Source organism: Triturus cristatus, chromosome 4_1, assembly GCF_964204655.1.
Source record: "Triturus cristatus chromosome 4_1, aTriCri1.1, whole genome shotgun sequence".
In the NCBI taxonomy this organism is placed as follows: Eukaryota; Metazoa; Chordata; class Amphibia; order Caudata; family Salamandridae; genus Triturus; species Triturus cristatus.
The window spans coordinates 191031851-191103939 of record NC_140585.1 but is presented as its reverse complement, the minus strand read 5'-3'; the positions used below and the strand labels follow the sequence as shown (position 1 = coordinate 191103939).

Here is a 72089-nt window from a genome sequence, read left to right as displayed (position 1 = left end):
TAGATTGCCAAGGAGCATAAGCTCCGTTTTCGTCCCATTCAGTTTTAGCCGGGAGTCCGACATCCATGCCATAATGTTGGTAAGGCAGGCCGCAAACTTCGCCCCCTGGTGTTCTGAAGGGGACAGAGAGACAATCAGTTGAGTGTCGTCTGCATAGGTTGCCATTGACACCCCGAAGGGGGCCACCACCTCTTCCAATGGAGCCATATAGACGTTAAAGAGCGTAGGGCTCAATGAGGAGCCCTGCGGGACTCCACATAGGAGGGGGGTAGGCAGAGATCTAAAATCGCCATCGCAGACCTGATAAGAACGATCACTCAAATAAGACTGAAGCCATTGGAGGGCCGATCCTCCTATTCCCAACTTTCCCAGACGGTGGATCAAGATGTTGTGGTCCACCGTATCGAAAGCAGCGCTTAGGTCCAGGAGGACCATTGCAGCAGATCCTCCTGAATCCAGGATACATCTGCCTTCTTCAACCATTGCTATCAGAGCCGAGTCGGTTCCCTGGCCAGGTCGAAAGCCAGTCTGCGTCCGACCTAGTAAGTTGTTAGCTTCTAGGAAACAGGAAAGCTGGCGGTTGACAAACTTCTCAGCGATCTTATTCAGGCCAGGCAGAAGCGAGATGGGACGGTAGTTTGCCAAATCAGCAGGGTCAAGGTCGGGCTTTTTCAAAAGAGCCTTGACAGTGGCCTGCTTCCAGCTAGGTGGAACTATGCCATAGGTGAAGGAGGCATTCAGGAGATCAGTTGCCGGACCAGCAATGAGATCAGCAATTTGCTTGAGGATCCGGATGGGCATGGGGTCCGAAGGGGAGCCACTCTTCAGTGCTGAAAGCTCCTTTCAGAAGTCTTCCCTAGTAATGGGAGAGATGGTGTCTAGTCCACTCCCAACTGGCACCTCTTCAGGGACTGTTATGGCCATAATTCCTGGACAGGGGGTGGGAAGGCTGTCTAAGATGGTCCGTATTTTGGTGTCAAAAAACTGAGCCAGTTGATTACATTTATTGGAATTCGACACCTGAGAGGTCGAAGGGGTGGGAACCGTGATAAGTTCTTTGAGAATCCTATAAGTTTCCTTTGATGAGTTGGCTGCCTCAGTTATTCTATCTTCAAAATGAGTGGCCTTGGTTGATTTACGTGCAGCCTTATAAGATCTCATGGCTTCACGGTACTTGTCTTTACTATTAACGGACCAGTCCTTCCGCCATTCCCGTTCAAGCCTTTTACATTTCTTTCTCATCATCCCCAGCTCTGGGGTATACCAAGATGACCTGTGACTGTTACTTTTAATGGTAAATTTTTTGGCAGGCAGAACTGCATCTAAGGCATGACAGAGCCAGTCATGGAAAGCAGTGTCCGCTTCCAGAGGACCAAGACCAAGGGGGGGAGTGGACTCAGCGAGAGAACGAGAGAGGCTATCAATAGAGAGTTGAGCCCAAATTCTCTTGTAAATAGGGGGTGCCTTCTGGTGGTGAGAGAGAAAAGGGTCCAAGCTGACGTTGAGCTCCCCAGCCACAAGGAAATGGTCCGACCAAGGCAGAGGAGAGGGGGGACCTATCTGAAGATGTGCAATGTTAGAGAAAACACAGTCCAGCAGGTGGCCCTTCACGTGCGTAGGTTCCAGGTTGTGTAAGTTAAGGTTAGATATTCTAAGTTCAGATCTGAGGTCATTTGCAATCTTATCCTCCTGCAGGTCGAAGTGAAGATTAAAATCCCCCAATAGTACAAAGTTAGGAGAGGATGCCGCTAGGACAGGAACATGGTCCAAAATAGAGCTGGAGAATTGTTTCAACATCCCAGGGGGGCGATAAACTAGCAATCCAGTTAGAGAAAAATTCGGGGAGAGCTGTATATGAAAGAGGCCACTTTCAGCATCCAAAATAGGGCCCCTAACTACTCTACACGAGAACTTGTTTCTGTAAATAATGGCTAGACCACCTCCTTTTCCTTGGGGTCTATGGAGGCAGTGGATCAAATAGCCGGGGGGGAGAGTGTTGACAAGATCAAAGTTAGAGGAAGCTGACGTCCAAGTTTCAGTCAGATAAAGAAGGTCTAAACCGTTATCTTGAACCAGCTCGTTAATTTCTGTAGAATGCTTAGGTAGGGATCTGCAGTTAAGTAACCCTGATTTGAGAGGGTCCCTGGCAGGGATTTTTTTGCCATTAACCAGGTTCCTGAGGGGACAGTATTCACAGGGTTTGAAGAGAACATCAGTTCTAATGCCATGTGAACAGTAACGTGAGTCAGACGATTTAAGCAGTAGCAAGTCTGTTTTTGAATAAGTAATGGGGTTACCTCCAGGAACTGACAAGGTCCCTGGCCCTAGGTCCGTCCTGGACAATTACCTGCCTACACAAATTGCAATTCGCATATCAAACCTATACAAACCAAAAGTTGGCCAACACAAATTTCACAGTTCCAAAGCTACATTTCAAACTTGCTAAGATCAGGCATCTTATAGCTCACTAATCTAGCTTCTAACTTCAAGGGTTTATCTCTACCAATATACTCGCAAATATGCGAGACCCTTGGGTATGGTAATTGCAATGACCAAATCAACAAACCAAGAAACCAACCCCTCGGCTTTGGTTATTGCGATAACCAAATCAAAGACAAAGAACCAAAGCACTTATACTTAATTCTTATTTTTACTAATCAAAAGGTTATCCAAATTCTAACTGTCAAGTTCTACATAACCAAACGTCTTTTATAATACTCACGCCAAAAAGGGTTCTAATCGGGAGTGACAACTTTTGGAGAGTCAAAGTCAGAAAGATCAGAGATATACTACTGGGCTGCAGAGACAAAGAATCCCCCAGAACCTCGGTGCTGAAAGTACCTGCTTAGTGGATTTCTGTACTGTTCTTCCCAGTAGATTTCTGTCCTCTGACAAGATCGCTCCTCCAGATAGTCACTTGTATTGATGCCGCGCTGTCGGGCACCAACTGAAGTACCGGGGATTTTAGGACCCCAGCGGTGCCAGGGGTAGCACCCTATGACTTCGTTTTCCATGTTGGCGTAGTATTATAAAATTCCACTCTCATGGTAATATAACAAAGAACTTGGCAAAGAAGCTGAAATATGAAAAGACATCTTTATTAAACTCAAATGAGTGAGACTACGTCGCACAGAAGCCTTAGCAACTGAATGAGGCAGTCTCCAGAACAAAAACCAGTCTTCCCTTTTTATACAGAATATTACGCTTTGGGCAACACCGCCCCTGTTTCACAAGTGGTCATTCACATATTTTGGCTTCAAAGAAAAGGCAGAGTCATGATGACCATCCCACATTCCAGTTAAGCCAGCCCGCAATTATTTACCCAGCAAGGCTCAGATCCCACATCAGATATCGATAGGCCCCAATAAACATGAGCATCTCCTGTTTAGAAAACAAGCCATAAAGCAGGAATAGTCAGGTGTGAAAGAGATTAGCTGGAGGCTCGTGTATGATGAAAAGGCTTTATGGTGTGTCAAGCCCTGATGCTAATCACAGGTGGCCGAAGGACGGGGAGCTCGTGGGACCGGACTGACCTGGGGCAGCGGAGCCAAACTGCCCAGGTCACAGAGAAGTCAAAGGAAAGCACATGTGCTCTAAAAGGCCCGTATTTGCTTCATGATATGTAGCCTATGTGAGGGCAACCATAAGATGGCCACCGCTCTAAGATGGAACCCACGTAGTGATGTATAATAACGTATACACAGTGCATTCATAGCTAAAACGTTACACAAAGCACTTGTACATACCGCATTGACCATTCGCGGTTCGCTAATACCGGGATAGACAGGGGTAGGGCCCTGCCTCCTACGCGGTCCCAAATTGCAAAGTACGACAGGTTTACCACCAAACTTCGAGAGTCCAGACGCACTTGCCGCCGCCTTGAAAAGGCCTGGAGGAACACCAAATCCACAGAAGCCCACACCAACTTCAGAGCCGCCACCAATGCCCACCACCAACTCATCAGAAAAATGAGGAAAAAAGCGATTGAAGGCAGAGTTTCCACTCATGCACACAGCAAAGAACTCTTCAACATCATCAAGGAGTTCGCCCAACCGACCAGCAAGTCCACCCACTTCCATCCCTCAAAAGACCTCTGCAACAAACTCAGCACCTTTTTCCAACACAAAATCAAGAGCATCTACAACAACTTCGATAAAGACAACCAACACACTGAACCCTCACCAAGCACCCGACACCCTGAAGCCAGTGATCTACAACTGGGCAGCCTTCAACACCGAATACAAACTGAAGACGATCAAGTCAGTCCACTCCCGGGCCCCCACGGACCGCTGCCCCCACCACACCATCAACCGCTCCCTGGAAACTGCCTTGTTCCCCGGCAACTGGAAACACGCTGAGATCAACCCCCTCCTGAAGAAACCCTCGGCGGACCCCACCGACCTCAAAAACTACAGACCCATCTCCCTTCTCCCATTCCCCGCGTAAGTCATCGAGAAAGCCATCAACTGCCAACTCTTCACATTCATCGAAGAGCACAACATCCTCGACTCCTCCTAATCCGGCTTCAGAAACAACCACAGTACAAAAACTGCCCTCCTCTCCGCAACAGATGACATCCACATCCTACTGGACAAAGGAGAAACAGCAGCCCTCATCCTCCTCGACCTCTCATCGGCATTCGACACAAGTCTCTCACCGTATCCTAATACACAGACTCCACGACGCAAGGATCCAAGACAAGGCCCTCAACTGGATCCGCTCCTTCCTCTCCGGCAGAACGCAGCGGGTCAGACTCCCCCCTTTCCTCCCAGACCCCACACCAACCACCTGCGGAGTTTCCCAGGGATCCTCCCTCAGTCCTATAATCTTCAACGTCTGCATGGCTCCACTCGCCCCCATCATCAGAACCTACGGACTCGACATTGTGTCATACGCAGACAACACCCAACTCATCCTCTCCCTATTCAACGAACCCAACACCGCCAGACACAACTTTCGAGAAGGCATGGTAGCCGTTGCCAAATGGATGGAAAACAGCTGCCTACAACTAAACACCAACAAAACGGAAGTACTCATCATGGGCCAAAACCGGGAACGACACCTGGTGGCACCCCACCCTTGGAAGCCCACCCACACCCACGGACCACGCACGCAACCTGGGAATCATCCTGGACTCAGAGCTCAAAATGGACCGTCAGATCAACTCCATCTTGTCTTCCTGCTTCCACATCCTCTGCCTCCTACGTAAGACCTTCAAATGGATCCCCCTCGAACACAGAAAGACTGTCACTCACGCCCTGGGCACCAGCAGACTCGACTAGGGCAACGCACTCTTGCCGTAATAAACTAAATCCTCACCCTCAAGCTACAGAACATCCAGAACGCCGCCGCAAGACTGGTCCTCAACCTGCCAAGACACTGCCACATCTCCCAGCACCTGCGCACACTCCACTGGCTCCTTATGGAAGCTAGAGTTACCTTTAAGATGCTCACCCATGCTCACAATGCCCTCCACGACACCGGACCAGCATACCTGAACAGCCGACAGAAATTCCACGTACCCCAAAGGACTCTACGATCAGCCCAGCTCTCCTACACCGCAGTCCCCCGCACCAGAAAGACCCGATCGGGAGGTTGCTCCTTCTCCTTCCTCGAGGCCAGAGCCTGGAATGACCTTCTGCTCCACCTCAGACAGACAACATCACTCCTCATCTTCGTAAGAAACCTCAAAACCTGACTCTTCGACAGACCCCCCTCACCTTGAGACCCTTACGGGTGAGTAGTCGCGCTTAACAAACACTTTGATTGATTGGAACAGTTGTATAAAAGGAATCAGGGGACTGTAGAAAAGGGGGAAGGGACACAACCTGGGCTGCTCAAAATGGGAGCCCCAGGGCACCCTTGATCTGCTGGGGGTGGTTGTTCATGTCTGACACATCCCTTTCAACTTGTGCCAGTTGCACATTCATGTCCAGCAAGCACCGCCGGTCCCTGTTTGTGAAACCTATACCATGTGTCTGTGCCGCAGATGGCAGTGAGGCAGTCCCTTGTCTGCGTGGACATTAGGGGCACCTGTTTGTGTGCCTGAACCTGTTGCAGCAGGTTGCCTGGTTGGTGTCTGACCTCGAGTGGCAGATCGGTGAGGATGTCTGGACCAACCGCCTGACATTAGAAGGGCTTGAAATTGCCTATGTGTCCCTTCTCAAGCTTTGCTGTGTACATTCAGGCAGAGATTTCCATCTTCGTAGCTGCCCAGTCCTCTCTATACCTCTTCACCCTCGCACAATAGCCCTTTGCCACCCGGCGTATGTGCATACATCCTTCCTTACATATTTGGAACACCAGTGCCTCCTCTGGTGACATGTTGTCTGAAAAATAAGACAAATGACAATATGTAAGTCCTGATATTAATGTTAATGCTCTCCATTTAACTTTGAGACACAAGTGCATGAAAATATGGGCTCTACACTCTCACCAAAGATTTTGAACTTCAAAAGTGACTGGAACAATTCAATGTGAAATTAAGGATCAATTACAACCTGATGGTGTTACTGACCTGACAATGTATGAAGAGGAAAAAGTCAAGAGCAGAGTAGAGTCACAACATTTCAGATTGGCAGAGTTAAATGATGGTGCTGTCAAACACTCAGACTGAGTCCACCAGGGGAATGAGCAAAAGGATATAGCTTGACCGGACCATTGCAGAACCAGGCCATGCCAGGGGCATCTTTGCAAGGTAGTGCCGGAGCTTGCTATTGGTTTCCTTGGCTTAACGCTATGCACTGTAACTTCTGGAACACAGGCTTGAACAATACCTAGTATGGTGCAGACCTGTATCTTCTCCGCGCTGCATGAAAACATTGGCCTCCTTGCGCCTATGCAGGCCCAAATGCACATTGGTGCAAGGGTGTCTGCGTTGATGTGGAGGTTGATCATGTGCCAGAGGCTGCCTTTTTCTGCACATGATCATACTTGAAATGATGTACTGTCACTTCTATGTGTGCTGCTTAATGAAGCACATATTGAAGTCACAAGATGGAATTTTCATCACAGATTGGTCATGGGCTGTAAAGCGCACCTTCCTGCACAAGAACAATCAATGGTGTCTTGCTGTTTCCATGTGTGTTGGACATCGCAGCACACATTGAAACAGCAAGGATGGAAACTAATTAAACCATTCTCACCATAATGCATATTTATATACAATTTGGCCAGGCTATCACACATTATGCACTCAAACATATTCAAGCTGGGCTTGGAGATAGGGGCCAGACATCCAAAATGTTGGTTGTGCATGTATACATTTTCCACTATTAGCACACAAGATATGATGTGAAAAGGTGGAATAAAGCACTATAGGGCATTATTCTGAGGCAGCCGGCTTAACGCTGCATTGTGACTCAGGCTAAGGCACTATTGCTACCACAATGTTGTACCATGTAAAGTTGCAGATTAAATGGTATCCCTGTAATATGCACCAACATGTCAAAGAGACAACACATCAAAGGAAAGGTACTGTCTATTGGCAGGAATCCAAGGTTGGCACATTACTATCCATTACAGTGATTCGACACATCTAAAGGAGGTGTGACTCTGGATCCTGCAGCACTAACTCTTTAATCACATACACCAGCTATCATATTCTGTATGTGACTGACTATTTGTACTGAAACCTGTAATTGAGAACTAGTGCTCCAAAGAATTGATTATCATTGACAGCTATCTAGGTCAAGGCTGTAAATGCATTACATCTCTGGTCTTAGCCATCACCAACATCACTCACATCGGAAGAGGTGTGGTGCCGCGGCCAGGGCGACTGACTCCGGAATCTGGGGATCACAGTTCGATCGCCAGCACTGGTGCAGATTAGCCCAGCACCATGTGACTCTGAGCAATAGCTTGCTCAATCTTCCTGACGGCCCCCAGCGCCTAGAGAACCTTAGGGGTGATTGTTCGCGCTTTACAAATGTGGATTATTATTATTATTATGTCTCCTCTCCTGTTTGCACGCTGTGTAATCCACATGCATCGGCTGGTGAGACATAACCCTTTGGTATTTCTGGATACGTGGAGGTGTCAGTGTAACTTAACAGGTTTAATCGACTGAATCAGTCTGTACAGGCTGACCAAATCACATGTCATTTAGCTGTCGACATGCAACTTAAACCTAAGCTGCCACGTACACATAATGCAATGCCTAGAAGGTATGTACACTTTGTGATTTGGACATGTATTCACACCTGAGATCAGGGTATAATGCATTTCTTCTATCACATTGTGTGACAGTTGCAAACTGCATTTATCTAGGCATGAACATTCACAGCCACAGCATGCAAAGAATGGTGGTAATTTGGGCACAATTAATTCCATTGCACCACACATCTGATGTGACAAATCTCAGATGGTCAACCTTGGAAATATATGTTGTGTTGTATTGACATTAAAACATCTCAGAAATATGAGTCTGACATGTTGATAATGCATGTTGGCAAACAAGGTGCCATGGTAAAATGGCAAAAATTATACGCATTCGCAACAGTGTCCATTTGTAAAGGCTGCCACCAGAACAGGCCCCCGTGCACATTTGCGGCAGAGTGCCTTCATATTTGGCAGGCCATGATAATTGCTCCAAGAAAGTTCAAGAGCCAGTGATAAGCAGGATATTTGCTGATAAAGTGTGGTGATGACTTTCATTAACTGGGGATGTGCACAGTTATGTTAGGAAGACAATTGTTGTGCTAAATCACAACTTCATAAATTTGTGCGTACATCACACTTTTATGATCCATCATCACACTGGAGGCGAGGTACATGTGATACACACCCAGACTGTGTTCGACTACATGCAAGATTTTTACTAAACATTCATCCCATCTCACAATGCAAATATATCATGAAAGGCACTCACCAGTGGCGTGTGGGTCCATGACGGTATCAATGTCCCCCTGAGTAATCAGTGGTCTTCCAGCTGTGAGACATTAAAAGAAACGTGTGTTAGTATCAGATGTGAATTTCCACGTGTCATGTTCACCATCAGTTTCATCTACATCCACATCAATGCCCTGTAACACTCCTGTCTCTGTTCATGTTGCATACATGATTGAACTGCTTTGCCTGTCGTACCCACTAAACATGACCAATGCAGCCGTGTGCAACACAAAACAATCCTGCTACCAAATGTGGTCATTTTGCACACACTACTTGCGTGACACAGTCCCAAGGCCACGTTTCCAGCCACAACATCATTTTCTCACAAGGATGTGTTGAGACAATTGATGTGGTCTGATCCCACATTGTGTATGTGGCAGACTAATGCTCCAAAAAAGGCATATGAGTCTCAATGCAAACATTTTATTCTCATTGTATCTTACAGCAAATCAGCCATGTCATAGACCAAATGTGATTTAAAAACAGTGTGGCAGACATGTGGTCCTTCTCATACATTGTGAAGTGTTACCATGTGATTAGACTCTTTCACAGTGGTGCTAGACAAGTTTGCCCATGAGGCAGTGTGTTTTGTCATGTACCCTGCATTGTGCAGGACACATGTACACTTCATTCACATTGTGGGTCCACACACAATTCTCCTCATACACTATCTTAATAGGATGCACTACGCAGTAACCATTGAGACATGACACAGCACTTCATTTATTGTGTGCAGGAGTGAACACATTCCTTCACATGGTCATGCCTCATCATAAACACTGTCACACTTGCACAATGGTGCATGTGTGATTGTGTTTGAGCTGGCAGCTTGACTTTAAAAATAAATGACATCATCCTCTAGCATTTCTTACACTGTGTTCCAGGCTACATTTTTAAAGTTTGAAATAAAAAGTTGATTTATGAATTTTGAAGTTGTACTTACCACCCTTCTGCCAACGAAGATTCCCAGGTGGTCCAACATGTCATCCTTATGGCTCACACAGTCCTGCCATCGGTGCTTGAACTGGTGGACAGTCCTGTCCACCCTGAAGATCCTCATCATTTGGCCATGGACATGCTCGCACCTCACCTTACGTACACAGACAGCATACCCCTGCAGGATCCTTCCCCCACTCTCAACCATCAATGGCAGTTAGAATTTCACAAGCCAGAGGAAGCCCTCCAATTCCCCCTCTGACATCCTGCCCTCCCTATCCACACCCAACATCTCCCAAAACACCCCTAAACCCACTATCTAAAAAATAAAGCCCAAAGATATCACCCTGCAACAGTATTATGATAAAAGTACCCCTTGGACAGACACCCAACAAGATTTACTCTAGACACAAAATATATATAAAGACAAGTACACAGAACTTTACAGAGACACTAGAGACGGTTCACAGGACACAACACCACTCTCTACTCCAAACAAACCAGCACACAACGTAATAGACCTCCAGCACTATCCACAGACACTGACGGTGTGCTTAAAAGAGAAAGTGAAAATGATAAGTACTCCTCCATCACACAGGATGCATGCTGACATCACTTCCTGTGTGTTTGTGGCCGGTTTTTAGACTCTGCAATAATATTTTGCACGCTATTGGGTTTTGCAGTAATTTTCAGTGTTGTAACATGTATATTGCGATTATTTTCAATGGTTATGAAAAAATTATCGCTTTTGTGGCAAATTTTTTAATACTAAGTGCAAGTTGTTTATCAGACGTACTAGATTTCATGAAATAGCATGACTGCTGACACCATTTGTCTAGCTGATATGATCTGTGTTGTGGACGTGACTTCAGTCATTCTGATATGTCAAGTTTACAGTTATATATAGCTGTCAACATGCCCTTGGACCACACTTTGCAACCTATCCACATTGATTCATGTGTAATAAGACATGCATGCATCAGTGGAAGTCATTATGTTTGGCATAGTTTGTATGTGTGACAACATATGTGACAGTCAAATTACACATTGCTGTGATGTCTGCAACTGTTTGACAGGCTTGCAACACACATGTAAATGAACATCAGGCATCCAGTAATTGTAAAACATATTTCAGATGCTGCAAACAATGTGAAAGCTTGACCACAGATTCGTATTTGGTTATTTTTCACCTAGAATTGCAGATGTGCACAATTTCTATGTGCAACTACAAAGTCAGTCATGTGCATGAGTCAAGGTAGTAGTGGGACACAATGGGGATTTACATGATCCGATGATGTTAGCAAACTGTGTAGATCTGGCATTTGTTTGTCATTTCTGCAACATAGGTGCAATACATTCTTACATGTCACACTGAACAGTTTGTGTCTGGCACAATTTCACATCAGTGTAGTGTGACAGCGCTACACAGCTTGAAGCTAGATGGATACCAATATGATGGCTGGGCATGTGAGACATCAACTATATTATGTGAGTATGTCATGTTGAAGCTTTTATAGGGAACATGAACTTGTGGTAGCACTGCTGATGTTGTTTGCAGAAATCTCTGCACCAGAATGCAAAATGTGCCTGCCTGGTGCTAAATATGCAGAGGTCAGCAAAGCACACGTAGCAATGTGGAAACATGTTGCAGAGCCAGAGTCCAAGGTGGACAAGACATTGTTGGCTGGCCACAACAAAGCAGCACTTTACATAGTGCACTACTTAGAACAGTATGACGTACAATGGCAGTAAGCACATACAGTCCCCATTGAATTGACTCAACACAGTGGGGCAGATTTACAAGAAAGTGACGCATCTGTAGAGATGCGTCACTTTCCCTGCACCAACATGCCAAATCCTTGCGTCACTATGGATGCGCCGTATTTACAATATGGCGCACCATGGCGCAAGGATTGACAGATGCGTCAGAAATTCTGACGCATCTGTTGACGGAAAAGTCACGCATTGCTGGAGTCGTGTCGCAAGCACGACGCAACTCCAGTAATGCTCAGGGGCGCCCTATGCCTAACATGCTGCGTCACTCCTTACGCCTGCTTCAAGCAGGCGCAGGGTTTTGACGCAGCATGGACATAAAAGTGACTCAGTGAAATCTTGTAGATTTCACTGCGTCACTTTTACGGGGCTTCCTGCGATGGAACGCCCACCCTGCATACATTAAACCTGACGCAGGTTTAATGTGGCGCAGGGCTTCACAACGTGACGCATCTCCCTAGAGGCGTTACGTTGTAAATGGGCCGCAACTTTTACGTTGCCGCTGCGTCACAAAAGTGACGCAACAACGGTGCAAAAGTGACGCAAGGAGCTTGTAAATCTGCCCCAGTTTTTTTTATTTGACCTAGAGTGTCAGACACAGGTACTGCAGTGTTTCTGCAAAATGTCTCTGAAGGCTAGGCCTGCATCATGCACAAGCCTGTGGGAACTAGCAGTGGACATTGATGCAGCATCAATGACACTTATCTGTTGACAAACTCTGGCATGCCAGATGTAGACCCATTGCGGACAGGAAAAGCACAAATTGTGCACCATGCAGGGGTGAACAATCAAGGTGCACCTGATCATGTACAAAGGGTACTCTGTAATGCATGGCACACACCAGCACAACAGTGAATTGAGAGGGGAGACATCCTATTTTGTTCTGTCCCTTTTCACATCATCATGCATGATGTTTTTGTGCAGAGCATTAGCTTGTGACGGTGAGGCAACTGACCTTGAGTAATCTTGTATGGCATGGTACATGTGACTGAGTAACATAGAGAGGTCATTTGCATATGCAGCACCTGTGGTTTCCCTGGCATACTAAGAGTGCCCTGCTGTACCCATGCTTGCATACTCACGGCTGAGGATTGAGCTGGATGAGTCACTGATTATGAAAGTGCGTTGTGCTCAGAGGTCTTGTGTCGTTGTCCATGGTTGTGAGATTGTTATATTAGAAGCGAATGAGGCACAGTAATGTTATCTTCACCAAATACATGGCCACACTGCTTGTACAACCCTGACTTACATGGGAAATGTCTCACTTGTAATTTGCTTTCTTAAGTTGTAGTCCAGGAGACAGCCATGTGGGCATGCTTTTCATCATCACATGTTATGATTATCTTGTGTGCATTGTGGATTTCCCTTGGTTCTGTCCGGGGATAGGTTTTGGGGTAGCATACACATGACTGGAGTCGAGGTACTGGTTGGCCACACAGGTCTGCAATACATGCCATACATGTTTTCTGGCCATCTTGCACAACAATGTATTCTACAGAGTATGTTGTACAATCTTTTAGAGATACAACAAAATGTGACATTGCGACATTTTTTAAGTAGCATTTTTGTCTATGTGCTCAACTGTGACTGCAGGTGTGTGTATGTATATTTGTGTAGTTATGATAAATTATTATATTACACACATCGTGCAATTGACATTAGTAAACTTGTAGTGACAATCCCCAAAAATGTTTTTTAATTGTCATGGTGCTACTATTTCTAGCCATGTCCATCTCACCCAATACATTGTACAATCATGATGTAATTGTTAGTATGTTGCTTGCAAATTTTGGCTGTTCTTATTTGTTTTCCTCTTGCACTTCACTCATGTGTGTCTGTCCTCCGTCTTGGGGGTGTCAGCACTTTGTAAGTGTTGTTTGATGAGGATGTTGTACATTCTCAACCTTCATTGCCATGCCACACCAATGTTGTTGTGCATGTCACTTTTATACATTCTTGCCAATACATTGTCATATACATAGTCCTGCATACACGTTGAGGAGTGTTGCTGCCTTGCCAGTTGACCCATGGCAGACCTATGTGTCATTGGTTGTGCTTATGGAAATATAGCTTTGTAAGATCAGTGCAGTGTTGCTGGAAGATTCATGCACAGTGTCACTGATGTGTGACATGTGCTTATTGGTCATTGCAGTGATGCATGTGTCATCTAGGGTAATAGTGTTAATTTCAAGTGTTGGGTGAATGTGTCTGCTTGGTGTGTGAAGCATTCACTGCAATGTATTGGAACATCCGTAATTTGACCTGTAATATCTTTTGTGACTTCCTACTTCACACTCACAAGTGGATCCAGTCTACATTAGTCATGTATGTTTGTGACTGTTGTCAGTTAACTTTTTCACTGTGGCATGTAATTTACAGATATGCTGTATTTTAACTATTATGATGGGTTATAGTTATATGTCCCCAGGTACAATGATGCATCAGACACACATTTTATGTTGTACTACGCTTCTTTGGGTAAACAGACCTGATGGTGCTCATGTGAAGTCACAACACACAGTGACTGAATCTCAATGAGGGACCATGCCCAGTGATACATTCAGATGCTCAATACATTGTCCCATTCACACTCTTCCTTTAATTGTTGTCATATCCCCTGCTAGGTGAGAAATTGGTGTGGCACTGTTGTTTTTGTAACATGACTTTACATGAATGCTCACATTCTGAATTTAAAAAACTAAGCAAATATGAGACATGGTTGTAGTAGTATTTTATTTATGATTTTGACAATCTGTGCATTTTTTTTTATAAGGGTTGTGATAGGACATTTTTGGATGGTGATAATGAAAAAGCAATATGGATGATGGCATCCCTCCTTGCTGTTCCAGCTGCAGAAGCTATGGTGTGTCTCGCATCATCCTCTTCATCCTGGCCATCCTCTGGATTGTCCTGCTCCTCCTGCTCTTCGTCCAATGGTGTGTTTGTGCATACACACATATTGTGCAGAATACAACATGAATTATGATCTTGCAAACAAGTAAGTTCAGGACTGTACAGAAGTCTCCCCCGATATATCTAGGCACCGGAACCTGTATTTAAGGACTCCAAAGGTCCGTTGTGCATCCCAGTGCAACGTTGTAGACTCTGTGGGCCTGTGTGTTGGTCACTTTGATGTGTTTCATCAGCCATGGTGAGAGTGCATATCCTTGATCACCGGAGCAGATAATGGAGAAATGTGTCCATTAGTATTTGTGCCTGCTGTGTTTGCAGAGTGGCTTTTTTGGTGTGTGTACATTGTGCAACTTTGTACTTTCTGCTTTGTCATGTGGAGCTTCCTCAAATGTACCTGTATTACTGAAATTAGCTTGCCTATATGTGGGAGCCTACACATAAACATGTTGTCTTTGGCCAGGTCCTGTGTGTTACCTCGATGTTATGACTGTCAGGATGTATGGCTTACTCATAAAGAAATTTGAGCTTCTTTACAGGTTGGTTGCACCAACTGAACTATATCTGTGCACATATTTTCTATGTTGCACCATTGGAAATGTGCCTGGTGAAGCCTCCATCTTGACTTTTTAAAGATTTCTATGTTGGAAAATCATCTAGATACCTCATTGAGAGTGTTTGTGCTGAGGATAGCTGAGAGCAAAAATCCTTGTCTGCTTAACGTTGAAATAATTATAGGTTATTTACATCCAGCTTGCCCCCAAGGAGGGTCAGTGTTTGAGTGACATTGGCACTGCTACCTAATGCACCTGACTTACTGGGACATGTGGAGACAATGTACATATGCATTGATGTCCTTGTGCATGGTATAACTTTGACGTTTGTTGGAGTATTCCCATCAATATTGCTGTGTGTGTGTCTGTTCCAAAACAACACGCCTTTTTTGTCCTAATTGGTGCACCAGATTGCTACACCTCATTAGGAAAGTCATATGGATGCACAACATGTAGCGAGATTGTGATTTTGATTCTTTGTATGCTCTTCCTACGCATGCTCCATACTGCAACAACACAGACTATGTTTAATCAAGTTTGGAAGATCGTTCTCCTACCTGGCAGCCATAACATGGAACTCCCTCCCCGCACACCTACAACTGACACAGGACCATCTCACCTTCAGGAAACACCTCAAGACCTGGCTATTCGAGCAGTAGCAGCACCCCCCACCCCAGCACCTTGAGACCCTCGCGGGTGAGTAGCGCGCTATATAAATATACTGATTGATTGATTGATTTGTGTTCAGTGGGTACTCACTTCATGCAGCAATACTTGCTGACCTATGATGCAGGAACCAATGCTGCATGGTGCATGGCTGACTGTGCTTTTACATGTCAGCTAATTGTGCACCATCACAAGTGAGAGCAGGGTGATCTGTCATCTTGTTGAAGATATGGCACATGTGTTTATTTCAGGATGGATGCAGCGCAACAGACACATATGCTCTGTCTCATGTGCTGCATTGTTTCATTTCAATTTGTGTCTTTTGAGTTCTGCAAAAGCTATATTCAAAGGGGTGCCATAGTGGTTTGTGAGAGATTTTTTAGGCTACTCCCTTACTGAGCTGTCTAACATATGTCTTATTTTGCATAGTGGGCTTGTGTATATTGTTTGGACCTGTTACAAGGTATGGCGTATTACATTTGCTACCTGTGCATTCTACCATATTTGAGCTACATGCTTCTGTACTTGAGGTGTGTGGTGTGTTCAGTTTATACTTACCAAAAAGTAGTTCATTTTTATATGTGCCATTCTCAAACCGCTGGTTGATGATTGCATTGCCGAAGATGTAGGAGTCATTCACACTCCCAGGAAACTTTACGACAACATTGATAAACAAGCCTAGGTGGTCCACAATTGCCTGAATGTTCATTGAGTGTGGGTGCTTCCTGTTCCTTTATATATGTGTGGTGTCTGCAGGAGGCACATGTTGCACATGGGTGCAGTCAATTGCCCCCAACACATGTGGAAACCCGGCAATGTCACAGAAGTCTTGCTTGTTGTCAACCTGTTCCTGCGCAGTGTTGGGGAAGCGTAGGTGCTGCAGCGTCAGGCTGATATTGGCATCCAGGACAGTTGGGAGTAACCTGGAGAAGGCTGACTGTGAGACTCAACCCAGTCCGGCAGTGGTTGTTTGGAAGGTACCAGAGGCCAACGTGTGCAGCACCTATAGTAGCTTTGTCTGCCGAGGTCTGTAGGTGCAGGGCTATGATGATGCCTGCAGGCTTGGCGCTATCTGGGTGAGCATGTGTAGGATGCAGGTCCTTTTTAGCCTGTAGTGGGCTTTCTCATCCTCTGGCCGGAGGTCTATCAGGGTGATCCGTTGTCGTTAGACCTGCTATCTTCTGCGGCGCTGCCTCTGTGGTGGTGCTCCTGACGGTGGCAGTGGTGGCTGTGGTCTTCTCTGAGCTCCAAGCTGCAAGAGGAGCACCTCCATGGCTTATTAGGTAGGCAAATGAGGGTCTGGGTTGTTCTCCCTTACATACAGTTGTGTTTGCACCATTATTTAGACCAGCTTTTTTCTGGTCTTAAAAACCAGCCGCTATCTAACCAGTTTTTTGTAATTATCGCTGGATCGAAAAATCATTGTAAATATCGTGAAGTTGGGTTAGCAGCAGTTTTTTCACTGGAATGCCCATCTTCCATCTCATTTTCGTTAAGTCCCACTAACAGAAGTGGTAATCCAAAAAAGTCTTGTTTACGCCGGAAAACTGCAGCTAACTGAAGTTAGCAGCAAATTGTAAATACAGCGAGTAAAAAAAAGCCACAGTAACGGCAGCCTCAAGTTCTTGTACATATGCCCCTTAGTACCAGCAAAAAAGAGGTCAGAAAAATGGCGGAAGGCAGGTAAAAGTTTAGGGGGAAGACTACCCTAAGGTTGTCAAGTTTAACAGTTACAGTGACTTGACCATACACAATACCTGAGTTGTGCTGCCACTGCTCTGATCGTACTCCTGTTGGATCACATGCACGTGGATGAGCTCTGTGTGTGCTTAATAATGTTTAACACCTGGTGTGATGACACTATAGTGGATGAAGCCGCTCATTAACACTGTTAATTGGAGTGCAATGGTTATACCACTGCTACCACTAACACCATCAGTGCTAATCCTACAAGTACTACCATGAGTACCACTCACAATATCTACTACTGATACCACTACTACTTCAACTACTACCACCAACACCATTACTGCTATGATTACCTCTAGCACCACCTCTACTGCTGCTACCCTAAGTTCTACTACTACTACTAACACCATTACTTCTATTCCTACTAGTACTATTACTGCTACGGGTATCACTACCACCATCTCTACTACAGTTACCACTACTAGTGCGACTACTACCACTAAGACCATTACTGCTACTGCTACAACTACTAGCACTAACACCAATACTACTGCTTCTTGTCCTGCAACTGCCATTGACACCATTACTACTACCACCATTGCTGCTACTAGTAGTACCAGTAACAACATTATCATTGCTACTACTACTAATATGACTATCACTAACACCATTACCACTCCTGCTATTACTGCCTACTACTGTTATACTACTACCAATAGTAATTATAATAGCAATACTAGTGATAATTTGTCGAGAGTTGGTGCTGTGTAAAAACACAATAAACATATCATCACGTAAATACACACACCCACAACAATAGTAACAATGAATATGAGCAGGTAGCAGCACACGCTGGAACAAGGGCTGGTATCATTGCCAGGTCAGTGCTGCTCATTCTATGAACCGCCAGCGATGAAAGGCTTTCCGAGCCCAGGAGTCTCGGGCTCTGGAGTTACAGATAGATGCATTTTGCTGCCAGTGCATCAGCTCAGGGAGAATGAGTGGCTTCACCGTCGGTTTCTGCAGCCCGGACTGTACTGTAACTGGAAACCTTCTCAGAAGATTGATGCCGGAGGTAATCTTTGCGTTCAATCAACTGCCATTGGTTGATAAAGTCGCTGTTAACGTGTCACGCGGAGCGAATGCGGGCAAACTGTGGAAGAGAAAGTTTTATTTTGTAGAAACTGTAAACTTGAAGCGGTAGGACGAGCGTTGTGTCTGAAGGCTGCAGACCCCGGGAGGGTAAGAGTTAATGGCCTCTCTCTGTGAGGCCTGATGTGTATCAGGAGCAGAGGCGTCCGCTCAAGGCTGATATGTGTTCTGATGTTCGGGTTCGGGGTGTGGCTCCGGCTAGAGATGGTTTTGCGCTGGGGTCAGACAGCAGCAGCCTCATCCTTCTCTTCCAGGACTTCTTGGGCGTCTCTCATTTCAGACCTCGAGGCCTCACCGGCTTCCAGCTGAGGAGTTTCTGCCTTAGACGGTAAGTGGTGGCGAGAGGCGATGCTTTAAACAACAGGGGCCAGATGTATCAAGGGCTTGAGTTACACACGCTTTAACCCCTTCACTGCTAGGTATTTTCTCCCCCTGTGCTAAGCCTTTTCTTTTGTCTATTTGGCATAGTTTGTGATTTGGCCCCAATAACTCTACTCTATACCTCCGCACACTGTACTGCTCCACTCTATGCCACAGCACTCTATGCCACTCCATTCTACACTACTCCTTTCTATGCCACTCCATTCTAGGCCACTCTACTATACTCTGCAGGAGTCGACTCTCTGCCACTGCACTCTACGCCTCTCTACTGTACTCTATGCCTCTGCACTCTTTGCCACTCCATTCCACACCACTCCACTCTATATTACTCCATTCTATGCCACTCTACTATACTCTGCAGGACTCCACTCTATGCCACTGCACTCTATGCCACTCTACTTAAATCTACTCCACTGCACTCTATGCCTTTACACTCTACTCTGATCTGCACCACTCTACTCTATGCCACTGCACTCTACGACACTGCACTCTGCTCCACTCAACTCTATGCCACTGCACTCTACACCACTGCATTCTATGCCACTGCACTCTATGCCGCTCTACTTTGCACCACTCTACTGTACTCCACTGCACTTTGTGTCATTACACCCTTCACCACTCTACTCTAGTCTGCACCAATCCACACTACGTCACTGCACTCTACGGCACCTTACTCTATACCACTCCAATCTATGCCATTGCATTCTACACCACTGCACTCTACGCCAGCCTACTCTACTGTGTACCACTTTACGTTACTGCAGTCTAAGCTACTGCACTTTGCATCACTGTACTCTCCTCTGGACCACTCTACTCTATGCCACTATGCACTCTGCCCCACATCTCTCTATGCCACTGTACACTACTCTGCACCACTGTACTCTACACTGCTGCAATGTATGCCACTCTACTTTATTTTGTAGCACTCTACTCTATGCCACTGCACTCTATGCCACTGTAGTCTACGCACTATATTCAACACCACTTTATTCCACACCACTGCATTTTATGCCACTATACTCTATACCACTCTACTCTGCACCACTCCAAACTATGCCATGGCACTCTACACCACTGCACTCTATGACGCTGTACTCTGCACCATTCTACTTTGTGTCACTGCACTCTATGCCACTGCAATCTACATCAGTCCACTCTACTCTAACCTATACCACTCCACTATACTGTACGCCACTGTGCGCCACTTTGCTCTAAACCACTACACTCTGTGGCATTCTACTCTTCATCATTCCAATTCACTCGACTGCAATGCACTCCACACAGTGCCACTTTACCCAACTCTACCTCATTTAACTCCACGCAGTGCTAATCTGCTCTATGGATTCACACTGCTCCATTCCTCTTAGTCTATCCAATTCCACTCTATGCCACCCTACTCCACTCTGTGCCATGCCACTCTACTCTACGCCACTCCACTCTATGCCACTCAATGCTATGCCACTCTATTCTACGTCTCTTCATTGTGTACAATCTCACTGTATGCCACGTCAATGTACGCCACCCAAAGCCACTCTACCCCACTCCAGTCTACACCACTCCTAACCATTCCACACCATCCACTTCACTGCACTCTACTCTTCTCTAATCTACTCTGTTGTACAACATGGTTAAAAGACATTGGCAAAGCCAGTAGCTACTGGCTTTGCCAATGCTTGATTTAAACTGGGAAGCACACTGGGCTTCATAATAGCCCATTATGCCCCAATGCAAAGCATATGTGTTCTACACAAGGCATTATTTAAAATGTGCATAATGAAGCTCTCTAAGCAAAATGTGGTGAGCCTCATAAGAGGGCCATATTTACAAGGAAACTGTTGGAGCATGGTGTTAAGCCACCATTGCTTATGCCGTGCTCCATCAGTTTAAAAACGCAGGGATGATCAGTATTCACATTAATGCAGTGCACCCCTGCTTTCCCCTAGCGCTGGCACTAAAGTTAGCTGCCTAGCGCCAACGTAGGCACCCATGCACCATAGTGCAAGGGTGCCTGTGTTGCACTGAATGATTGTTCATGTGAAGGAAGGTGTCCCGTCCTGCACATAAACATTCAATTATGGCGATTTGCAACTTCTATGTGTGCTGCAGAATGCAGCACACAAAGAAACAGCCAAAATGAGGAGAAATTGTTCATTTCTCCTTGTTGCACCTGCTTAAGACCAGGATGTCCCTGGTCTTATTGTTGGCGCTGCCCGATTTTTACTCCACCTTTGTAAATAGGGGGCAGTGTAAAAAATAAATGGGTGTTGCGGTGGAACGCCCACATAACACCCATGCCTGTCCCTATGCCATGCGGAAAGGGGCATATTTACAAGGTGGCGTTAAGCCACGTTAAGTGCCATAATGCCACCTTGTAAATATGGAGCAGGGAATTGCGCCACAGGAACGTGATTAAAAGTGTGGTGCAATGCCATTGTAAATATGCCCCTTAGTTTGTTGTTATTACAACCGACCAACATAAAAATGATCCATCCCAATGCTTTTGATGTATAGGCTAATGGCATATTAATGTTTGTGGGAGGACCACCATTGAAACAGACAGGGTGAGAGCTATTTGTTGCTCCCAGTAAGTACAGTGATAAGGCCTGAGACAGTGTGCTGCAGACCTACCAATTGGAAAATGAAGATCATGCCCCCAAACACCAGTTTAAAATGCAGCCGCAAAGTTCTTTGTTTTTGAGCTAATGTCACTCTGTGGGCACCGACAGTGTTGTTGCACACTTAAGTGTGTTATATTTAGTTTTTGGTAGGGGGACTTTGAGGGCTTTGTTATCTTTCCAGTGTCATGGTTCTGTCAGTTGTATTGCTTATGGTCTGGATCTAAAATTGTGGGGACTTGGGAGTTGTCTATCTTGACTGAAGGCAGGTACTGTGCTGTCTTCCCAATAAATCCGGATCTACTGGATTCACTACAATTTTCTATCATTTTAATCATCAATTGAGCTTCAAAAAAGAGGTGCAAATTAAACAAACATCTGATGTTGTGAATACAACTGCTAAGTGTTAAGATGGTGGTTTGACAAATTATCGGGAACCAAAATATCGCAATCAACGAATCAGCATTTGTATAGCGCAGCACTGTCATCCTCAGGGGTATCTGGGCGCTGTGGATGCAATGTCTCCGTTGAAGATCCAGGTCAGAAATGAGCACAAAGAGGACAAATAAAGTTCAGAAATGAGCAGGAAGAGGCAAAATAACGGGCAGAACGAGCTGAGCGAGGCAAAAAAAGAGGGCAGAAGTGGACAGAAAAAGGCAGAGAAACGAGCAGAAAGCAAGCAGAAAAGAAGGCATAAAATGAGCAGAGGAGGCACAAACCTAAGACAGCAGAGGGTAGCGGACTGTGGGCGAGCTGGACAGGAGAACTGTCGCAGGGGGAGCTGGCACAGGGACACTAATATTGTGACAAATATATTGAGAACAAGCACATCAGGTTTACATACTTATTATATAAATTACAAAAAATCTCCTGGACCAGAATATTGCCAAAAACAGTAAAGTAAGTATATTGAAATATTTATATGCAGAAACATGGTGCCAAGTCCAGAAGATTAGGCCGCTCTCCAGCGTGAAGTTTTATTGGAACGCATTTCAGCACACAGTTATCTTTCTCAAAAAATAATGTACACAGTTACCAGTGAGCATTAGTGCTAATGGTGACAATAAAACATGGTAAAAGGACAAACACTTTCCTCCAATAAGAATGTGTTTACCTGCAGAGCATAATAGTATCCAAAATAAAAATAGGACTGGTAGCCAGGGGCCATATCAGTTAAATGTCGATCCTGACAGAGGAATGGACATGGTGCAATATATGAAACCCAATCAAAATACATTATTCATTGGGACGTAATACTTAAACATAATAAAAATCATACACATGTACACACTATTATTCCGCTGATCATCTTATCCAAATGAATTGTTTGAACTGAGGGGTAAATATACATATGTGCGGATTACAAAATATATTTATTATGTTTCAGTAACCATACTGAGGGTATATATGTTCTGCCACGTGCAATTAACTTAGTTGTGATCCATACCCACCAAAAAAAGAAAATCGCAAATTACATCTCACTCTAGTGAGTCAATTTTATCATAAGTAAAATAGGCTGTGCATAATTCTTCCTAAAATTTTACATGTAAAGCAAACAATAAGCGTACATATTCCAGTGAAATTAACAGGCGCAAAATTAAAATTATGGTACAATCGCAACACATATTAATAGTACCAATATTCGATAGGTGGGTAGGTATAAAATGTAACATTATACAGAACTCTCCTGTTACTCAATATGTGCGACCAATTGTTCTTCCATATTGAGTACATTCAGCTATTTGATCGCCAGCTCAATCATATATCTGCTCTCCAATTTCTTGATCCTGTCTCCTTCTCTACTTGCTGTGGGTTCCAATAATAAATCCACATTAGACTGATTTTTGTCATTAAAGTGACTTGGCACAGGATAAGTAGGATCCTCCAGTTGGAGGGCCCTAAGATAGTCTAGGTCCCTTTTGCGGACCGTGAAAATAGTACTGCCTACAGCTCTCAAAAACAAGTGCATGTTAATGCACATACATCATGATCAGATGTGCAGGTGAGCTTTTTATGAATTTTGCACTCTCTGTCCAGTGTGTTGGTATAATTTCTAACGTTTCCACTGGTCCTACATTCCTTGCATTTCGCACACTAGGGTGCCGATTCCGATCCTGTAAAAAGGCCCTACGAATCGTCATATGGAGCGTTTTCTCCGTACAACTCGTACCCGGTAAACTGTCCGTACAACCTAGGAAATACGATTCGTACAGAAAGCATATTTCCGCACGAATCGTACAAAAGACCGTACGGGTAAAAAAAACCTACGAATCTGATCCGGAACAGCCTGTACGCGACGTCCATACGTATGTAAGCAGCGTTTTACGGCCCAGCAAGTACGATTCATCCCTACGGCACTCCGTACGGCTCTTTTTTTACGGGAGCCAATAACAGCCATAAAAGCTGAGTCCCCAGGGGTACGAGTCGTACAGGCCCCCCGCGTATGTACGCACCGTACCCCCCACGTATGTACGCACGTACCCCCGCGTATGTACGCACCGTACCCCCCACCCGCATATGTACTCACCGTACCCCCAGCATGTATGTGCTGGGGGTACGGTGCGTACATACGCGGGTGGGGGTACGGTGTGTACATACGTGGGTGGGGGGGTACGGTGCATACATATATGGGAGGGGGGTATGGTGCGTACATACGCAGGGGGGGCCTGTACGACTCATACCCTGGGAACAACTTCTCCCAGGCTACGAGTTGTACAAACTTCGCTTCGTAGCGGGTAGAGTCATCCCCCTTGTACGGGACGTTTTCCGTACGATTGGTAAATCGGATAGCCGGTCCGGATCGTACTTGTACGCTCGGACTGTATTTTACGAATCGTACGGATTCGTGCGGATCAGGCCGATCCGTATGTACTTTTTCCCGTACGAATCGTGCTTAACGGGTCGAACGTGAATTGTACGATTCATACGGAAAAAAATACGGATACGAGTCGTACGGAGATTTTTTTTAACGGATCGGAATCGGCACCTAGGTGAATAACTCCCTAGGGTGTATCCAGTTAGTGTTCTCTGTGGATTGTAGGTAACTCTGGACCAACATGTCTCCTATAGCTCTTGACGTTCAGCATGCAATACATTACAACGCAGTAGTTACAATGACTGCATTGTTACATCACATACCATTACAACACAACTTGTTACAACAACTTGCTGTAGGGGGCACTGGATGTTGGAATAGTTTGATTTACTATTCTAACTCCAGTCTGTGCAACAGTAGGGAAGGTGTTCAATTTTAAATCCAACACATTTGTCCCCTACAGCAAGTCGTTGTAACGACTCCTACTGCAATTCATTGTAACGACTTGCGTTGTACTGGTTTGCAATGTAACAACGCGGTCGTTGTAACAACTGCGTTGTGTTGCATTGGTTGTAAACAATGTCTCCCCTTACCAACTGACATCGGGTAATGCTAAAGGGACACACAATCTGCAAGCAGCCTAATTTCCTGAAGGAGCCCAGCTGACCAGTTTCAAATGGTCTTGCCAAGGACCCTGCTGTTGGCTTCTGTTGGAGTGAGACCTGACCCCAAGTGCCATTCTTGGTTCTATATCCCTTGGCTGGTGTCAAGTGTGCTCCTCCTCCCATACCATAAAACCTGGGAATTATTAACATTTTGCAAAATTTCAGATTCCTGGACACCATCATGAAAGAAGGGCCAACTGGGCAGCAGATCCAGTGGAGGTGCATCGCTGGTGAGCCTGACTTTGCCGCAGGTCCCATTACATTCATCCCCGCAATAGCAAATCAGATTCAGCAATCCTGAAGTCGAACATTTTCCACTACAGCCTGCAGCCTTCCCTCTCTGAGGGAAATCTTTAGGCCTGCCTCACAGTAGGTGTAAGACTGGTGCAGGCCCTTTCACCCTTGTTAAAGGACACATTGCTGAAGTTGCAACTGTTTTTAGTCACACTCTAGGAATGTGCCACTTTTGCGCCTACAGATACATCAGGACTACTGACGTATCTGTAAATCCTTGTGACATAGAGCGCCTAAAGTAAATATGGCACATTCATGATGTCGCAAGGAGGGCACACTGAAAATTGTTGCATCTTTGTTTTCACGCAGCGATGCAACACTTTTCAGAAATGAGGCCCTAAGTCTAAGTCTGAAGGTAAAACTCTTCACCTGGCCTGACACAAAAAAACAGCTTATCAACGTAAACAACTTTATAGGAGTGAACTCTGGGTATTTCCCACTCTAAGCATTTCCTGTTTCATCGAGACCTCGTCCTTTGCCAATCTGTAGTAAACAAACCCATCCAACCTGTAGCCTTGCACTGCTGAAGAATCTAACTTCTTGGACGTTTTTTAAGCCTGATGGTGACTTTCAGCTAGGACAAACTGGCCCGCGCTCCTTCGCGTCTAGCCTTAAACTTATCACTTGTCTCATGTTGGCACTCTGCACTTTTGGTAGCTATTTTTATTTAAAACTTTAATTCGTATCTCTGGTTCACCTTTAGTAGACCCAACATTAATTGTGAGATTACTACTTGTGGTTGACTACCATCCACCCCAACTAATCCATTTCTCATGTTGGACAAAAGTTTTTTTTTGTTGACAAAGTAGATATATGTACACATTTTGAAATGAAAATACAGGAACTTTTTCAAAAGTATCTATTAAGCACTATTTTATTTGTATATGCCTTTAGGGTTTAGCACTTAAAATGCAAACTTTATCTTCTACCCCATCAGTTGTACCACCCCCATCATTAAAACTACTATAATTATCTACACCACTAGCACTATTAATACCACTTCTGCCATCACTATGACTATTATTATCACAATTTCCATCTGTTCCTTTACCACCAATGGCACTATTACAACTATCGTAGGCCATTATCAAAATCACCTTTACTACAATTTCCCAAACACAATTAGTGTGAGAGCACTACCACCACACCCTCAACCACAATTATCACTCTATCATACCATTACCCATCATCTGTCCTCTTTGTCCCGTTCCTTAATATATTGAACAGTCATATCTCCCCTACAAGTCATTTAAATTAGAGATATAAGAAGTGTCTTAGTCCTCTTTCTATTACTTCTCTAACAAATGGGATAAGGCCTTCCCCTTACTTCCCTTCCTCCTTTTTCATTTTGAAATACGAGTCAGTTGAAATTATGTGTGTTTTTTCTTTCTGACTACATTTAAAACACCCTAAAATGATGTGCCGTCTTGCTAGGCAGGTGTTTCTGTGTTTATAGCACTTGGCTTCAACGGGCCCACCACTTATGCACAGACCTGGGGCTGGAGCGTTCTCTGCACATCAGACCATGTGAGACTGCTGCTGTCAGTACTCCTGCCCCAGTTCAGCGCAGTATTTAGTGCTATGCTAATTTCCAGATTTTTGTGTGATGAGGTCTTGTTTTCAAACAAAGTATTTAAAGGACTGAAATTGCTGATGGAGCGATGTTGTCTTTATGTGGTTAAAGCTATGGTGCCCCACAAACCACTTTCAGAGCAAAGGAGTCATTTGGAGGATCGTTTTAAAATAGTAAGTAGAGACTCTGCTCGTAAAGAACCCCAGGCTAAAAGGGTAAGAGAATACTCGGATGAAGAGTTGGATTATGTACCAAAGGGAAGATGCATTTTAAGTTCCCAACTTCTGGGAGTCCTGGCCCACATAAGAGACTTTTGCCGCCATGAAGTCTATCCACTCAGGGGCGCAATTGGGCTCCTGTGTGCAACACGCCCACTGTAGATGACTCCAACCAATCAGCACCATGCTCACATTCATTCTTAATCGCACCACTACTTCTGCAACATTCTCAAATGCTTGGAAACAGCAAACTGTTCTCCCATTGCTGAAGAAACCCACTTTGGGCCCTCCGACTACAATTCCCGACCAAGGTTTTAGAGAAAATCATTAACAGACACTGTATTGAATACATCAATGACCCGTAACTCTTCGTCATCACCCATCCTAGTTTCAGACCCAACCACAACACAGACACTGCCCTCATCGTCACCACGAATGATATTCATTTGACGCTTGAAAGAGGAGACATGGCTGCCCTAATTCTCCAGGACCTCTCTGCTGTATTTGGCACCATCCCCACTTCATCATCATTCAGCAACCACACAACATCAGAATCCAAGGACACAGACTCCGATGGATCAGTTCCTTCCTGACTGAAAGGAACCAGCCGGGCACTGTAGACTTTGGATGCTCATGACCTCATCTGTTGAGTTCCACAAGGATTCTCCCAAATCCAACCCTCTTCAACACATACATGATCCCTCTAGCCAGCATCATCCACTTTCACAATATCAATGACACACAACTTATTCTCTACATCATAGACAAGACATCCAATACCTCGTTCATGTTAAATGTCTGCATGACTAAAATCACCCACTGTAAGAAGACTAAGTGGCTAAAGCTAAACACTGACAAGAACTAATTTGTGATCTTTGGAAAGAAAACATCACTATTAGTGTTCACTTGGTGACCAACAAAGCCGGGACTGACATCCACACCACCCACGCCAAAAACCTCAAGATCATCATCGACAGCAAACTCAACATGACCCCCCAAGTCAATGTTTCCAAACCTTGAAGATGCTGACAAACTGACATGCACATCCTGGTCACAAGCAAAGTGGACTTGGGGAGCACCCTCTATGCTGGGATCAAGAAAACCTCACCGAAAGCCTGCTGACAATTCTGAACTTGGTACCCAGAATCACTCTCAATCTCCCATGCTGCAGTAACATCACACGACACCTGAAGGAGCTCCACTGGCTACCAATTGACAAAGGAGCACTACATAACATTGGCCCGGCATACCTCAACATTCGCATCAGCTTTCACAAATCTTCTAGACACCTCCGCTAGAAAGGACTCTTACTTGCATAGATTCCGTGCATATAGGAAATGGGATCTGGCAGTCAAACCTTGTCTTACATCTCTCCTAAAGAGTGGAAAGACTTGTTGTTACACATAGGAGCCTCCTCCTCACCTTTTGAATTCTGCAAGAAGCTGAAGACCCGACTTTTTGAGTAGTCTCACTAGGCCCCCTGTGTGGCTAGACTCACACTTGCTAAGCACCAAGCTACCCTCCCTGGGGATAAGGTGCTCTACTAATCTGCATAACATAACATGTTGGGGTTTGAGTAACCCCCACAAAAAGAGGAGGAATTCTATGATCAGTACAGTGCTGATCTTTCAGATGCATTACCCTTGCATAAGATTACCAGAAAAATGACCACAAAAGAGTGGAATGATAACAGTAAGTCAGCTATCCCTTGTTGTTTGACAAAGAGGTATCCAATTGAGAAATTTTGATCCAGATTTTCCACATGTCCCTAAAGTAAATATGATATTGTCTTTAATAGCACCTTTATCCTCTCTGGATTCATAGGATGCCGTTTTGCCAGAGACTGTGGATAGGAAGCTTGAAGACTCATTTAAAGGGTCACTCAATCAATCAATGGCATTTGAAAAGTGCAGCACTTCCACCCCTAGGTGTATCTGGGCACTGAGTATGATGGTACTCAGTTGAAAGCCAAGACTTAAGTCTCTTTCTGAAGTTTGTTAGGGATGGTGATGTTCTAAAGTCGAGGGGCAGGTCGTTTCAGGTATGGTGGTGATGTAGGAATGTAGGAGAAGGAGTGGCACCAAATCAATGGGTGATGTAGGATGGTCCTTGATCATGGGGAGCCTTTTAGGCAAGCGTGAGAATCTTGAACTGGCATCTCTTCTGGATGAGGAGCCAGTGGAGGTCTTTGAGGTGAGGGCTGATGCGTGACCTTTCATGTAGGTCCAGGATGAGTCTGGCTGCCACGCTCTGTATGGTCTGGAGTCTCCTGAGAAGCTAGGTGGAGATACTGACATAGAGAGTGTTGCCGTAGTCGAGGCACCAGGTGACAAGGGCCTGGATGGTGGTCTTTCTGGTGTCGATTGGGAGCCATCTGAACATTCTGCGGAATGTGCAAAGAATGTGGGGGCAGGAGGAGGTGACTGCTTTGACTTGCTGTTTCATGGTCAGTTGGCTGTGAAGGATAATCCCTAGGTTGCCTGCTTTATCTGTTGCTGATGGAATTGGTCCAAGTTCAACTGGCTACCAGCTGTGGTTCCAGGTGGAGGTGGTTCCAGGTGGAGGTTGAGCTCAAAGATCAGTACTTCTGTCTTGTCAGAGTTCATTCTGAGGCAATTGTCTCTCATCCAGTTGGATACGTTGATGATAGCATTGGAGAAGTTGGCTTTTTTTGGAGGGGTCCTCAGTGAGCGAAAGGATGAGTTGAGTGTTGTTGGCATGGGAGATTATATTGAGGCCAGGGGATCTGACAATGTCTGTGACGTGGGCACTGTAGGTGTTAAATAAGGTGGGGCTGAGTTATGATGCTGCAAAGGTGAAGGGAGGCTGTCGGATACTCTGTGTACATCCTGTAAGGAAGGAGGTGATCCACTTCAGGTCATCTTGTTGTATGCCGATGTTGTGGAGTCTGTTGATGAGGGTGTTGTACGAGACTATGTTGAACACCACAGTGAGGTCAAGAAAATTAGGGCCATAGTTTCTCTGTGGTCAAGGAGGGTTCTGATGTCGTCCATGGCAGTAATCAGTGAGGTCTTGGTGCATTGGTTGGCACAGAATTCTGATTGTGAGGTGTCCAGTAGTTGGTTTTGTTTCAGGAATTTGGTGAGTTGCTAGTTGCTGGCTTTCTCAAGTACTTTGGCAGGGTAGAAGAGCAGGGAGATTGGTCGATACATTTTAATATCGCTGACGTCAGCTGAGGATTTATTTAGGAGGGGTCTGACTTATGCGTTTTCCATCTGCTTAGAAAGGTTTGCTGTGGTAATGGATGTGTTGAGGATGCTAGTGAGGTCTGTGCTGATTGAGTTTGTTTCAAGGTTGAAGAAGGGTGGGGGCCGAGGTAGGTTGGCACTAGGCCTGGGCGGCAAATTCCGTTCCACTCGCGGAATTTGGGTAATTTGGGTAATTTCGCGTTCCGCGGAGAACGCGAAATTGCCCAAAATTCTGCTTTCCGCGACTTTGCGAAATTTTTTGCTTGTTCGCGTTCTCAAAATGCGTGTTCGCGAGATATTTCTCCCCGAGCACGCAAACAGCGATTGTGAACAGGAAAAAAGCATCGCGAACAAGCAATTCCGCGTGTTTGCGGAATTTCTGCGTGTTCGCGGAGATTTTTTACCGTTTCGCGGAGGTTTGCGTAACGCGATTACGCAAATTCCGCCCACCCCTAGTTGGCACCCCCGAATGGACGGAAGACATGATGTGTGTGGTGATCTGGTGGTGAGAAAAGACCGGGTGGTGATTATGTGGCTGGTTTTGGCTGGTTGGTTAAAGACGTTGAGGTTGAGGTTGAGGGCAGTGTGCTGGGAGTTAAAATTGTTGGAGATGGTGTTAATCTTGTTGTGGAATTAGTCTGAGAGGGTGTCACAGAGTCCTTGGGAGGGGTGCAATAAAGTAATTGTTAGCTCTTACCATCAATGTGCAGTTGGTGCAAACAGTTTATGCTTGGTAATCCTTACTAGATTAATGACTAGGAAAAGGAGCACTATGATTCCAAATAGTAAAGAATATTGGTAAGTAATTCTTTCGATATCACCACCATTAACAACACCATCACCCCAACTATGATCACCACTACTACTATCGCCACCAGCACCATGATTATTACCGCCATCACCACCACTGTTGCCACCACCACTATTGCCACCAATACTGCTACTGCCTTCACCGCCTTGACCACCTTCTCCACCACCACCAACACCACCACTATAACAAAATCCACTATCAACACCAATGCAATAACTAGTATGGCCACTACCACCACTATCACTATAACCTCTACTGTCACTGCCCCAACACATAACTCTCATCAATGTCATCACTATCACAAACATTACCACTACTGCATTGTCACTGCTATTACCACCAGCACTATCATCGCTAACTCCTCTACCAACAATACTACTTCTATCACTAGTACCACTACAACCATCACTGTTATACCCCTACCAACCAACACCCATAGCACTACCATCACTGCCACTATTACCATGAATAGTAACATAACTACTACAAGTACTGTATATACTTAAGCTACCTGTCATCTCCCAGTCTGCCTCTGCTGCTTGTGCTCCTTTATCATCACACTTTTTCAGTTAGGCAGGTGCCATGTGCTCTGCTATGCACTGTTAAAAGCTCTGTTTGCAAATGCTTGGAATTGATTTGTTTGAAAAAATATGTGGTGCTGATTAGTTGAAAGCCACTGTTTCCTGCTGACATCAATGTTGTTCGATAGGCTTGCTTGCTGCTTTTTTGTTCAACCGCCCTGCCAACTATTTAAAGGCCTTCATTTCCAGCCCCACGTTCCTGCCAGAGAGAGCCTTTTAATTCACAAAAAACACTCAGTAATCTTCAGGAAGGCTCCAGTGCCTAATATATTTGTTACTCAACCTTCTATTTCCTGTCCCAGCCTTTTAATTGACACCGAACACTCATGACCTGATTACAAGTTTGACGTTTCTCCATTAAAACCATTGTGACCCCGCCTGCCTGATTAGGAGTTTGATCCTGGTTGGCGGATGGGGCTGTGGCTGTCTCGCATTGATGGGCTGTTAGACTCATAGGAAAGCCTAACATGCAGCCCGCTGCCGTGACAGCACCCGCAACATGTTCCTGTATGGTGTGGCATGCATGCCACATTATGCAGGAACAGGTGGTGCAAATCCGGGGGGCAACATGGTGTGCCACCCGCATGCACCCTTGGCCCAGGATAGGCAGGGGGCAGTTGCATTTCTGCCACCCGTTCCATGGCAGGCTCAGCACCATGAAATGGGTAGTGGACAGGCAACTCATAACATTGCAAATTGGAACCCCAGTCAGCACCGCCTCCGCCACATGGGATCCTGCCAGCCCCGCTGGCACACTCATTATCAAAGAAACTTTATTTGGTTGTGGAAAAGAAAACCATAAAAGTCAGAAATACATCACAACGCACATAACAAGCATTGGCATAGCCAATAGGTCTTGCTTTTGGGACCTTATAAGTATTTAGTTATGCAGCACAATTTCCTTGGTGCAATAACATCAACAGTTGCATGGCTAAAAACGTATAAGTTCCCAAAGGCGAGACCTATTGGCTATGCCAATGCTTGTTTGGCTCAGCACTCAATATTGCTAATGACCTTTTCTGTTTTCACTCACTTGACGAAAGTAAGTGCTATGTGTGCCTCCTCCCTTTTAAGACTGGGCAAATAGTGCGCCAAACGAGTTACGTTACAATGAAAAGTAAAAGGTGAATTTGTGCTTTGAACAAAATAACAAGAAATATTACAGCTTTTTTTACCCACGTTCACTAATGAGAATGAGAGAGGGTCGTAAAAAACATCTGGACCACAGCACACAGGGGAAGGAAACTATTTTCAAACAAAACCATGGTGCAATAAATGATGAGTGGCATACAGAATTTAGGACAGGGCACACGTATATTCTGTACAAATAGAACTAGCTAACATAAGTATTCCAGAAAGCAGTGGTAATGTTTTGTTTGACAAAGACGGGGAGGCATGCGTTTCATCCTGCATCTGCGTAGATTCAAGAGATGCATGTCTGCTGTAATGTGCACCTCTTCCTCATTGATTAATACGCAGAACCAAAAGAGCATCAAACTTTTCTGTGCTGGGTACTTAAAATATAGATGAGAGAATAATACTCGTTCACTGGCCAAGTATTTCGATAAGTGTGGTGGCTCCAATGGAACAGCTGGCAGCAATGGATGTGCTTTTATATATACGGGATGCTGTCAGTCTTAGGAAAGAAGGGCTAATACAAGTGGATGAAGTATTCTAGAGCTCTGTGAACGCCCACATTCGAGTATAACCTCTATTAATCCGAGTAAGAATATACAGAAGGCATTGGCACAGACGAAAGAGCAACTGTCCACCCTGTATAAGCGATCGAGCATGCGAAGGAAGGGAACGCTTGTCACTGGGTTAACATGGCGGCAGAATTACGTCAACACATATTAGACAGTATTGGCCCACAGTGATAAATGCGGGGGTGGTCCATTACTGGTGCATTTGAAGAAGGGTGCTAGTGATCATTAGTAAAGCTGGTTTATTGTTACCAATTAAACTGGGGGGGGGGGTAAATGTCTTCGGAAGACAGGGGTTGTCAACGTCCAAACTGGGAAGAATAAACTGTGAAAAGTGAAACCATAGATGCAAACGGCAAAAGGGAGTGACCACCACCGGCAGTGTCAGAGACAGGAACAGAGCTGAACCATCCCAGTAGGGTGAAGTCATCACCAGTTACATCTGAAGAACCAACCCTCAGGTGACGTTCCTGTGTTGATCGACGCACTGTGACGTCATAGACAAAACTTGTTCGCTCTGCAGTTGCTATGGTCTCTCCTTGAAGGCTCACAACAACGCATACCGGAAGTGTCGTCTGGAAATGAAGATAGGCTAGCCCCCGATGAGACCGGGCCTGGTTGCCAGAAGCCACGAAAGCAGACTGTAAGGCCAGCTATGAGAACCCGACCAGTACAACAAGCGCGCACCTCGCGCAAGTAGGGGGTGGGGGGAATGCGGCCGAGAGCAGGCAGCGTTTCCCTAGCGGGAGCGAGTGCGATAATTGCTACCAGATGGCGCCGCTCGCTCCTGCAAGGAAATTGCCAAACGTGCATGTGCCATTCAAAGCAATGCAACGCATACACGGTTTTGCCTGCAAAACCGGACCGATTTCAAAAGTCTTTGTCCTTAGCAGCGCATGCGCGCTGCATAGGCAAGACCTAAAAACTACAATTTATATTAGTTAAGAATTTAAAAAATACAAATCACTCCAAATTTCATATTTCCCTCACCCCCTTTAGCTAGTCGCAGGTCACTCTGAGCCTTACTGCAGCATTTAAAAAGCTGCGAACATGCCATACCATGCTCCCTGAAAGCATTATGAAAAAGGTGGCACTTGGTTAAAATTGGCTTGTTTTAATATAGGGAACAAAAATGTCTTTCTGGGCAGCTCGTAGTTGCTGCAAAACATAAAAAAATTAAGCATGTCCTGTGGAGACATACCGTCGCAGCCACAGGGCAGTAAAATCTCTCCTTTCTTACTCCTAGGATATGCAAGGAGAAGAAATCAAGTCAATAAAAAGCGGTCATGCGAGCTGGGAATCCCTAAAAGATAAGGTTCCATAGAAGGAACTGTTTTCAAGACGATATGTCTGCATACGCAGGGCTGCCTTAGCTCACATTCTTCCCTTTCCATCATCTGCGATATAAAAAAGGTCTCTTTTACGTCTTTCCTACAGGCACTATCAGGGATGCAAAAAAGGTCTTGTCTACCTAATTTCCTTAATCCCTCCTGTATATAGTTAAGCCAAGGAATATGATGTGAAATATCGAGGCCTAGGCAGTCCCTTAATATCTGTTTGGTAAGAGTAGTCCCGTCACTTGACCATATTTTAAGCCAATAATATAAAGGGTGAAAAGACAACAAATCTGTCAGCTAAGGCACGCCAATTTGCTATGAACAATATAATTAACGGTACACTGCGGGACACATAAAAGGCATCTCAAAAACCTTTTCCACTATTGATGTATAAATTAAATAAAAAGGGAGCCAATATACATCCTTGATGTATTCCCCTCTGAATTGAAAACTGGCTGGTCACTTTACCATGGTTTGTATGGTAATTAGACATAATATCGAAAAAAGTAAAATCGAATGGACATAATATCGAAGTAAAAATATCGAATTGAAGGTAAGTACTATCGATTGTCAAAATATCGAATTATAAAATATAGGCATTAAAATATATCAAATTTTTAATAATATCGATTTGTTTTAAGTGTTTAGTATGTTACTATATGTGTTAAAAGTGTATATTATTTTTGTATTGTACGTTTAATTTTTTTAAGTAATGAATTTTATGTTATTTAATATTTGCGTAATTTAATTCCGTAGCGGGTTGTGGGTTTATAGGGGAATAGGGTGGGAAGTAATTTAATTATAGTAAATTAAATATTAATTTTTAGGAATTATTAATTATTTTTAATGTAATTTTGCGTTTTAGTTCTGTAGTGGGTTGTGGGTTTATAGGGGAATAGGGTGGGAAGTAATTTAATTGTAATAATGTAAATATTTTTATTTATTTATTGTTATTGATTTCTAATTTATTGTTAATTAATTTTTAATTGGTAATTATTTTTTATTAATTGGTAAATAATTTTTATTAATTGATTAATTGATTATGTTAATTGTATTAATTTATTTTCCGTAGCGGGTTGAGTGTTTATAGGGGAACAGGGTGGGAAGTAATTTAATTGTAATTAATTACATATTAACATTATTTTTGTGTATTGATAAATAATTTATTGTTAATTAATTATTAATTGGTATATTTTTTATTACTAATTAATTTTTGTTTTGAAAATGAATTAGCTGTTAATTAATTATGACTAGGTAATTATTTTTTAATCATTAATATTTATTTGTATCTATAATCGATTAATTATTTTTAAAAAAATTAATTGGAAATTATTTTTTATTCATATTTTATTGGTATTATTGATATTTAATTTATTTTTATTCATATATTAAATAATTACTTTCCATACTGTTACACTCACTGGAGTGGGAATAATAATTTTTACCCTCCCGCTTTTCAACGCTTTCCCTACTGTTGCACTCACTGGAGTGGGAATAGTAAATGTTACCCCAACGCTATCCAACGCTTTCCCTACTTTTGCACTCTCTGGAGTGGGAATAGTAATTTTCACCCTCCCGCTATCCAACGCTTTCCCTACTGTTGCACTCTCTGGAGTGGGAATAGTAATGTTTACCCCTACGCTATCCAACACTTTCCCTACTGTTGCACTCACTGGAGTGGGAATAGTAATTGTTAACCCAACGGTATCCAACACTTTCCCTACTGTTGCACTCACTGGAGTGGGAATAGTAATTTTTACCCCTACGCTATCCAATGCTTTCCCTACTTTTGCACTCTCTGGAGTGGGAATAGTAATTGTTACCCCTACGCTATCCAACGGTTTCTCTAGTGTTGCACTCTCTGGAGTGGGAATAGTAATTTTGACCCCTACGCTATCCAACGCTTTCCCTACTGTTGCACTCTCTGGAGTGGTAATAGTAATTTTTACCCTCCCGCTATCCAACGCTTTCCCTACTGTTGCACTTTCTGGAGTGGGAATAGCAATTTTTACCCCTACGCTATCCAATGCTTTCCCTACTGTTGCACTCTCTGGAGTGGGAATAGTAATTGTTACCGCTTCGCTATCCAACGCTTTACCTACTGTTGCACTCTCTGGAGTGGGAATAGTAATTGTTGCCCCTACGCTATCCAACGCTTTCCCTACTGTTGTACTCTCTGGAGTGGGAATAGTAAATTTTACCCTCCCGCTATCCAACGCTTTCCCTACTGTTGCACTCTCTGGAGTGGGAATAGTAATGTTTACCCTCCCGTTATCCAACGCTTTCCCTACTGTTGCACTCGCTGGAGTGGGAATAGTAATTGTTACCCCTACGCTATCCAACGCTTTCCCTACTGTTGCACTCTCTGGAGTGGTAATAGTAAATTTTACCCTCCCGCGATCCTACGGTAAAAATATTGAATATTTTTAGTTAATTTTATGTTAATATATATATATGTATTAAAAAATGAGAATGTATTTTTTTTTTTACTTACATTAATTATTTATTAATGTTAAGGTTAAGTATTTTTAAGTATGTTTTAGTTAATTATATTTATTAATTTTAAATTACTTTTAAGACATTTTAAAAAATTCGATATTTTGACTAACTATATTTTTTACAACAATATTTTTGATTCTATTTTTTTGTACTTACCTGTTTGAAGATAGGAATTCGATATTTTTGTATTCGATATTTTGACCTCGATATTTTGTCAGGTTGATATTTCCAGCATCGATATTCTGTCAGTGATCCGGTTTGTATAGCAAACCACAGCTTTGGTGTCACTGTGGAGCCCCTGTAAAAAGAGGATGATGTTATTATCTACTCCCATATACCTAAGCGTCTACCCTAATTTGCTTCTGTTCATCCTATCAAAGGCCGACGACAGGTCCATAAATGCCAAATAAATATTATCTTGTTGCGTGACTGTGTATTTATTTAAGATCATGCACAGATTAAGCCATTGGTCCACTGTTGACCTCCCTGGACGAAAACCAAATTGAATATCTGATAATATGTCATTTTCATCAGCCCATGTGGTTAACCAATCCAATAGAATACGACCCACCACTTTTACCGTTGAGTCCAACAGTGATATAGGCCTATAACAGAAACTACTATCCCTGTTGTCTTTCTTAAAAATCGGTACGATGATAGATGTGGCCCAGGAGGTGGGTGGAGCTTCTCTAATAGCTGCATTGATGATGGATGTAAGGACTGGCACCCACAACTGGGGGTTAGATAAAAAGAGGTCAGGGGGTATACCATCAGGGCCAGGGGCCTTATTTCTGGACAGCCCCTCAATACCTTTTCTGACCTCATTGGCATGGATGACAGGAGCCGACTTCCATGCCTCCCTGCCGTCCAGTAGCCTAGTTTCTATTTGACTTGCAAACATTTCCAGGAAATAACCAACCCACTCCTCCTCCGTTATGTGTGCGTCAAATGGCTGGCCAGCATCTCCTACCAAAAATGGGCTATTAACTGTGCTCCAGAACAATTCACTATTTTTTAGGGTGCTGGCATCAGTGAGCTTTGTCCACACCTCATACCTCAACACAGCCTTACAGCTTGCTAATACTAGCTTATATTGACTTTGACAGGCATTCACTGAAGCTGGGTCCTTGGGTTTGATGCGTAACGCTGCCCTCAGTTCCCTTGCTGCTCTTGAACATGTATGATCAAACCATCTCGGGCCACACTCTTTCAGGCCCCTGGCTTGCGCCCTTATGTGATCCTCAATAGCACAAGAGATAAGCACGAAAGTGTCAAGGATAGTCTCTGGTACTTCCTAACCTTTGGTGCAAATATCCAATTCCCCTTCACACCTTGAAAAGAGAGACTCGTTGAAACATTCCGGGGGTGATCTGGGCCCACCATAGCCTTCTGCCCTGATCTGTAACCTTGAGGGGCCCCGTTACACAATTCTTCCTGTAATCCCCTGGCTGAAACCAGCTATTTGTGGTATAGAGGGGGTTATGATCACTATAAATACTCTCCTCACATGAAAACTCCATCAGAAAGGGGAAAAAAGGACTAGACACATAAATAAAATCAATATAAGATACGCACCCCCTCCCTGAGAAGTTTGGAACAGCAGGCCTCCTTGTTCGATCTGCTCGATACATTGCCATAATCAAGTAAAATTGTTCAACTAAAGTGATGTGTGATTCTCCCTGCTTAGTATGTGCAACATGCATTCCCACTCCTGTGGACATCCTGGATTGGACAAATTCAACACAGAAGGGTCCTCACATAAGTGAAGGTTAAAGTCCCCAGCAATCATAAGAAACCTGTTATAATTAAACTTTGATGTCATGCTGTTTAAAAACACACCTAGCCTGGTAATGTTACAGGCATCTGGGTCACCACCAGTGGCATCATAAAAATTAGCCAACTATAACTTATCGAACCCATGAGAAAATAATAAAGCCTGCAAACAGGGATTGTCCGTCGGCAACACCTTCATATGCCAATTGACGGACACAGAAACAAAGAAGATCAGACCACAATTGAGTCTTCCAGCCCTTGATGGGATGACAGGCACAAAAAAGGTCTTATAGCCCTCAAGAAAAGTACTTTTGGTATAGCCCATATCTCCTGGAGACATAGTACCTCAAAACCTTTGATAAAAGTACACCACATAGGATCACTAAGCTTGTTTGTTAACCCCGCAATGTTCCACGACAAGAGTTTACAAGCCTTTCCTTCTCCGTTCCCCACAGGACCTGGCACACTCACAGTGAGGATGATAACAGTACCTGGACCTTGTCTATAAGTTAGTCACAGGTGGCCAGGGTGGCCAGGGTGGCAAATCGATTAGTGAGGGAAATAACTTGAGTCGACAGCTGACTAAAAGGCTGCTGGTGCAGAATAGGAGCCTGGTGAGGCTAGTCATTCCTTTCTCCACATGCTTTTACTCTAATAGCAGTATCATAGAAGTAGCCCAAGGGAAGGGCTACTATGGATGAGGCGGGGCTGCGGAAGTTGTTCTGGGCAACTGCATGCAAATCCCTTTCTACCATGTGTGGCCTATTAAAATTGGTAACAACGCAGTCTCCATTCATATGTTTACTGGACCTGCCGATCCACAACACTCTTCGTACCATATTGATAAAGCCCTCCAATCTTAGGCCCAGGATCGTGTTGCGAAACAACCAATGTAACACTTTGTTCTTTAGTTGACGAACGGCTTCAGTACCAAGTCGGGGTAATACAGAAACATTACCAACAACTAACAGATATGGGATTGACTCTGGGGATAGGTCTAGAGCCAGAAACCTCTGCGTCTGACTTTTCCCCATCTGCATTGATATCCTTGTCTTTTATCACGCCCCTGTCCCACTTGAAGGTTCTTCCATGCGATGTTTGCTGGCCCGGAACAGGTCTGAGCGTTGGAAAAGGGAATTTCCGTATCTGTTATTACACCTGAAGTGTCAGCCTTCAAGGGATTTGGGTCCGTCGGTGGCTGGAAGGGAAGGAGTCCTCGGCCGTTCATGTCTCTCTGAGGTGGAATAGTCCTCTGCCCTTTGATCCCATTGGGCCCATGGTAATTTGCTCTCACACTATCTACTCGAGGGCCAGGCTCTCCTCCTGGCCTACTCAGGGTTCGTCATGCCTCTATTAGCGTATCCTGTTGTGGCTTTAGGAGCTCCAATTCTATGATGGCTACGTGTTGCACAATGGGGTCTAATTTGTGGTCCATGTTTGTCAGAAGTAACTCAAGCCAGCCTTCCATCATTACCACCAGTTAATCGTTAGATAACGTATTGTTTACCCCTTGGTCCAAACCCTCTGCCCTGGGCGTTTCGCTTTGCTCGCCGACAGCGGGCCTTTCCTTTTAACTCTCTTCACTAACTCAGTTCCAAGGACTCTCGCTGCCCCAGTACTCCTTAACGTGTGGGTAGGGTCCATCCCCTTGTCACAGATGTCCTGCTTGTCCGCAGGAGGTGCTGGGTCCGACCATATGGTTCTGGCCACCTCTTCAGCCAGGCCAGATCCTACATCCGTACCTGTCCTGATGATACTTAAACCAAGGAGGAGAGAGCTTGGGTCTAGCTCTACAGGCCCTGCTAGACTATCAGGCTGGGCTATAATGTCCCTTACGTTGTTTACTAAACTGGATCAAGAACAGGGTACTGGGGAACGGGACAACCAGCGTGCGACAAGCTCAAGCTCCTTTTCGATGATCCCCACTGCTCTTACAAGGAAAGTGTCCATGGTGATACTTTGTAATGCCAGTGCCCTTGCCGCCACCCCCTGCGTTTTCTCATATTTGTCAATGGAAGGGAGACAGCAACAGGATTCCAGTCACCAGGATTGTGCAAGTTGACTCGCTGGCTCCCTATAAAAATATATTGCTTTATAGCGTGCAATCAAGTAGGTCTGACCCCCACCTGACTTAACCCTGGTCAGCAATGCTCAACCTCCTGCCTGGTTTAGTGATGATTAGTGAAGAAAGTGAGGATCAAGGTGCTGGTATACAGGAGGCACACGCTTGTTATACACACCCTGAGGTAGAATGCTGCACTACAGCACTCTCACAGCACTCTCAGCATACTGTATCCAAATCAATCCTCAGCTCTGCCAACCAAGAAGGGTGGCTCTGCCCAGCCTCACTCAGGCTCTGACGGGTGCGAATGGGCTCTGACGGGTGTGAATGGGCTCGCCCTTGGCCTGCACATATCCTGTGCCGCGGGAGGGCAGCTGCGCTTGTTAGCATGCGCGGTGCAGGGGAATCCGCCTCCTCCTACTCCTCTCCTGCTTTGCCTGGTGGGACTGTGAGTCCCCGATTGCTGGGTCTCAGCAGAAAACAACAGCCACAAAAGGTATTCACTTCCCGGCATACTTATAATTCTGCGGGCGGACCCACAGTGTGGCAGTCATTGGACCACAACCACAAGTCCGGCAGTCCTGTGGACCTCTGTACTCATAATCAGGCCCTCAGTAATCTTCTAGAAGGCTCCAGGTTAACACCTGCATAAAAGGCTATAAATACTACCTTCAAGCACAGCTCCCTGTTTGGCTTTGTTGATCTGTCTGCTATTTTTCCCTTCAGTGCCATTTTTGGGTTCTGAACCCCACTGTTTGTGACAAAAGCCACCCAGACTCCTTGCTGGGGACCAGCAGTCCCTCATGGCTCTCTGTCCTCCGTGATAGCTTCCAACAACCTTGGAACTTGGTCATTCAGCCAGCACCACCATGCCCTCATCACCTTGACTGTGACCATCATTCTCTCACCGCCTTTTAATGCTGAAGTGATACCAGCCCCACCCATGGATCTCAGGTTAGTGAACGTTTTTGGTCTCCCGTTTTTCTTTAAGGGCATTCTAGCAACTTGAGTTTGAACAAGAAAGCCTTGGCTAAGGTAAAATTACTAGTTGTGTGAAGTAACACAACTTTAAGGACAGAAAAAGATTTTGGAATCAACTGAGCAGAAGCTATATAATTTTCACACAGGATTCAGCGTAGGGGTCAGTGCTCAAAAGCCCTTCATATGGTCTTCAATTTCGTAGAGTAATTCTTATTTAGTATGTTTCAATAAGGACTCACACCTCAGGTTAATTGCAAAGCATTTGTGTATGGTTGTCTGAAGTGAACGCGTTCTTAATCAGCAGAGTGCCTCTCCTGATTAAAGAGTGCTCTTTGTCACTAAAACTTGAGAGGTCCTGCTCAGAAGGATTAACACACCTACCTACCATCCTTTTCACAGGTACACTCCATCAATCAGTATTTGTAGAGTGCACACTGTCACCCCTAGGGGCATATGGGAGGTGTGGTGCTGTGGCTCCGCCAAAAGCCAGGTGTTGAGCCTCTTGCTGTTCGGAGGGCATTCCAGATACACCAGAACCATTGCTCTTTCTCTCTTCCCAACTCCCCTTTCTCCCCAGGATAAGTCACCAGTATCACTCATCTCTCATGATACCAAGGGCTAATATCAAGGGGAAGTGATGAAAGATCTTTGCATCCGCAGTAGAGCTTGGGTTTTAGATGAGTGGCCCTTGGTGTGACAGTATCAGTCTGTGTAGAACTCAGTATTACTGCAAGGGAAATACCAATGTCAGGGGTTTTATTTTTCTTCAGTGTAATATTACCCCTCAGTCTGAGTTCCATGATTGGGACAGCTGGATAAACAGTAGTATTTAACATTTGAAACCCTGTTTTTAGAGTTGCACTTAGTTCTCTTCTGCAGGCTCAATAAGAAAGAAAGGAATCAATACCTTAGTTTAATCCTAAAACAAATTAATTTTAAACAGTGCCGAGTCGCACTATATTTTTTAAAATCATTACCTGATCTGTTGATCTGTTATACGGTAGCAACATACCTATGGGCCTGTATAAGAAAGAGGAAGGGTGGTATGTCAAGTTTTAACATATGAAATAATGTTATTGTATTAGGTTTTGTTTTTTTTGGTTGAGAACTGACGATGAATTAGAGGGGGGGATTCTTTCTCTTCATTTTATGAAATCATGTCTTTTTTTTAGCTGTGCTTTAATGATCATTTATATTTGATCGAATAAAGACTGGAATTGAATTGAGAAATTGAATTGAAACCCTGTGTTTATTCTCTGCAGTAATTCTAGGTGGGAGGGGACCTGCTGCTTCGACATTTGCACCCACGCTATAATTAGAGTCAGATGCAAACTCCTGTTTTCTCTCTGATTTCAATGAGAATGCGGGCAATATTGTTGTTTTTACTAAGAGGAGTAGTGCAAAAGATCTTATCTGGCTGTGAAAGGTGTGTCACACTGCCCCTGTTCAAGATTTTTTGACTGCATTCTTCCCATTGGGTTCTGCTATCAGTGAGTCTCAACAGAACTTAAGCTCTGCTACCAAATGTCCCACTATCTATATAAGATGTGAGGTATTCACCCTCATACCAGCCTTTGGGTTGCCTGACAGTGGCAACTGAACTGGGTTCAGTAGCACACGTTCTTTACACGCACCTCTGAAGGGGAAAATACTCTTTGAAACTCCTCTGGATACCCATGCTGCCCTAGTAACTGGGGTCCATACCTTCCTCCCATAGTGTCATGTTTTGTTAAATATATGTTATAAAGAACTACTTTCGCTGTCGACTCAGAAGGCTGAGGATTGCTAGCCAGTAAAAAGCAATGTTTTGTAGAGTTCCTAAACACAAATGCACTTACATTTTTTTTATTTGTGGGGAATATTTTGGGGAACTTCAGTTGCACAGGGGAACCTTTTATATGCTGTGAATGTTTTTTTAAACTCTGAATCGGGCTTGCAGGGACTTTGGGAAACTGTGGTATTAAGGAGCATGGCAGGTATTTTTCCTTATAACATCGGAGGCGGCATCTTAAGTCAATGATCTAGCTTTAGTCTCTAGGAAAGTCAACTCTCTTAGATAAAGAGATATTTCTTCAGAGCTAGTGTTCGAAGATGCAGTACATGCATTAATGCTTCCCTTACTCTGGCATAAAAGAAATGGTGCCCATTAAAATAGGAACGTAGAAACACAAATCCCCTTTCCGTCACATGGTTTTGACCTTCTCCCCGGGCAGAAAAATGCATCTATAAATAACTGGAAAGAAAAAATAGATGGAGGTATGATTTCAGAAATAAGGCAGCATCTAAAGGTGCTATCAGTGCCTTCTAAAAACATATCTTGAAAGCAGGAGCATTCAATAACAGTAGCATAACAATATCCCAGATAATAAAGTAATTTATTTCTCTAGCTGGAGATAAACAAAATGTGGAAACCTTATAAGCAATTATTTTCAGGAAAAAATAACTAACATTTAGGGGCCGATTCCAATCCTGGAAAAAGGCTGTACGAATTGTTGTACGGAACGTTTTCTCCGTACGACTCGTACCCGGTAAACTTTCCGTACAACCTAGGAAGTACGATTCGTACAGAAAACCTATTTCCGTACGTTTCGTACAAAAGACCGTACGGGTAAAAAAAAACAACGATTCTGATCCGGAACAGCTTGTACACGATGTCCGGACGTATTCAAGCAGCGGTTTCCGGCCCAGCAAGGACGTACACATGCAATGAATGCGTGGGTACGGTGCGTTTCACACGTACCCGTACGGCACCAGTAGAACAGTGATACGGACCATACACACTCAATTAATGCGTGGGTATGGTGCGTTTCACACGTACCCCTACGGCACCAGTACAATAGTGATATGGACCGTACACACGCAATGAATGCGTTGGTACGGTGCGTTTCACATGTACTCGTACGGCACCAGTAGAATAGTGATACGGACCATACACACGCAATGAATGCGTGGGTATGGTGCGTTTCACACGTACCCCTACGGCACCAGTAGAATAGCGATACGGACCGTACACACGCAATGAATGTGTGGGTATGGTGCGTTTCACACGTACCCCTACTGCACCAGTACAATAGTGATACGGACCGTACACACGCAATGAATGTGTGGGTATGGTGTGTTTCACACGTACTCGTACGGCACCAGTAGAATAGTGATACAGACCGTTACACACGCAATGAATGTGTGGGTATGGTGCGTTTCACACGTACCCCTACGGTCCAGTACAATAGTGATACGGACCGTACACACGCAATGAATGCGTGGGTACGGTGCATTTCACATGCATTTCAATGCTTCCCTTACTCTGGTATAAAAGAAATGGTGCCCATTTCTCGTACGGCACCAGTAGAATAGTGATACGGACCGTACACACAAAGGCACTTAATTTTTTTTTATTTGGGGGGGATATTTTGGGGGACTTCGGTTGCACAGGGGAACCTTTTATATGCTGTGAATGTTTTTTTAAACTCTGAATCGGGTTTGCAGGGACTTTGGGAAACTGTGGTATTAAGGAGCATGGCAGGTATTTTTCCTTATAACATCGGAGGCGGCATCTTAAGTCAATGATCTAGCTTTAGTCTCTAGGAAAGTCAACTCTCTTAGATAAAGAGATATTTCTTCAGAGCTAGTGTTCGAAGATGCAGTACATGCATTAATGCTTCCCTTACTCTGGCATAAAAGAAATGGTGCCCATTAAAATAGGAACGTAGAAACACAAATCCCCTTTCCGTCACATGGTTTTCACCTTCTCCCCGGGCAGAAAAATGCATCTATAAATAACTGGAAAGAAAAAATAGATGGAGGTATGATTTCAGAAATAAGGCAGCATCTAAAGCTGCTATCAGTGCCTTCTAAAAACATATCTTGAAAGCAGGGGCGGATCAATAACAGTAGCATAACAATATCCAAGATAATAAAGTAATTTATTTCTCTGGCTGGAGATAAACAAAATGTGGAAACCTTATAAGCACTGTGCAAACCTCACCAATTATTTTCAGGAAAAAATAACTAACATTTAGGGGCCGATTCCAATCCTGGAAAAAGGCTGTATGAATTGTTGTACGGAGCGTTTTCTCCGTACGACTCGTACCCGGTAAACTTTCCGTACAACCTAGGAAGTACGATTCGTACAGAAAACCTATTTCCGTACGTTTCGTACAAAAGACCGTACGGGTAAAAAAAAACAACGATTCTGATCTGGGACAGCTTGTACACGATGTCCAGACGTATTCAAGCAGCGGTTTCCGGCCCAGCAAGTACGATTCGTCCCTACGTCACTCCGTACGGCTCTTTTTTTACGTGAGCCAAACACAGCCGGAAAAGCAGAGTCCTACACGAACCTCTACACAACGGAGCCCCAGTACTCGACGTACACGCCATGAACCCCATCGTACGTGTCATCCCGGTCCTTCTAGCCTACGACCTGGTGCACCGGACCCGACGCACACGCCGCAGAAGGTGAGAACAACACCCAGGGGCCAGGCTAGGGGTGAGGGGCAGGAAACATACCCAATACCCAAATCCAAACCTATAATATGGAGCCCATACATTACCACCAGGGTCTGGTCACTTGAGGGGGCGTGTCCAGCAACCCCTGCGTACCGCAACAACGGAAGTGAACGTGTACGGTGCGTTGCACACGTACCAGTAGAACAGTGATACGGACCGTACACACTCAATTAATGCGTGGGTACGGTGCGTTTCACACGTACCCCTACGGGACCAGTACAATAGTGATACGGACCGTACACACGCAATGAATGCGTGGGTATGGTGCGTTTCACACGTAACCCTACGGCACCAGTACAATAGTGATACGGACCGTACACACGCAATGAATGCGTGGGTATGGTGTGTTTCACACGTACCACTACGGCACCAGTAGAATAGTGATACGGACCGTACACACGCAATGAATGCCTGGGTACGGTGCGTTTCACACGTAACCCTACGGCACCAGTACAATAGTGATAAAGACCGTACACACGCAATGAATGCGTGGGTATGGTGCGTTTCACACGTACTCGTACGGCACCAGTAGAATAGTGATACGGACCGTTACACACGCAATGAATGTGTGGGTATGGTGCGTTTCACACGTACCCCTACGGCACCAGTATAATAGTGATACGGACCGTACACACGCAATGAATGCGTGGGTACGGTGCGTTTCACACATACTCGTACGGCACCAGTACAATAGTGATACGGACCGTACATACGCAATGAATGCGTGGGTATGGTGCGTTTCCCACGTACTCATACGGCACCAGTAGAATAGTGATACGGACCGTTACACACGCAATGAATGTGTGGGTATAGTGCGTTTCACACGTACCCCTACGGCACCAGTACAATAGTGATACGGACTGTACACACGCAATGAATGCGTGGGTACGGTGCGTTTCACACATACTCGTACGGCACCAGTAGAATAGTGATACGGACCGTACACACGCAATGAATGCATGGGTACGGTGCGTTTCACACGTACCCCTACGGTACCAGTAGAATAGTGATACAGACCGTACACACGCAATGAATGCGTGGGTACGGTGCGTTTCACACGTACCCCTACGGCACCAGTACAATAGTGATACGGACCGTACACACGCAATGAATGCGTGGGTACGGTACGTTTCACACATACCCCTATGGCACCAGTACAATAGTGATACGGACCGTACACAAGCAATGAATGCGTGGGTACAGTGTGTTTCACACGTACTCGTAAGGCACCAGTAGAATAGTGATACAGACCGTTACACACGCAATGAATGTGTGGGTACGGTGCGTTTCACACGTACCCCTACGGCACCAGTACAATAGTGATACGGACCGTTACACACGCCAGGAATGGAGGGCTACGAGTCGCACAGGGATGTCCATCAAGTACTTGTCATTGCATACTTTCATGTGCAGGCCCTAGGTGTGTCAGCCAGTGATATTGCACAAGTCATCTCATCTAGTTGCACAATCGATGTGTGATGACCTGTGGACACATGTCATGTGTGATGGGGCACTATGTTGCACACATCACCTTGCCACTTGCCACATGTGTGTCTGTATTCCAACTGTGTCATGCACAGCAGCAGTGGGATGGCACAGTCATCACCACCCGCACCTGTCTCCTGAGGCCAGGGACAGAGACACTCTATCAACTGATATGTCACGATCAGCGTGCCCCTATGTGACTATGTCAGGTGTGTGTCATGTGTTCCCATGAGCTTGCTGTTAGTGTTCCGTCAACTGCATCTGCTGTTGGTGCATCCAACATGGGTCTGTGTGGAGATGGGCATGGCACACATCTACGCACACCATGCCACATGTGGATTCCCACGGCTGTAGGGTCTGTGTGCATCGGACATCATATTTTCCCAGGCATACATGTCTGTGTCGTCTCATTGGCTGTGTTTTTTTGTTGTCACGTGTACCCCTTCATCGCAATGTGTTTCATATGTACATTTGACATTCCATGTGACCTGTGAGTGTGCCTTGCAGTCAACTGTCTGGATGAGATGACATCCTTCCAATGCAGCTATGTGGATGTGTGTCACTCCGGTTATATCTCTGGCTGTTCACTCAGACTTGCCCCCAGCTCATTTCAGGGCATGTCATGTAGACTTGACAATCAACAGGTGTATCTGGCGTTTCGTAGGAGTGCCAGCAAGCTGGCATATGTGTCCTGGATGTAATGCACACACCAGACTCCATAGTTACCTGATGTTTAGTAGCAGTTTAGCATGTGCTATGTTCATTGACATTGATGTGGGCAGACTCTCAATCTTCATTATTCCTAACAATGTCCTGCAGGGCACCGCCTGTCCCAAGACCAATGCCAGACTTGGCTGCCATGAGGGAACGTGCCTGCATCCGATGTTACAGATTCACTCGACAGTTGATTGAGGACTTGACCGACAAGCTGGCACCACACCTCCAACCGTGACACAGGTATCCTACTGCGCTGACCCCCAAGATGAAGGTGATGGCAGCCCTACATTTTTTTGCCACAGGTACGTTTCAATTGACCATAGCTGATGTTGGTGGGACGTCACAGACAGTGTTCAGCCGTGTCCTGCGTGATGTTTTGGCAGCCATGTTGGAGCACCTTGATGAATTCATCAAATTTCCTACTCCTGAGGAGTTGACAGATGTCAAGGGTGATTTCTATGCCCTGAGAGGGATGCCCCATGTCATTGGGTCCATTGATGGGACACATGTGGCTTTGGTACCACCACAGGCACAGGAGCAAGCCTATCGCAACCGTAAACATTGTCACTCAATAAATGCCCTTGTGGTGTGTCTTGCTAACATGCTGATTTCCCATGTCTGTGCACGTTTTCCAGCACACAATCCCAACATCATGAGGCATAGCAGGGTGCCACAAATGATGCTGCGGCTGCACAACGAATGAGCATGTCTTGTTGGTGAGTATACTCTGTTTGTCCTGTGTGTTGCGGTATCTTTGGCTCTTACGGCATCTCCTGACCCACTTATTTACATGATGTTTCCATGTAGGGGACTCTGTCTGGATATCCCAACATGCCATGGCTAATGACACCTCTCCGCAACCCAAGAACAGCTGCAGATCACCGGTACAACAATGCACACGGGCAGACCAGGCAAGTTATTGAGAGGATGTTTGGCCTCCCGAAGAGCCGATTCCGGTACCTTGATAAGACAGGCGGGCCCCTCCCATATGCACCGGAGAAGGTGTGCAAAATCTTCATTGTGTGCTGCATGCTGCACAACATGGCCATTGAGAAGGCAGTGCCACTCATCCTTGATCCTGATGAGCAGCAACATCCACCCGTGGAGGATCCAGGGCTTGGTCACGAGGCAAGTGATGAGGAGGAGGAGGATGATATCCGGAGTCAGCTCATACGCAACTTCTTCTCATAATGGTGAATCACTGGGTATGAGTGTGCAAGCTTGTAGCATTGAGTGTCATGTGTTGCAATGTGTGTGTCCAGCTGACTGAATGCAAAGTGACTTTGATGTGTATACTGATGGGTCACTCGAGTGATGATGTCATGCCACACAGTTTTGCGGAGAGACTTTCTTTGAAATTTGCATGTGTCCAACATTGTTCATGTTTCGTAACTGACCATGTGTGCGGCGAGATTTGTTTTAGGTGACTTCTTGTGTGTCTGTCATTCCCAGGTTTTTGCACCTGTTGTCTGCTCGTGTCATCTTTGTCCTCCTGCTATTCCTCATGAGGATTGCAACGTGTGCTGAATCAGCGTTCCATGCACGGACATGTGGAAATGTCAGTTTGGGTAAGGATTGCAGCAAGGCTTTTTGGTGGTGGTACGGGTTGGGAATGTGTGGGGACTACTTCTGTGCATGCTGTGGTACCATGCATACATGTCTTCTCACCATGGAGCATATAACATGCAGCATCACTCCCATGACATGACAGTCACCCTTCTTGACAGTCATCGGTAGTGGAGTGTGGAGTGTGATGAAGGCATCAATGTGGGTAAACCTTGCCTCTGAAACATTGCGGATGCTACGGGTGGACATAGTGTGGGACATCACATCAACAGGCTCTATGGTGAATTGCAGCCTCTCCGTGTGCAGCAGGATGTGTTTGGCTCATCCCCTTAACTTGTGTGCCAGTTCATTGGGATTTACAACATCTGTGTTGTGAAGGGGGGGTCCAGCGTATGTCCCACATGTTCTGTCAACTGACCTGTGAGTCTGTTCGTATGGATGCATTTCCCTTTGTGTGAGTTTGTGCAATAAAGGTGTTCAGCACAATCCAAAGTGCCTCATCTCTGTCACTGCAGATCTCTTGCCAATTTGCATGCGTCATCTACGGCATAATTGTCAAAGATTGAGCATATGAGTGTATGTGTACTTCGGCAACATGCATGCAGTTCTTCATGGCTAATAATCTCTATTGTGCATGAAGTACCTGGTTGTGTATGTATTTGTGCAGGTTGCTCCCCACAACGGGACGTCAACGCCTGCTGACGGTGTGTCTCCTGTGCGCAGCTCCACATTTTGTTGCCTGATCCTTTTGTTGTCTGCGATCCGACAGAGTGAATGGCGTATGTCCCTTTGCACCACCAGGAGCACAGCCAGTCTTGCCTCCATCCGTCCTTGGTGTTCTTGTTGACTGGCATGTTGCTCGGCCTGCTGGTTATTCATCTCTGTGATGGTCCCCTTTATCTCTATGAGTGTCCCAACTACCTGGCTGATCTCCCTGGTGTCACATCGCTATGCCTCCATGATGTTGTGTATGTGTGACATACCGGTCTCTTCAGCTGGCTGGTCAGGTTCTCGCCTCCGCCTGTCTCCACTCCCACCACCCCTGCCCACACGAGCCTGACCTGCCGTTGTGGGCACATCGGGTCTACGGGACCCCTGAGGGATGGCAGTGGTGGTGTTGTCTGCCTCCTCCTGGTTGCCCGGCGAACCTTGTCCCTCCTGGTCAGACTGGCTCAGTTGTTCACTGCGGGCAGGGCTCCTCAGTGTCTCCTGGGATGTGGCAGGAATGGGGTGGTGGTTGGCAGTGGCACAGATGTTCCTGAACCAGGTGCTGCAGGGGCTTGGACAGCAGAGGGTCCAGGTCGGTCGGGGTCGTCCGCGGAGTGTTGAGAGGCGTCGCTGCCGGTGGGATCAGGTTCCTCCCGAGCCTGGGACTGTGATTCTTCACCCCCATTCATCATGTTGCCCTGTGTGTGAGAGACAGACAATGTTAATGCTGTTTCATGCAACATCCATGTTTCATACACATTCTAGTTGGCACTATTCCTCCAGGTAGTTGTATGTGCCTAGCATTCTCCTCAATGTTCACTTGTGGATGGGTATGTTGCGGGGGACAGATTGATATGTGTTCCTGAGTCTTTGACTTGTTGATTTTTGGCTTGGATGTTTCTTCGGCTATGTATTGGTCTTGTTGTGTTACATGTCCATTGTGACAGTGGGTAAATCCATTGCCTGTCCCGGAGGTGTCTGCTTGTGTAAGGGGTGTGTGTGACAGGGCCTGCTGGTGGGTGTAGTTTGATTTGGCACTGGGGCTCCCAGGTGATGTAGCTGTCCCCCCATGGAGCATGCTGCGATGACAGTGAATGTGAGTTCATGTCCTAGATATCTGACCTTGTTGTCTTGGTGTTTGTGTTTGCACTGGTCACAGGAGGGCCTTGTGCTGCCTACACCAGGGCCCAGTGTCAGCTATCTTGTCAGTACTTTCACAGTCCCTGTGCATTGAGCATGGTGCATGTGTATGTACCTGGGCCATATGAGGGAAATTGTGTCTGATTTGGTGTTCAACAATGCGTTTTGTGACACCCACCCTCCCTGCATACCGGACATCCATTCTTGGGTTAGTGCTTCGTGTAGCATGGGACATAGCGTGGCCTTGCTTTCTCAATGGGGCATACACATGTTAGTGGCATTAGCGTTGTTTTTGACTATGGTTCTGGCCAGTGAGTGTTTGGAGGTAGTTGCGTGCATTTTGTGTAGTTGGGGTGTGGATGCCATTACCCCCATGTTACATAAGTTGTTTGTGTACTCACCAGGCTCTGGAACTCCTTGAAGTCCATGAACTCCCACCGGCGGAAGCAGGGCCATCGCCGTCTCCTCCCAGGGATGGAAATGTACTGGTCTGCGGGGCCCACCACCTCCAGTGATGTTGCTCTGGGCGTAGTCGTCATTAATTTTTCGCTTGACTGCCCTCCGCGGATCGTACCACCTGGCTTGGCATTTAGTCCTGGTCCTTCTGATGGGTGCAACAGCATTCACCCTATCGACAATCCTCTGCCACAGACGTTATTTTTCGGCTATGCTGGTCTGTCTGACCAATGTTCCAAACAGCTGTGGCTCGACTTTGATGACTTCATTGACAAGGATCTCCAGCTCCTCCCTTGTGAACTTTGGATTCTTGTCTGTGGGCATGGTGTGGGGTGAGGGCGTGGATGGTTGTGGGTGTGTGGGTCTGAATGTGAAGTTGTGGGTCTGAATGTGAAGAGGGGGTATGTGTGAAGGAGGTTGTGTGAAGGTGTATATGTTAAGGTGGATGGGTGCAGTTGTTGGTGTGTGCTCTCTAGTTGCAGTGAGTCTGTTGCAAAGGCTCATGGTTTGTGTGTGTGGGCCCTTTTTATTGGTCCATTTGTGGGTGGGCCTCAGTTTGAATTTTTTGTGGGTGTGTTATAAGGGGTGGTTGTGAGTTTGCCCCGCTGTTTGCCTGTTTGGATGTGGCCAGGTCAGTCATTTCCATGTTTTGTGCACTGTAGACGTGTTTTGTGCTGTTGTGCGAGTCAAATAGACCCTACTTGTGCTGTTTTATATTGCCTATGTACGGTGCGTACATACGCGATGTTGTTGTGAGGTGCGTACATGCGCGATGTTGGGGTACGCACCGTACATACGCGACGTTGTTGTAAGGTGCGTACATACACAATGTTGGCGGACGCGCCGTACATACGCAATGTTGGCATACGCACCGTACATGTGCGATGTTGGGGTACTCACCATACATACGCGATGTTGGCGTATGCACCGTACATGCGCGATGTTGTTGTAAGGTGCGTACATACGCGATGTTGTAAGGTGCGTACATACGCGATGTTGGGGGCCTGTACAACTCGTACCCCTGTACGACTCGCACCCCAGGAACAACTTTTCCCGGGATACGAGTCGTACAAAGTTTGCTTCGTAGCGGGTAAAGTTATTCCCCGTGTACGGGACGTTTTCCGTACGAATCCTAAATTGGAAAGCCGGTCCGGATCATACTTGTACGGTCGGACTGTATTTTTAGGAATCGTACGGAAAAGTGTCCGTGTCCATCTCGTACAACTTTTCCCGATCAAATTCGTACGGATCGGGCCGATCCGTATGTATTTTTCCCGTACAAATCGTATTTCACGGGTGGGACGGGACTTGTACGATTCGTACGGGAAAAATTACGGATACGAGTCGTACGGAAAAAAAAAATACAGGATCGGAATCGACCCCTTAATCTGGTGATTGACAATCCTGTTGCTGTCCTTTCACCTCAAATGGAAAATCCATTAACTTTAGAAATACAAGAACTGACAGTTTTCATTTAGATTCCCCTACAGAATCAGAAGCAATGCTCTTGATGGCCAGCTCCAGCTCTCCATTAGACCTGTGTCCACCAATAATTCTCAAACTTGCTGCACCTTTATGAAATAAACAGATTAATCTACTTTTTAATGAATCGTAAAATCAGGCATTTTTACCCGGATTAGGAAGAAGAGTTAGTTCTTCTACTGCTAAAAAAGGGCAGTGTAGATGCAGCTGGTTTGAGTAATTACAGACCTATTTCTCCTCAGCCAGTACTGAGAAAAATGCTGATGCATCTGGTTAACACCCAGTTATCCCAAATGATAGAAAAAATGATACACTGCACTATACTCAGTCTGGGTTCTGTAAGCATTTTAGCAAGAAAGTAGCTCTTTTGGAGGTCACTGAATACATTAAATCTAACTTGGAACCAGGGAAGAAAGCATGTGCCATCCTTTTGGATCCTTTTGAATCTCTTTATCTCTTTTGACATGGTCTCTCATGAGATTCTTTTACAGCAACTAAGGGAGGCAGGAATCACTAGTACAGTCAACAGCTGTCTAAAATCATTCTTATCTGAGAATTGGGGTTTCAACTTCGTATCCTATGAATAGGATGCACAGCTGATGCTATCATTCCAGCAAATAGATGATGGCATGGTTGAGAACGTGCATGGATGCCTGACTTCAGTAGCAAATTGGATGCAACACTGCTGTCTGAAGCTGAATTCAGACAAATCTGAAATTATTATCTTTGGAGAATCTACCCTTCTTGACGTTGGAATGTTGTGGCTGAAAGACCTGGGGTTCCATTCAGTTCCCAAACAAGAAAAATAAAATGTGGGCATAACATTTGACAGCGACCTTTCCTTAAAACCGCAAATAAGGGCAATCACATCTGCCTGTTTTACACTATTGAAATCCTCTAAAAAGGCATTGAACTTTCTCCTTGTATGGAGGTAGAAGCATAGAGAGGCCATTGGGGTAGCACCATATGGTGGTGGTGGGCAACCCTACCCACTTATTCAGCAGTTCTTGTCTACCTTATTGCAAACAATACCACTTAAATCCTGAAATCCAAGATGGGGAAACCTTTTCTTCCATGTGCAGAGCCTCTGTTCCCACCTAGAGGTGTGCCCAGGGAGTATCCCACTCTGTAATGGTCACTTAAAAATGGTTCTAGGGGTAGCTTGCCACCCACTGGGTGTGGAGCCAGTCTGGCTAGAGGAGCAAAGGTTTGCCTTCCCTGGTAGTCACCTTACATTTACCTGTGAAAGGGCAGCCATTTATAAATTAATGACGTTGCTGGGTCCAACCTGACTGCTCTTTCTGGAAGGGGGAGTAAACACATCTGCACACCCAGGCCATCCATTGTTTCTGCTCTTTGTGTAGTTTTCACATACCTCCTTAAGTTCAAGCAGTGGCAGACTAGCTGTCAGTAGGTTACTGCTCATTAGCTTATGGAATGGTGAGGCAGGTAAAAGTTAACCTTCTAAAAGTTACTTTTCTTCAATATTCATTAAGAATCTGACTTTATAATTAAATTGAATTATTTATAAATATTAAAAATAGTCTCTGAGCAACCTTAGTAGCCGTTGTCTGTCAAAAAGTACAGAGTCAAATTTATAATGATCTGTACCTTGACATTTTCTGGGATTAAATACAGCCCTACCAGTGAAAATAGCTTTTGTATGCTAGACACTGGAGGAACATGCAACTTTAAATCACATGTTTTCCACCTTTAAAATATCAGAAACCCTACCTTGTAGGAAACAAGGTGTACTTAGGGGTGACTTAATAATATTTATAAGCAGGGTTTCCTGTCTGTCAAAAGAGCTATTTTTATAGATTTGATGGCAGGTTTTTAAGATGCTACAGCCATCCTATATATGGTAGGCCTGAAGCCATGTTTTCTGGTCCTACTCTGTGGATGGCACAACAGGTGCCGCAGTCCATATACAACACTTAACATCCAGGCCCTCAGTGTATTTTCTGCACCACATACTGGGATCCTGTAGGCAAGCCAATTTAACAATGTTTAAACAGAGAGCACAGACATTTAACGGATGTTTAGCAGGGGTAAAATTGTACAGAGTTCTAAATCCAGCCAAAATAGGATGAAGAACAAGGTGAAAAATCTGGAGTAGTCATGCAGAAAAGGCAGATTTAGCACACATGATTTTTCATGGATGTGTATATTTTCATTCAAGCAGAAGTGTGTCTGCAATATTTTGGATTATGTTTAGGTGAAGAATTCGCACAAATTGCATGACTCATCTAAAAATCAATACATGCTTTGACACCGAAATGATTGATTCTCTCTGCTCCACCCAAAAACTTCCCAGAGTGGTAGTGATTGCACCAATGGGTAGAGTTAGTAGAGGAAAATGGCTGTCAAAGGTGGAAGTTGTAGTGTTGGGCCTCAGGCCCACATGGCATGGATATGAAGGACACAGACACTGAATCTGTAGTACAGTAACTGGCCACAAGCACGTGCACCCAGGCCTTTTTATTAGCGGGGCCACGTCACTCGTGACACCCGTGATGGATGGGTGTGGGGTGCAGTGTGTCCAGCCCTCAAGGGAGTGGCTGGAAGTGCAGCTTCCTGCGGGACACTAGAACATGTCTCGCAGGACACTACAGAAGTAGGCCACCACTACAGGAAGAACAACTTTCGAAATATTTTGTCATAGAAAAGTGATGCCCACCTGCATTTACTCATTTACAAATCAGGCACTGAACATGGGTATCATCCGCAGAAAGAGATGCTGTTTTTAAAAATCATTTTCTGTTACTAATGGAAACTGGGAGAAGCAGCAGTGTAGGTGACAAAAGTAACCATGAATGGCATCTCATATGTTTAATTTTGGATGTCACTTTCTAAACGAGACCTGTTAATGTTAACTGCAGCAATGTCTACATAGCACACATCTCAGACTTACCTTCAAAGACATCTTTAATGCTGCCGTTCCAAAGCATGTTTCTTGCATCAAAATGTTTTAGTGCTTTTGCACAAAACATTGAAGGTTCTACTATTGTTTGTTTATGTTATGGTAATTTTAAAACGAGGTTCTGTTTGACAGACTTTAGCATGTCTGCAGCACAGAATGCATCTAGAATGCATCTAGTTATCACTGACACCCATGCCTCCAAGGGCTGTATTATGTACATTGAGGGGCGCAATTGGCGTGTGCACCTGTTGAGCCCCAGGCCACAATGATATTACAGAAGGGGATGCATTTGCTTGCTCGTCCCTTCCTCTAACTATGATAGTGCTGGCACATATGTAGTGGCTGCGCTATCATGAGAGGGTGTTCCTTTGTTTGCATTGGGGTATCACTTTACCTCTGTACCTACCGCGTATTACAGATGCGTATGCAGAAGCAAACATTCATTAGGATGTGCACTGAAAGTGTGGCACAAAACGGTGGATCACTTGCAGTGTGCCTCCTCAAAGCAGCCTTCTGGAGGGGAGAAAGGGGGACCTATGGACCCCCCTCCCAGAGATTCCCCTGCAGAAGGGTACAGTCACTCACTGCAACCACCTCCAAGGAGATCTCTCTTTCCTCTTCAAAGTACAGGCAGCAACCCCCCTGCTCTGTGAAACATGGAGCAGCTTTGAAGCAGGTTCTCTGTATTTTCCTTGAATGTGATCTCCCAAAGGCAGCGCAAGCTTGCAGCTGCCCTAGGGACAGCACAATCTTTGCAATAGGGCATACTGTCCCTGTTTGCGCCTGACCTACCTTTTGAAATAGGTAAAGTGCGCCATATTCATAATACAGCCCCTTGTCTGTCCCGTGTTTTCTACGTTTAATGATGCAAGAAAGGTTTGCTCATAGCATTTAATGTACTGATGGATTTTGCTGCTTTGTATGGGCAAATATACAGCAGTTTCTGACCCTGATGGTACACTGAAATGCTTGGTTAGGCTTAACAAAAATTATATCAGCCAGGTAGATGTTCCTTGACATGAACAAGATAGTTCTCATTACAGAATAACATTCTGAAAAAGCAATAAGAATGTGCTTGACATTGCAGACAATTAAACATTACATGTTAACATACTGGCTCCATTCACATTTTAGAGTTCATAAACTATTAATTGTTTGCTTGCTCTTACATGTCTTTGTGAATTGGCCCCAAAACATCAAGAATTGGGTTTAAATGGGGATATTCAGGGAAGGAATATTCTTATTCAATATAAAAAAAACTTTGGCCTCTTTGTACTTTCACTAATAAAAAGCTGGATATTTCAGGGACAATTCACAAAAGCATGAAAGACTATGTCAAAGACTATTGTGGCAGAACTACTTCCTGTACTCATGCATGCTTTACTGAATTGTCCCCTAGGTAGGTGTGGCATAGGGCATAGTAGGAAGTCAATGCTTTATGCAATTAAATATTGGACATTTTTCATCTCAAAGCGGCCATCCTGGGCATGCAATGACATCAGCTTTCTAAAGCCTAGATGACAACTAAAAAGCATGGGCCTAATTCACAAAGTAGTGGATCTATATTTTCAGATTTACACCTATGTGAAGGATTACATTTATACTTTTGCGATTCACAAACATTGCAATGAAATGGTGTGGAAAGCTGCACTAGGTGTAGGTTGCCATATATATTCCTGGGATAGTTATGTGACTTTCCCTGCATGACCCTATTCCCACCCTTTGGAGTTCTCCATATCTGAAAATTCCACAGAGGGAGAAGAGAACACCCAGGTGGAAGAACACATTTGTTTTTTTCCCTAAGTGGATACACATGACCTATGGAGAAACCACTCATCTACATCCCCAGCAAATCTGGTGCAATCCTTTCCAGTCCTGACCCTGGAAAGGGATTTAGGCTAGTCCGGAGGTGTTGTAAAAATCCTATCATTTCCATGGTGGAAAGAGGAATGAGACGGGCTTTCACCCTCCATTTAGGTGAATTTTCATTACAATGTTGTTTTTTACTTTCTAAAACCAATAGGGTGACAGAACAATAGATGTAACCAGGCAGCAAATAATGATAATGCCAGGAAATGAATACACATTCTATTTTGCAGTAAGTATTTACTTAGAAATATTCAAAATCCTTTTGAAGTGATTTGTAGCAAGAAACAAAGATAAACAGCCCTAGATATGCACATCATGTGGTGAGCAGGCTGGTGTTATAAAGTGTTTCTAATATCATGTGTTGACTGCATTTCTTCTGTAGCAGTCAGCCAGCCACCAACCCACAATTCCTTTCATTGTCCACCGTTTGTTTGGCCATAGACATCGGCTGTACAAACAATGGATGCTTGAAAGGTATTTGTATTACTTTATTAAAAGGTGGGACATGTGCATTTGTCAAAGCCTGTAGATGTAGTGGCTTATAAATGCCACTGCAAGCCAAGCCTATTGCCTTTCATTATGCTTGTTTGATTTTGTTTCTTAAAAATAAAAACTTGTATCACGGTGCAATGCTTTGATCCCAATTCTAAACGTGTGGACAAATGTCGCTCCATACAGCTGAAGATCGTGAACAGTCGGGGTTGCCCACATAGCCTGGTTTGCATCCAAGCCCCGGAACATATCCTGCGCCCAACCTCCCTTGTGGCTAGCCTCATCTATGCAGGGCTCTCAGATGTGTGTAATAAGGTTTGACTGAACTGCGTGTTGGGCAGCAAGGCCATGTGCTCAATCCACCACCCACCATGTGGCCTCTCTTCAGCGTTCATAATTACTGTGTTTTTTATTTTAATTCATTTTTCGGTTGGCTGACCTCAGACCTGTGGACACTCTGGTTCAGTTTGTGGTCAGCGGACCAGTTTCCAGATCTGTGTACTCCAGGTCCTCCTATGGTACACTAACCAACTTGGGCTAAGTGGTTCTAAGGAACCTGCAGTCAAAAAGTTTTTGAAACTGGAATTGTGGGCTGCATTGACCCCATATTGTTTTGGGTCTGATTGCATGATTTGCCTCACCCTTTGAGTTCCATTAGTAATGTTTCTAACCATTCGGTGTCCCATGTCGCAATCTACGTAATGGTGACAGTACTGTTTTTCAGAGTTACGTTTGTAGTCTCAGTTGATATCAGCAGCTCCCTGCCCATGTTTCTTCATGTATATCAACAGCCAGCTCAATAATGGGTGGTTAGACCATGTAGTCATATAATAAGTCTTCGAATAAGGTTATCATAGACTTACTATTGTGTCATATTTGTGTGGTGCTTGGAAGGGGTCTCCACTGGTGCGGAGTGTTAGAAAGTTAAACTTCACTAGCAGGTGGTAAAGTTTCTAGACTTTGCCTGAGGCTAAGTTTAGTTTCTCTGCTTCTGATTCCCTGCATTGTATTGCCTAGCTCCAGATAGCTGGCATGTGAGGTCACGGAGCTCTACCTGTAGAGTTCTCCTATCTACCATGCAGGAATCTGCTTCTCCTTCAGTGGCAAGAGGGGAATACTGGAACAGATGTGTACTTTACATTTCTCTCCCTCTCCAAGCCCTGCCATAACAAATGATGAGCCCAGTTAGATGTGGGCAAAGGCTTTGTTTGATATGAAAAGGGTGAAATGTGCCCTCTCTTGTAGAGCAAAATAAAAAGTTACTCCTCAGGCACAAAAAAAGCCACTTTGAGGAGCATTGTCAGGCACTGGCAGGTAATTACTATGATGCCTATTGCATTAGGGTAATTACATTGACCCGCACTGTAGCAGCTGCAAAATCTACTTTTCCAGGGGGTTGGGGTGCGGGGCTGTGTAAGTCCTTTGCCTACAGGGTAGAAAATAACGCAGCCACCAACCCTTCAGAGGCTCCAAGACCTTTAGGGGGTCCCCATTCAGGCTAACACCAAGGATAGCTGTAAGATATGTGAGACTAAGGGGGCCCTCATCACATTCTGCAAGGGTCCCATCATTTTGCATTATGCCACTACCTGCAGGTTTCTGCTTACCACAGATTTGAATTAAAATCGCCCACAGCTCAGTAGGAAGAGAAGCTGCACACCTCCATCTCCTCCGCTGCCGGCAGAAGTCACATCCTCGGGGGCAGAAGAGGACTTGGTAGTGAGTTCAGTAAGATGTATGGTTGTTGAACAGCAGTGGCCAGTATTACAGTAGTAAAATAAAAGGCAACTTCCCCAACTTTGCACTTTGCAGAAGCTTAAAGAGATATTCAAAGATGCAGATGTTTTGCTTTTACAAACTTTTTTAAATGTATGAATTATCGTAACTTGATTTTGCCAATCCCTGTGACACCAATATGATAGTATATATACGTGACATAGCAGATTATCTAAAGAGGAACACCTGGAAGTCCTGTTTGTGGTTCTGCAGTTCTCCCTTACCTCTGTTATTCTCCCTTCTTGGTTGCAGGTGAAAGAAGCCCTATAGTTATGACCATGTCCTACCTTCATCCCACAACTACCAAGGCTACAGACTTGGAAGAATATTACACTTTTGATGAAGATTATAATGTCACAGCATTTAAAGTTAATATTGAATATCTGATCGCCCTTTGCTTCTTTGGTGGCATCGCTCTCTTTGGGGTTTTCGGGAACGCAGTGGTTCTCTGGTACCTTGCTTTCTGGATCCGCAGAAGCCCGTTTGCCATCTACATCCTAAACCTGGCAATTGCAGATTTTATCTACCTCCTCATGTTTATCCTGTTGATAACATTGTCTCTACTGCATGTTCATGGAGTCATCAAGAATTATCCCAATACTGACGTTCAGGAGGATTTGTTTAATTTGGGGTACATCACCAGCCAGAACCTCCTTACAGCCATCAGCCTGGAGAGGTGGCTTTCGGTCAAGTTCCCCATCTGGTATAGATGCCGCAGGAACAAGCACCAGTCCACCATTGTATGTGCTGCTACCTGGGTCTTTGCTAGTGCCCCGATGGCAGTGCGGTATGTTTTCGTTAGTGAGAAGATTTGGTTCATATTTTCTGCACTACAAACAATTTTAAATTTAATGATTTGCCTGCCATTGATTCTTCTGTCCAACTTGGCATTGGCCATTCAGATCTGCAGGACCTCTCGAAGACGTCATCCACCAAGAGTGTACATACTCATCCTCAGCACTGTTGTTGCCTTTTTGATTCTTTGTGCTCCTCTGTCGCTGTTCAACTTCATGCTCCATTTTGATAGCTACTATTTTAAATATTTACACATAGCCGTTTTATCCTGCACCATCAACAGTAGCCTAAACCCTGTTATTTACTTTCTTGTTGGAAGTCTCAGAGGTCAAAGGATCAAAGGTTCCATCGCTACTGCTCTAAAGAGGGCCTTTAAAGAGGAATCAGAGACACTCTAGCAACAACAATACTTAGTGCCCCACATCTTCAGGCATCCTTCATGCTGTCTATTAGCCTCATTGTTATATAACAATCACCTCCCTTCTCATCCAGACACCCTGAGAGAGACTAAAAAATATCTCTGGCAGGTCAGTCTGGACAGATTATGGGCACGCTATATTTTTATTTTTGAAAATGATTATTAATATTTTAAAACTATATTGTCAGGACATTATATGTGGCACAAAACAAGAAATCATAGAACATAACAGCTTTTCTTACTTTATTGCTCCTATTTTTTTTTATCAGAATCCCCGAGACTTGATGATGAATGAATAACAAGTAAAAAATATCATGCCTGGATCACCAATGAAGAGCAGTCTGTCGTATAGTGATTGACTATGGAAAGAAAAATAGGCTCTCAAATAAGTGAGCTGGTAGTATGTCAACACAGTAAATATATCTTACACAAGAGCAGATAGCAAAGTGCTTCAGAAACAAGAAAGGAGCAATTGATTTAATTTAGTTCCACTATTGTTTGGTGAGCATACTCCATTGAGGTTGCCATCTATGAAACAGCCAGACTCTCTTTAAGAAGAGAATTTCCTTTAGAGTTTGTATAATGATGTGAAACAAGACTTAATCGTGGAAGCAAGTGATGTCAAAGAAATTGTCCCCTGATCTAGCCACAGAGAAGTATATAGAACTGGAGTTACTCTGTGTTTTTCACAAACATTGCAGGAGAAACTTTGGATGGTAGAGTGGTTGCACATGTGATGACTTAGCACTATATGTATCACCTTTGAAATGTTTCACTATCTTTGCATCTTTTGAATGTTTTTGGGGATCTAATGTAGCATATCTCCATCTCTTTGTATCCCTTACGACTGCTTCATTCCTGGTTGCTGCAAGTCCTGGTTGAATTGGATCTCTTACCTTAGGGGAGAACACAACATCTCTCTCCAGAACTCCCCCCTGGAGACCACAATCTAGAGCTGTATGGAAGACACTAGACAACTACTTTGCTGCCACAAAACCACCATGAGCTTTACATCCAACATATATTTGGTTCTGTAACCATCATCTCCTTGACATATTCTCTTGTCTGCAATCAGGTGTCCTCCTCCCAATAACAATCTTGTTATTACCTTTATCTACAGGACTACCATACCCGTTGCTGTACCCTCATGATTGACTCCTAATACTTTGGTTTTCTTTTTTTATGGTTTATTCCTTATCCAAGACTTGGTTAGCTGTATGCTTTGTTTCACCTTAGTTTTCATGTGTTGAACATGCTTATGCATTTTAGACAAGAAATCTGAATTTGTATCTGTATTTCAAATATGCATCTAACATTGCTGTATCATGGTACCCCTTCTTTTTCTGATTTGTTTCTTTTCAAAAACTTAAAAAGCGCATTTAAATGAAAAATAAAACAGCCGCTGTGTTTTAAGGTTTTCACTTTTGTCCATCAAATACATTTATTAGGCAGTTGATACAGTAACTATAAAATGATGCTACAAGCAACTATTATATGTTAATGTGCACAATCAATTTACAGCAAAAAATGTTAATACTACAATAAGAAACACCTTCTTGATTTTAAATCAAAAAAGGTCTACTTGGGACATAGAACAATGATAGAAAATAAAGTTGGTGTGTCAATTTTAGGTGGTTTTGCAGAAGACTGACCAACAGTGTAGCAGGTATCAACATTGTACACCTTATAAGGAAGCATAGTTTTATGACTCTGGGACAGATGTACAACCGTTCTTTGCGATTGCAAAGGGGCATTTGGACGGTTTGTGACCGCAATAAACGGTGGCACAATGTACTAACCCTATTTTCCGAGTAACTAATCTCTTAGCGACTCGAAAAATAGGTTTAGTGATTAGGCGTTCCTTCCTAATAGCGAGTGTTATTGCCATGTATGAGTGTTTGGCGACCGCATTTGTGGTCTCAAAACACTTGCAGTGTACCACCTACTTCAAGTAGGTGTTAAACCATTCACAAATGGGAAGGGGTCCCCAGGAGACTCCTTCCCCTTTGTGAATGGGTGCGCAAATATTTTTTAAGAGCATGCAGTGGTCCCAGGGACCACTGTCTGCCCTTAAAGAAATGAAGCTGAAAAGTTTCATTTTTATTTTCAAATGCATCCCGTTTCCCTTTAGGAAAAACGGGCTGCATTTAAAAAAAATAAAAACTTACTTTATTTAAAAAGCAGTCCCAGACATGGTGGTCTGCTGAACCCAGCAGGCCACCATTTTTGAGAGTGCTAGCCATTCCCAATGGGGTCACAAATTGTGACAGCCTTATTAATATCCATGAGGCGTGCAATTTGCGAACCCATTGGGAATCGCAAACAGTGTCTGAGACACTGGTATACATTGAATTTTGCGACTCGCAATTTATTGCAATTTGCGGGTCGCAAAATGTAATGGTCCTACATCTGACCCTCTGTGAAGAAGTAAAGGGTCACATGTATCAAAAATCCATTTTGCATTACCTAAATAGTGGATTTTAGGTAATTTCTTTTTCAGGAATGCAAAACGGTATGTAAGAAAATAGCGATTCATACAGATTCGCAATCGCAATTAGATAATCGCTATTAGGTAATACTAATCCATCCTTTTCAATGGGCCTTAAGGCCCATAGGTTTGAATGGTTTTCCATTACATAATTTGCAGTTACCTAACTGGCCAAGGGCGAGCCTGTCTCTGCCTGTCCGTGGCCGAACTAGGCTGGGCTCACCCTTTTGGCTGGATACTTTTGGACAACTGGCATTTTACATGACACCGCAGTTCAGTTTGAGCCACACTGGAGCCTGTTCCCACACGATTCAAGAAGTCCAGCAGTGTGGTAAGCAATGTGGTGAGCACTTGTTAATTGCACAACTTATTTAAGAGTGGAAGCATTAGGTGCTGACAGACACCTGTGGCGAGCTGCATTTATTTATCATGGGGAAGAGAAAAGCCACTAACTCTGACCATCTGTCCAGTAACAAAAGGGCTACTATTGACTCTTATTTAGCTAAAGCGGTGGGGGCCATTACCCAGGAGATTGACAGAATGGAGGCTATCTATGGGCTTTACCGGTCCCCTAATACCTGAACTCTCGATGGCTAAATTAGGAGAAGCAAATACCACGAGCCCTACGGTCAGTGGGACGGAGAGTGTACAGGCTGCCACAGGGGCGAAGGCGTCAAAGAAAGGAGAGCCATGTATAAGTGTTCCATCTGCAGGCATGGCGGGGGAGGGACGAGGGCAACCCCCAGTCATCAACAACAAGGGCACAGAGGAGGAAGTGTCACTAGCACCCAGTAGATTGCGTAAAGTGAAGAAGAAAAATTAGCTTTCAAGGAGAGTGGAGGCACCAAAAGCTCCTTTTAGCGCGACAGACATGGAGCATTTTTGGAACACTTTGAGGGGGCTAATCAGGTACTCGATGACTGACCCGTTCTCTAAGCTCTGGGGTAGATTGGACAAAGAGATGTGAGACTCTAGAGAAACACTTGGGAAAGTGGAGAATATGTTGAGTACAAAATGAGTCAGGAAACCAACCACCAACCACCAAACCAAAATAGATCACAGGGGAATGGGCCCCTGAGTGAATTGGGGCCAAGGGGAAGGAGAGTGGTAATAGGTCTAACTCTCAAACACATGGTATGGTGAGAGGAGGCCAGGAGTAAGGGAGTGATATTCCCCAGCACGTGAGCACCAGAAAGGGCAGGTCAAGATCTAAGAACATTTATAGATCAGGCTTGCCAGTAGTTGATCTGCCCCCGGCATGTTGCCCCTATACTGTAGTACTGGAAGGGGTTCATAATTCAAGAGTGGGTAGCGAGGAAGCTACAGAAAACCTTATCAATAAAGTCTCTCATTGGCTAGGAAAACACAGCAGGTTTAATACAAGGGACCATTCCCATATCCTGATGGCAATAAGGGTATCTTGGATAGGAAAATCCAATAAATCCTTAAAGGGTGATGCCTTGATTGTCACTTTTAGATTCCTAGAACCGGCACACAACATACTGAGACACTCAGCTTTTGACACTGTTGCATATTTACAAGAAATCATAACTCTGAGGCAGTGCCAAAAACCTATGCCTCCCCATGGGAGGCGTAAAGGAGGCATAACAAGGAGAAATGGGCAGTGTCTGATACATATGGCACATTCCTGCCCTTTTCTTTTGACGTCGGGCACCGCTGCAGGAAGGCCTGCGGTGCTGCCCTTTGGCAAAAACTCATAAAAGAGGCCAGAATACTTTGTACTGGGGTTTTCATTCAAATAAAGCTGCCACATCTGCAATGTACCAAGACAGGCACCGTAGTTCCTGAACAATTCAAGGAATATCAAGGAATTGAATGTTTGGAAGTTGCACAGATGGACTGATTGAGTTATGTCTTAAGTGAATCTTCCTTAATAGCATTGGTCAGAAGGTTATAACTTGGTGCATCCTTTGTGTACAGAGAACGATGAGCTTTAAATCAGAGTCCTTCAGGTCAGCAAACAATACAGAACATTTTTAATCATCTTAATAGATAGATGCATGCAGTGGTGTAAAAAGGAGATGTAGATGATGCAAGTCTTAGTGCAAAGATGAAAAAATGGAGCCGACGGGCCATTCTAATTTATGTGGAAAACTTCATGCTGCATCAGGAGATATTAAGGGCTGCTTGCCCAAGGTCCCCGAGCAAGGCATCTGGAGTTCAGTTCTGACTTTTGTCAGAAGACTGTGGTCCAGAAATTGGAGTTCAAATAGTGTATTCCGGCCCTGCAAAAACTCGGAGCCTATGTCTTATTACAGGAGCCTACAATGTAGGAAAGTGCCCCTTTTTGCATGGTTGCCTCCCACTTTTTGCCTAATGTTGATGTGCTTTGACCGAGTGCGCCCTGGGTTCCTGCCAACCAGGAACCCAGGGCCCATGTTCTTTCCCTAAAAGTACTGTTGCAAACCCCAATTGGCAACTCTCTGGCCTCATGTATGTCCCTTGTAAAACGTACCCTAGGTACTAATGGAGCAAGGTTTTCGCAAAAATAAAACCTGCTCGGATTGAACCCACAGTAACATTTACTAACCGTGTGCAGTGAAAATTATGCGAAAAAGGCCTATCATGAGGGAAAATGGTACTGTGCAAGCGTGTACTAAGGTACTAAAGTAGGCCACATATGCTTTTTGACTAACGAAAATAAAAAGGACTAATGCAGCTTTTGTGCACGTAATTAATGTCTGCTAGGGAAAGGTAATAATTAACAATGGTTTGCGCAGGGATAAATGCAGCATTGGGTGGGTGCGTAGAGAAAAAGCATTTCAAGTGAATAATAAATGCATGTGTTTGTTTTCCATAGAAGCATGATTTTTATTCTGCATGACAAATAATGGGTTAAAGAACGGTAAAAAAATGAATTGCATTTAAAGATGCAAATTTGAGAGCAAAAAAGAAGATGGAATAAGATTATGTCCTTCGAGATCCTGAGTGCCTGTCAAGATTTGTAGTGAAAGAACAATGCGACAAGCGGGGGAAGCTTCCTCTGTAGAGGCATAATCAGCACAAAAGTTATACAAAAGTTTGCAACTTAGCCGGAGAAGAGGAAAAGAAGAATGACAGTGGCTTGAATTTGTATTTCCTGGGGTGGAAGTTTATGTCATTGAATAAATAGAACAATGGGACATTTAGTAAGATGGTAATGCTGAGAGTGGTGTGACAATACACCCTCTTCCTTAACCAATCAAATGTGGAGAAAACACTTAGCTTAGATACGTGTGTGGGTTGGACATTTGAGTTTTAGGGTATAATTAAGAGGCCTGGAGGGAGGGTTTTTGGCAGACTTTTGGCAGACTGTTGGGGTGAGATCGTCGTTGTGTCAAGCGTTTTTCTTGATACCCCTGCATCCGGATAGCCAATATCTTTTTGCTTTCCGGTTCGGAGACCGTGTTTTGGCATGGCTCTGAGTTCCTCAAGGGTACACAGAGAGTCCTTCGATTTTCAATCAGATTCTGAAAAAGTTTCTGAATGACCTATTGGTGGAATCAAAGACACGAGAAGCATGTGTGGCAGATACAATTGCTTTACTGAACCATTTGGCAGTAGGTGGGCATAAAGTGTCAGCAGCAAAATTGCAATTTTGTCAAAAAGAAGTTCAATATATCACAAGATCGAATTGCTGTGATATTGCAAATGGGACCACCCAAAACGCAGAAAGAAGTTCGAATGTTCCTGGGCACTGTTGGATACTGCGGTCAGTGGATTAGTGGTTTTTACTGACAGCTAAGCCATTACAGAGATTGACTCACAAAGATGCAGTTGATCCAATTCAATTGGATGATGAAAGCATGAAAGCATTCATTGAGTTGCAAGATAGTTTATGTTGAGCGCCTGCATTGGGAATGCCAGATTATGGTAAAGAATTTGCGTTGTTCTGTTGTGAGAGAGATGGGTGTGCACTTTCAGTCCTGACACAGACACATGGAATGGCACGTTGTCCAGTAGCATATTTCTCTGCCACTTTGGGTTCAGTGGCTGCAAAGTTGCCAGTTTGTTTGAAAGAAGTGGCTGCCACTTGTGTGAGTTTGAAGCAGGGTAAATCAATTGTGATGGGAAATCCAGTAAGAGTGTATGTGACACATTCTGTTGAGATTCTATTGACACGTACTAGGACTCTAGGACTCAACATATGACTAGCAGTCGCTCGACTAGATATGAGAGAGTGATCTTGGGTGCTGAAAATATGACAGTAACAAGATGCACTACATTGAACCCAGCGACTTTATTGCCGAGTTCAAGTTATGATGAAGTGAAAGATGAAGCAGATCATGATTGTTTGGATGTGACAGAATTGTACACAAAGCCAAGGCCTAACATAAAAGATGTACCGTTGTCAGAGTCAGATTGTGTGATGTTCGTGGATGGTTCCAGTCTGAGGGGCGAGAGAGGTGTTCTGAGTGCTTGGTATGCTGTATGTACAGTGGCCATGGTTCTTGAAGCATCTTGTCTAGGAGGGATACATTCAGCCCAGATTTCTGAGTTGGTCGCTTTGACCAGGGCTTGTATAATTGGCAAAATCTGAGAATAACCATATTTACGGACAGTCAATATGGTTTTGGGGTGGAGCATGACTTTGGCCAATTGTGGATGCAACGTGGATTTCTGACTTCTTCAGAATCCCCGATTCAAAACAGTAAAGATGTACAGAATTTGTTGAATGCACTACAATAGTCCAAGGAAATTGCAGTGGTCAAATGTCCAGCACATAAATCAGGAAATGATTATGTGACTAGTGGGAACAGATACGCTGACCAAGTGGCTCGTTTTGTGCACTAAATTCAGTATCAATTAACAAAGGAACAGAGAAAAAGAATACTGATTGTCACTGGATGTTCTCTACTGTTGAAACATGGAATGAGATTAAACAGTTGCAGAAAGAAGCCAGTGAAGAAGAAAAATAACTTTGGATTAAATCAGTTTGTAAAAAGAGGCCTGAGGATGAAATATGGGTGTATATGGATGACAGAGTAGTAATGCCAGATTGTTTACTTTCCCAGATGACAAGAATGTATCATGGAATTTCACACGTGGGAAGAGATGCCACGATTTGAATCTTCAAGCAGTCATGGTATAACCCCAAGTTTAGGTTTATTGCAGTGAGTCTATGTCAGAGGTGCGTAGTATGCCAGCAGCAGAATCCAGGTAGAAAAACAGTTGTTAGTTGGGGCCAAATTGGGAAAGCAGCTTACTTCATAGCGCTCCCTCATTGTAAAGGACTGAAATATGTGTTGTTTGTTGTTTGTCTGTTTTCTCATTGGGTAGAAGCATATCCAACAAGAAGAAGTGATAGTCTGACAGTTGTTAAATTGCTTTTGAGAGAGATCATTCCTAGATTTGCATTTTCAGTCTCTTTTGAAACAGATAGAATTACTCATTTTAATAATGAAATAATTTGGATGATATGCACTGCATTACAATTTGAACAAAAGCTGCATTGTGCCTATCAACCAGAAGCCTCAGGTGTGGTTGAGCAAATTAACTGCACTATTAAATCTAGACTGTCAAAGGTGTGTGCATCCACAACACTGAAATGGTCAGATGCTTTACCCTTGGCATTGATGAGTCTGAGAAGCATTCCTGATAAAAAGACTGGATTGTCCACTCATGAAGTTATTATGGGGAGAGCAATGAGAGAGCCGATTGTACCAGCACTTCAACTGATGAATATTACTGATGATCTAGTGCTTGATTACTGCAGGGATTGGCTGATCTGGTGTGTTCTGTGTCACATCAGATTGGAGAAATCGCAACCACAACACAGCAAGAGCAAGCACATGATTTATGTCCAGGTGAGTGGATCCTGGTGAAGAAGCATGTGAGAAAGTCGTGTTTGGAACCTACATGGCATGGCCCTTACCAAATAATATTGGTGACAACGACAGCAGTGAAGTGTGGTGGCTTGCCAAATTGGATACATACAAGTCATACAAAAAGAGTTGCAAGTCCACTTAAAAGACAAGAAGAAGAGCAGCAACTGGTGGAGAGACGAGAAGAGCCAGAAGCTGAAGAACCTGAAGCTGCAGAGTCTGAAGCTACAGACTCTGAAAGTGTTGAAAACGTGCTTCAACAGGGAAAAAGTCGAATAAAGTGGGCACCAGCTACTGGGTCTCGTAAGACTTCTGTTGAAGATGACAATGGAGAAGTGTTGAGTGAAAATCAAGAGCAAATACAACAAAGAAAAGAACTGAGTAAGAGAATTTGCAATCTTGACACTGAAAAAGAAGAAGCAGTGCAAATTAAGAGAGCGAGAAAAGGTGATGTGTGGCCAAAAGAAGTGAAAAGATTGAAATTTACTCTGAAGCAGAAATCACCAGACACAATAATAGAAGTACCAGATCAGGTTGAACAAAGTAAGTCAGAAGAAGAATCAGTTTGAAAGACAAGAAGAGTAAGGGTTTTGCACAAGAAATACACAGCTCCAGAATGGACATATGTAGTGTTAGAAGAAGTTGAAGACACAGATCAGATTGAAGAAGACATTGGTACAAGGCAAAGTGAATGAGATGGTTTTGAACCACTTTAAAAAGAACTGTGAAAACTAAGGTGCAAAAACATAAAAACCAGAGAAAATTTAAGTTCAATGAAAATATTGCAGTAAATTAATTGAAGCAGAGATCTGAAGAAGGATATTAAAAAAAGGAAAAAGAGGGGTTAAAGAAGAAAAGTCATAAAGGGTAGGGATACAATACTTCGGATAGTTTTTTTGTTTCCAGATTTGATACAAATGTTTTTTTTTTTTTTCATTAGTAATAGCAGAAACAGCAGAGACTGGACATCAAAATCGTAGTTTTAAACGTAGATGTATTAAAGCTTCCTTTTCTAGTATTCTACTACTAATGGTGGTGTGGTTAACACTAATTGTTGCTGTGCCTGTATTAATGGTAACTAATCACAAAAATAATACTAATGGTGTGATGAGTGAAAAAGTAGAAACTAAAAGTCCTAAAGAAGTTTCAAATACTAATATAGAGATGGAAGATGACAGCATCTATCATCATGATAAATCAATTAATGATTTTTCGTTAAATGTTTTTATTTTATGAATATGTTAATACAAAGGCTGCAAGAGACTGTTATGTGTGCATGCAATTACCATCGTCTGTCTCAGAGGAGGTGACGTATCATCACCTACCTTGAACATATGGTGTGTCTTGTAGTGTC

At 44.3% G+C, this 72089-nt stretch overlaps 1 protein-coding gene across 1 annotated transcript; it reads left to right on the top strand.

Annotated features, from left to right (window-relative positions):
- The first annotated feature begins 18791 nt into the window (after positions 1-18791).
- On the top strand, positions 18792-62508 carry LOC146853933 (mas-related G protein-coupled receptor member H-like). The gene is made up of 2 exons (XM_085650460.1): positions 18792-18897; positions 61462-62508. Exon 2 carries the CDS (start codon positions 61482-61484, stop codon positions 62400-62402), a length of 921 nt encoding a protein of 306 aa, XP_085506586.1. The 5' UTR covers positions 18792-18897; positions 61462-61481; the 3' UTR covers positions 62403-62508.
- Positions 62509-72089: the final 9581 nt, after the last annotated feature.

What these genes read in the sequence shown, in the direction of transcription:
- LOC146853933 (XM_085650460.1), top strand. Translation starts at nt 61,482, where the DNA reads ATGACCATGTCCTACCTTCATCCCACAACTACCAAGGCTACAGACTTG.